Source organism: Bombina bombina, chromosome 1, assembly GCF_027579735.1.
Source record: "Bombina bombina isolate aBomBom1 chromosome 1, aBomBom1.pri, whole genome shotgun sequence".
Lineage (NCBI taxonomy): Eukaryota > Metazoa > Chordata > Amphibia > Anura > Bombinatoridae > Bombina > Bombina bombina.
In genome coordinates this window covers 92,408,588-92,461,834 of record NC_069499.1, presented here as the reverse complement: position 1 = coordinate 92,461,834, position 53,247 = coordinate 92,408,588, and the positions used below count along the sequence as shown (strand labels likewise).

General features: G+C 36.9%; 1 protein-coding gene across 2 annotated transcripts; it reads right to left on the bottom strand.

The window, feature by feature from the left end:
* Window positions 1–6,945: 6,945 nt before the first annotated feature.
* LOC128644879 (alpha-1-antitrypsin-like protein GS55-MS) lies at window positions 6,946–45,390 on the bottom strand. Of its 2 annotated transcripts, none has more exons than XM_053697514.1 (5): window positions 45,308–45,390; window positions 23,438–24,180; window positions 15,786–16,056; window positions 13,833–13,980; window positions 6,946–7,206 (listed from the first exon to the last, which is right to left on the bottom strand). In XM_053697514.1, exons 2-5 carry the CDS (start codon window positions 24,165–24,167, stop codon window positions 7,018–7,020), a joined length of 1,338 nt encoding a protein of 445 aa, XP_053553489.1. In that variant the 5' UTR covers window positions 24,168–24,180; window positions 45,308–45,390; the 3' UTR covers window positions 6,946–7,017. The 2 variants fall into 2 exon arrangements, with proteins under 2 accessions (XP_053553489.1, XP_053553488.1); XM_053697513.1 differs by lacking the exon at window positions 45,308–45,390 and adding an exon at window positions 38,375–38,476.
* Between the last annotated feature and the right edge of the window lie 7,857 nt (window positions 45,391–53,247).

The window sequence follows — 53,247 nt, the reverse complement described above, 5'->3', positions numbered from 1 at the left end:
ATATTTTAATTTACATCTGCAAATAAGGGCTATTTATTAATTTCATTTTTATGTCACAGTTGTCCCTTGTTCATGATGATGTGGTAGTGCGCTTTTTCTGGAGAACTGAAGGAAGGCTGTGATAGAGGGGTCAGAAAATCCCAAGGTATACTTTGTGTATTACCGGTAAATTTTGCAGATAGGGAGAAATAAAATGCAGATAACTGTGGAAATGTTCATAGTATGGTGCTTTCTAACACTTTAACATAAACATAGAAACATAGAATTTGATGGTAGATAAGAACCAAAAAGGCCCATCAAGTCTACCCATATTACATGTTACTTTTTCCTTAGGATAGCCTTATGCATGTCCCAGGCATTTTTAAATTCCTTTACAGTCTTTTGCCTAGATTTAGAGTTCTGCGTTAGCCGTCAAAACCAGCGTTAGGGGGTCCTAACGCTGGTTGTGGCCTACCGCTGGTATTTAGAGTCTTGTAGGTAAGGGTCTAACGCTCACTTTCCAGCCACGACTTTTCCATACCGCAGATCCCCTTACGTCAATTGCGTATCCTATCTTTTCAATGGGATCTTTCTAACGCCGGTATTTAGAGTCTTGGCTGAAGTGAGCGTTAGAACTCTAACAACAAGACTCCAGCCGCAGAAAAAAGCCAGGAGTTAAGCTCTTAACTACTTAGCTCTTAGCTCTTAACTACTGTGCTCTAAAGTACACTAACACCCATAAACTACCTATGTACCCCTAAACCGAGGCCCCCCCACATCGCCGCCACTCTATTAAAAAATTTTAACCCCTAATCTGCCGACCGCACACCGCCGCAACCTACATTATCCCTATGTATCCCTAATCTGCTGCCTCTAACATTGCCGACCCTTATATTATATTTATTAACCCCTAATCTGCCCCCCCAATGTCGCCGCTACCTACCTACACTTATTAACCCCTAATCTGCCGACCGGACATCACCGCTACTATAATAAATGTATTAACCCCTAATCCGCCTCACTAACCCTATAATAAATTTTATTAACCCCTAATCTGCCCTCCCTAACATCGCCGACACCTAACTTCAAGTATTAACCCCTAATCTGCCGACCGGACCTCGCCGCTACTCTAATAAATGTATTAACCCCTAAAGCTAAGTCTAACCCTAACACTAACACCCCCTAAGTTAAATATAATTTAAATCTAACGAAATAAAATAAATCTTATTAAATAATAATTAATCCTATTTAAAACTAAATACTTACCTGTAAAATAAACCCTAATATGGCTACAATATAAATAATAATTATATTGTAGCTATTTTAGGATTAATATTTATTTTACAGGCAACTTTGTATTTATTTTAACCATGTACCATAGCTATTAAATAGTTAATAACTATTTAATAGCTACCCAGTTAAAATAATTACAAAATTACCAGTAAAATAAATCCTAGCCTAAGTTATGATTAAACCTAACACTACACTATCAATAAATTAATTAAATAAACTACCTACAATTATCTACAATGAAATCAACTAAACTAAATTACAAAAAAAACAAACACTAAATTACAAAAACAAACAAACACTAAATTACAAAAAATAAAAAAAGATTACAAGAATTTTAAACTAATTACACCTACTCTAAGCCCCCTAAAAAAATAACAAAGCCCCCCAAAATAAAAAAATGCCCTACCCTAATCTGCCCTCCCTAACATCGCCGACACCTAACTTCAAGTATTAACCCCTAATCTGCCGACCGGACCTCGCCGCTACTCTAATAAATGTATTAACCTCTAAAGCTAAGTCTAACCCTAACACTAACACCCCCCTAAGTTAAATATAATTTAAATCTAACTAAATAAAATAGATCTTAATAAATAAATTAATCCTATTTAAAACTAAATACTTACCTGTAAAATAAACCCTAATATGGCTACAATATAAATAATAATTATATTGTAGCTATTTTAGGATTAATATTTATTTTACAGGCAACTTTGTATTTATTTTAACCATGTACCATAGCTATTAAATAGTTAATAACTATTTAATAGCTACCCAGTTAAAATAATTACAAAATTACCAGTAAAATAAATCCTAACCTAAATTACAAAAAATAAAAAAAGATTACAAGAATTTTAAACTAATTACACCTACTCTAAGCCCCCTAAAAAAATAACAAAGCCCCCCAAAATAAAAAAATGCCCTACCCTATTCTAAAATAAAAATTTTACAGCTCTTTTACCTTATCAGCCCTTAAAAGGGCCTTTTGCAAGGCATGCCCCAAAGAAAACAGCTCCTTTGCCTGTAAAAAAACATACAATACCCCCCCCAACACTACAACCCACCACCCACATACCCCTAATTTAACCCAAACCCCCCTTAAAAAACCTAACACTAAGCCCCTGAAGATCTTCCTACCTTATCTTCACCACGCCAGGTATCACCAATCCGTCCAGAAGAGGGTCCGATGCCCTCTTCTTGCCGGATAGGATGAAGACTTCGGACCCTCTTCTGGACCTCTTCTTGCCGGATAGGATGAAGACTTCGGACCCTCTTCTGGATGGATTGGTGATACCTGGCGTGGTGAAGATAAGGTAGGAAGATCTTCAGGGGCTTAGTGTTAGGTTCGGTGGACGGATCGGTGATACAAGGCGTGGTGAAGATAAGGTAGGGAGATCTTCAGAGGCTTAGTGTTAGGTTTATTTAAGGGGGGTTTGGGTTAGATTAGGGGTATGTGGGTGGTGGGTTGTAATGTTGGGGGGGGTATTGTATGTTTTTTTACAGGCAAAAGAGCTGTTTTCTTTGGGGCATGCCCCACAAAAAGGCCCTTTTAAAAGAGCTGTAAAATTTTTATTTTAGAATAGGGTAGGGCATTTTTTTTATTTTGGGGGGCTTTGTTATTTTTTTAAGGGGCTTAGAGTAGGTGTAATTAGTTTAAAATTCTTGTAATCTTTTTTTATTTTTTGTAATTTAGTGTTTGTTTTTTTTGTAATTTAGTTTAGTTGATTTCATTGTAGATAATTGTAGGTAGTTTATTTAATTAATTTATTGATAGTGTAGTGTTAGGTTTGATCATAACTTAGGCTAGGATTTATTTTACTAGTAATTTTGTAATTATTTTAACTGGGTAGCTATTAAATAGTTATTAACTATTTAATAGCTATAGTACATGGTTAAAATAAATACAAAGTTGCCTGTAAAATAAATATTAATCCTAAAATAGCTACAATATAATTATTATTTATATTGTAGCCATATTAGGGTTTATTTTACAGGTAAGTATTTAGTTTTAAATAGGATTAATTATTATTTAATAAGATTTATTTTATTTCGTTAGATTTAAATTATATTTAACTTAGGGGGGGTGTTAGTGTTAGGGTTAGACTTAGCTTTAGGGGTTAATACATTTATTAGAGTAGCAGCGAGGTCCGGTCGGCAGATTAGGGGTTAATACTTGAAGTTAGGTGTCGGCGATGTTAGGGAGGGCAGATTAGGGGTTAATAAAATTTATTATAGGGTTTTTGAGTCGGGAGTAAGGCGGATTAGGGGTTAATACATTTATTATAGTAGCGGTGATGTCCGGTCGGCAGATTAGGGGTTAATAAGTGTAGGTAGGTAGCGGCGACGTTGGGGGGGCAGATTAGGGGTTAATAAATATAATATAGGGGACGGCGATGTTAGGGGCAGCAGATTAGGGGTACATAGGGATAACGTAGGTTGCGGCGGTGTACGGAGCGGCAGTTTAGGGGTTAAAAATAATATGCAGGGGTCAGCGATAGCGGGGGCGGCAGATTAGGGGTTAATAAGTGTAAGGTTAGGGGTGTTTAGACTCGGGGTTCATGTTAGGGTGTTAGGTGCAGACTTACGAAGTGTTTCCCCATAGGAAACAATGGGGCTGCGTTAGGAGCTGAACGCTGCTTTTTTGCAGGTGTTAGGTTTTTTTTCAGCTCAAACTGCCTTATTGTTTCCTATGGGGGAATCGTGCACAAGCACGTTTTTGAAGCTGGCCGCGTCCGTAAGCAATGCTGGTATTGAGAGTTGCAGTGGCGGTAAATATGCCTGTACGCTCCTTTTTTGGAGCCTAACGCAGCCCTTCTGAGAACTCTAAATACCAGCGTTGTTTAAAAGGTGCGGGGGGGAAAAACCACGCGTAGCTAACGCACCCCTTCTAACGCAAAACTCTAAATCTAGGCGTTTGTATTTACCACCTCAAATGGAAGTTTATTCCATGAATCCACCACCCTTTCTGTAAAAAAATGCTTCCTCACATTTCTCCTGAATCTACTACCCTCTAACTTTAGATTGTGACCCCTTGTTTTGACATTTATTTTATTGTGAAAAATGCTTTCAGCTTCTATTTTATTAAGTCCCTTCATATATTTGAAGGTTTCTATCATGTCACCTCTTTCCCTTCTATCCTCTAAACTATACATATTTAGATCATAGAGTTTTTCTTTGTACGTTTTATATTTTAGACCATGTACCATTTTAGTAGCCCTCTTTTGGACAGCTTCTAGTTTATTTATATCTTTCTGAAGATATGGTCTCCAGAACTGTACACAGTATTCCATATTTGGTCTAACTAATGATCTGTAAAGTGGCATAAGAACCTTGCTATTTCTGCTACTAAAACCTCTTCCAATGCAACCAAGCATTTGACTGGCCTTGCTGGCTGCACTGCGGCATTGTGTACCAAATTTTAAATCATCTGAAATAATAATTCCCAAGTCCCTTTCTTCTTTAAAGGGATATTCCAGCCAAAATTGGAAACCACATGGGTGCATTTTGGTATTGAAAAGAAGAGATTTTGTAATATACATGCATTAGCAAAAATGCTTCTAATAAAAAAAATATAGCTGTTTCAAAAGTGTATTTAAATATGCACCGTGCACCAGCATTTTAAACACAGCACTTGTTTAGAGAGCCTAAGGTGCTTGTACCGTCTGGTAATGACTCAATTTGTTAATTGCTTACATGATACAAGCCCCGCTGATGATCGGAGAAGCTGCATTATTTAAAATGTGGGTGCAGTGACAATATCTAGCTATGCTTCACATGCACATGCAGAGAAAAATGTTAACACTAAATCAGTGATTAGTTTTACTAGAAGCATTTTTGCCAATACAAGTATATTGCAAATATGTTTCTATCCAAAGATGCAATAAATCTATGTGCATTTATATTTTGATTGGAATGTCCCTTTAATTACAGTCAGTAATGTACCATTGAGACTATAATTGGCCTTTGGGTTTTTGGATCCTATATGCATAATTTTGCTCTTGGTGATATTAAATTTCAGATCCCATTTATTTGACCAGTCCTCTAGTTTATTAATATCACAGTTGAAGGGGGCTTCAAATAAACCCTTGGGCTGAATCCCCTAGTTATTTTAGTCTTCTAGAAACACCTCTGATAATTAATAATGCAGGCATGACATAAAAGGTATGGAAATTTGGGCCAAACCAAAAAGAGGGAAGAAAAATAATAAAATATGGTTGCAGGATATCATTTTCACTCAATAAACTCAGAACATCATACCTATGGTACAGAAGTACCTGAAAATTAAAGGCACATGAGACCTCAGACAAGACCTATGGCCCTTATGTAAATATTTTACATTCCAATGTTCTTCACGTAGTAGAAAATATTCTTTGTATTTTTAAATATATATTCCTATATATTTCTTCATATATCTATATATATATATATATATATATATGAAAAAGTCCTGACTGAATGACTGACTGTCTCATCAACGTCAAAATGTGAAATTTGGAAGTCACGTTGTTTTTATGCAATAGGCACCCACTAAGGAAGGATTTTTGGAAATTGCGTCCCAAAGGGGGTGAAAAAGCTGGGTGCTTAGATTCTCCTTGAAAAATAATACCAATTTTTACCAATTCCCCAAAATCCACTTAAAGGGGTCAAAAGGGGGGCTGATTTATGAAGATACCTATATCTTAAAAAACCAAAGATGTTATAGACGTGAAAATTGATATTTAGATTATCCTTAAAAAATAAAGAAATACATGTTTTACCAGTTCCCGAAAATCCACTTAAGGGGGGGGGGGTCAAAAGGTGGGGGCTGATTTATGAGGATACCTATATCTCAAAAAGCAAAGATGTTACAGACATGAAAATTGGTATTTAGATTACAAGAAACACAGAGAATTAAAGAAAACCCAAGACGTTCATGTCAGCGAGTGTGCAACCCGAACGGGGGCACACGTGATTGCGAGTGGTTGCATTTTTCGCTATTTTTTTTACAAATTACAAAATCCACATGAGCGAAGCAGTGGGCAACAGCTAGTATATATATATATATATATATATATATATATATATATATATAAAAGTAATATATATATATATAAATATTTAAAAATAAAAAGAACCTTTTCTTCTATCTGAAGAACATTGGAATGTGAAATATTTATAACTACCTTCAGGTTTTGTGCTACAGGTATAAAGCAGTGTCGGGTTGGGGCACGAGTGATATGTGTTCCTTTTTTTTTTGTTGTTGAAAAGCACACTCCATTGAAGTCTATGAGGAGAAGATTTCAACGAGGTCCAGCTGTTAGTGCGCATTGGAAACACTTATACAATAAAGTGCAGTAGAGTTCTGATGAGGGGAGGCACCCTAATGACACTGGAAGGAAAGAGAGCTATTGGAATACTGGGACACATACAAAAAAGTGCAGTAGAGTTCTGATGAGGGACCATAAATAATGAGCAAGCAAGAGACAGGAACACGTTAGGGGCTAGACTCTTCTAGACTCTATGGAGTTCTGCAATAACTATTGGAAGGACTTAGCACCCCTCAAGACATCTTAAGCTTGCTAATGTAGTAGAGTTGCTGATGGTCCTTTTTTACCCTATTAAATGTCTCTTTCTTAAGCTTTACAAATAGTTCTGGTGACTTTTGAATAAATAATTTTAATTTCCAAAGGCAAAAACTTCAATCAGACAATTGTTATTTTATTTGAACAAAAAAAACAAAACAAACAAACATGTAGTGAATGCATAATTCTATGCAGTGGGATTTACAATCTTTCCAATGAAGGGTAAGCTTCTAGTTGGACGATGATAAAATACTATCAAGAAAGTCCTGTTGAACACAACTGATGGGGAAAGTGACATAGTCCTAAGTCCTAATGCTGTTGCCCCAGCAGCCTCAGATCCACTTTCATCAACACTCAGAACAGCTTTATGAAGTGCCTAAAACAGAGAACAGAAATGCAGCAGGTTATGATCAGTCATATGAAATAATTCAAAGCAGAAATCTTTAAATGGACCAGAACAACTAAAAGACTTGAGAAAAAAATGTTGACAAATGTTTTCTAAATATGCTATAGCGAATATATTCAAATGTATAAATTACAAATGCATTTATGTCCTCCCCATTTACACTTCATCCTCCCTCTTCACTAAAACGTCATTTGCCCTTGCTCTGTCTCCTGATGCTGAGAAGGCTTTCGACAGAGTGAGATGGGAATACCTCTGGATCACGATGGGAGCCTTTAATTTCCCAGGCACCTTAATTTGTGCAGTACAAGCCCATTATACTGCCCCTCAACTAGGATGAAGGGAGTGGGCTTCAGATCAGATCCTTTTCACATCACCAATGGCACTAGGCAGGGCTGCCCGCTCTCGCCCCTTCTTTTCACACTAGCGATTGAACCTTTAGCCCAGGCGATCAGACTTAACCCCAAAATTGCCGGAGTACAACTTACAACGTCATCCCATAGCATTTCCCTATATGCAGATGACATAACTCTCTTCCTCACTTCACCGACTATCTCTCTTCCTGCTGTATTCAAACTCCTCCATAGTTTTGGCCAACTATCGTATTCTAAACTGAACATCAATAAAACTGAAGCCTTGCACTTAAACATCCCTACTCAGGAGCTAGCTTCCTTACAAAAAATATACCAATTCCAATGGAACCCTCACACTATCAAAATTTTAGGCACCCTTTTAAGCCCTAATCCAGAAACCACAATTGCTAAAAATTACACAGACAGGCTAATAGAATTCCGTAATCTCCTCTTAACACGGGAATTCAAAGAAATTTTGTGGACAGGAGAATAGCGGCAATAAAGATGTCCTTCATACCCAAACTTAATTATCTATTCAGGTGCATTTCATATAACATCCCAAGGCCTCTATTAAACAAATGACAGAGTATTGTCACCACTTATGTATGGAAGGATCACAGGCCTAGAACCTCAAGATCCACACTGCAGAGACCAATCTCACAAAGAGGCTTTGCACTCCCCAATATTATCCTATACTATACCGCAGCTCGGTTATCACACGTAATTAGTTGGAACATTACAGACGATCGTTCCCGTTGGTTTGATACTGAAGCATCAGTGTTGCCATCAGGACTTATCTTTCCCGACTTGTTATGGATTCCCTACCACTACCAGCATTCTTATAACTAAAAAAACGCCTTCATTGTTCTATCCTCTGGGAGCTACAGCACACAATTCTAGTCCGATTGCATCTTGTGCCTTGCACACTGCACAGGATATATGGCACTCACTCCCCCAAGTGTTGGCGAGAATGAGGACAGCTAGGTACCTCCCCACATGTGTGGTGGTCCTGCCCCAGGGTACGTCCTCTTTGGCGATGGATCTTCATAATCCTCAGCTCACTACACATCACCTAACCCTTCAAACCAGAGGTTTTTCTACTCCACATACATTTCCCAAGTCTAACTCCGGCTAGGGAAGCCCTGCCAATATATGTTCTCATGGCCACCAAACTAACTATAGCAAGAATGTGGAAAAACAAAGACCCACCCCCTTTACCACAAGTTTTCTCCATAGTACGTTACATTAAACAGATGGAATTATATTCACACAGAACCTTGGACAAGGTTGACTTCTACCTAGAGACCTGGTCCCCCTGGATCGAAAGATTTCCAGACTAAAATAGACTCTTAACTGCAACTTCCGCCCCCTTCCTCCCCCCCTTTTTTTCCCTCTCTCCCCCCCCCCTTCTTTCTCCTTCTTCTCTCCCCACTCACTCCAGCTTGGGCTATTCCCTACACTACAGATATTCCAGGAACTGCTCTATCCAGACATCCTTTCTATTAGATCTGGCTGCATCAAACATTTACTACAGCAGTTTATCTGAAAAAAAACTTGAGGCACTAGGTTCCAGATTAATGAATGAACAAGAACACAAGATTTGCATACTGTATCCTCCTTTTGTACAACATTATGTATTTACGTATACAACTGTTCTTTTGTAACAAACCGATGTACATCTGAACCGGTTCTTCAATAAAAAATGTCCCACTTAACAATGCAACACGTCTATAACATCTATAGTGATTTACTTTAGTCTTATGTAAGCCTTGGTCATGTACTCAGAACTATAAAATATAGCAATGCTTTAAAATAAGAGATAGAATTATTAAAAAAAATACATATTTTTTTTAACAGAGCTATGGCTACAAGAATAACGTAAAATTATACTTTGCAGATATAAAAAGTTAAATTATTAATGTAAAATATATTTGGAATAATGCAAAAACAACAAAAAACACATAGAGAATTGTCCATTATATTAAGAAAATACAACTATAAATGGACATGGACATGACAAAATGATCTTTTGTGGACGATTTATCATTGGTCTGTCCGACATGATCCGCTTAGCGGATCATATCCGACAGACATTGATGAATGCCGACAGCATTTATCATTGCACAAGCAGTTCTTGTGAACTGCTTGTGCAATGCCGTCCCCTGCAGATTCATGGCCAATCGGCCACTAGCAGGGGGTGTCAAACAGCCCGATCGTATAGGATCGGGCGGATTGATGTCTGCAGCCTCAGAGCAGGTGGACAATTTATAGAGCAGTTATGGTCTTTAGACCACTGCTTCATAACTACTGTTTCCGGGGGCATCAAGCTCTATTCGGAGCTTGATAATTTGGCCCCTTTGTTTTGATTTCTGGTGCATATGTGCACATCTACAAAGCAGAAAAGCCAGGACAACACACTTTTGGTTTAAAAAAACAAAGAAAGAGAGAAAAAAAAAAAAATGAAAATAGTAGCCATGTTCCTGCTGCAATAGGTACTTTTGTTTTCACAATATGTAAAATGATCATTTCTAATAGTTCTTGCAGAAACCTTCATGAACATATATCTGTTAGTTTATTCTTTTGTATTTTTTTTTGTATTTATTTTTAGCCAGACTTTGACACTTCAAATCCTGCCATAACTCTGATCATAGTAAATTACAGATTATGGGTATCGAGCAGTTGAGATCAAGCAGACATGGTGGGAATCTTGATAGAGTAATTCTACAACATGAGTCAAGATGGATCTATAGATTAAACACTCTTAGTCCTATTAGCTTAAATGAGAAAATAGAGTACTCTTGCTTTCAGTAATATGCAGAAATTGGCATGTTTAGTGCAGTCTTATTGTCTATCTAAATATGCCTTGTAAATAAATATCTATATATACACAAATAAATCTCTCAAAGTAAAATGCTATCTATGTCTAATGAATCTGACAATAGGCATTAGTCTTAATGAAAGTAAAGTATTTATAATGTAGCTAGGTATAGATTTTACTCCAAATTACAATGATGAACATAATGGATTTTATGGTAGTTTGGCGCTTTAAATTTTAACGCTGATACTGCAGTGTGTTAATGATAGTAATACATTTATAATACTTAAGCAATCAGTTTCATGGTTAGCCACCTGTACACAAGGTATTGAGAGCATGTTTTGGTCGCTGTCACTGAACTTTGAGATATCTCAGTAAATGAGGGTGGTACTTTTAACACAAGAATGAATAAATAGCAAGTATGCCCTACAAGATCTACATCTGATGAGGCCCCGGCTTCAGCCATTTGTGGGAGGGGCGAAACGCGTCATGTCTAACGAATCAATGATGACGTAACGGCTACGATCATACAGGCTATGTAAGCAACCACGTTGAATTGGACAAACAGGTGTTTAGTGCACTACAGCACATCGGCAAGTGAAGACGCCAACTCACCCATGTTGTATAACTGCAGAATAATAAGGTATTGAGTATCCTATCCAGTGGTGAATGAAGCATGTTGGATTACAGGTGAGGTTTGGCTTAAAGTCTTGCAACCCCGTGAGAAGTCCAGGAAAAAGTTTGATGATACGGGACTGTATCTAATTATCACAACGCACTTGAAACAAAGTGGATACCCCTTGTGGAATTGTTATGGGTGATATGTTATGATACAAGTTATATGCGCATAGCGCAATTTGGCCATTACTTTGACTGTACCTTATCAAGAGCTCCATGTACCAATACCAGAGCGTGTTTTTAACACTTGAGTTCATGGTTTGCAATTTGTATCAAGGACTCTGAAATCCATCCGTTCTTTCAATTTCTGGGGCCCCACAGCTATTTTTTGCATACAAAATATACAGCTTTGGACTTGACACACTTCTTATGGTTTTATGTGTCAGCCTGTTGGTTGTTATACTATATAAGGAAGAGTGTTTCAAATTTGTCCTAGCAGCATACTGCAGTATCAGTGTTTAGAATTGTGTAAAATATTTTCAACGTAGTTGCTTTTCATTGCTTGTCATGCATTTTAATTATATGTGTATGTGGTGACTATATGAAATATGGGTGGAGGATAGATGGCCCATTTTATCAAGATAATATATAGTAATAAAGCGTTGTAGAACTATTGTGCAGCTTTTGGTCCTTCTTTGATTGTTACAATATTTGTTTTCAATCCTTCCCTTTGAATAATTTACATATATATTTATGTGTTTATATGAGTATATACATATATATTTATGTGTTTATATGAGTATATACATATATATTTATGTGTTTATATGAGTATATACATATATATTTATGTGTTTATATGAGTATATACATATATATTTATGTGTTTATATGAGTATATACATATATATTTATGTGTTTATATGTGTATATGCATATATATTTATGTGTTTATATGTGTATATGCATATATATTTATGCGTTTATATGTGTATATATATATAAATAAATATTTACATTGTGGTCTATGGAAACACACAGTACCCATAGACTGCAATGTAAAGGCACTTTTTAGTAACGTTTTTTTTTTTCTTACACCCCACTTGCACCAACTTTAAGGCCCTAAAACTGCCTAGTGCCGTTATTTTTTATGAAAGGGACATGAAACCCAAATTTTTTCTTTCGCGATTTAGAAAGAGCATGTCATTTTAAACAACTTTCTAATTTACTTCTATTATCTCATTTGCTTCATTCTCTTGATATCACTTGCTGAAAAGCATATCTAGATATGCTCAGTAGCTGCTGATTGGTTGCTGCACATAGAGGCCTTGTGTGATTGGCTCACACATGTGCATTGCTATTTCTTCAACAAAGGAAATCTAAAGAATTGAGCAAATTAGATAATAGAAGTAAATTGGAAAGTTGTTTAAAATTACAAGCCCTATCTGAATGATTAAAGTTTAATTTTGACTAGACTGCCCCTTTAATACAATACTATAATGTCCTCTATTTTGAGGGCATTTGGGGAACTTTTCAAAAATTAAAGGGACATGAAACCCAATTTTTTTTCTTTCATGATTTAGAAAGAACATGTAATTTTAAACAGTTTTCTAATTTACTTCTAGTATCTATTTTGCTTCATTCTCTTGATATCCTTTGCTGAAAAGCATATCTAGTAGCTGCTGATTGGTGGCTGCACATAAATGCCTCGTGTGATTGGCTCACACATGTGCATTGCTATTTCTTCCACAAAGGATATCTAAAGAATAAAGCAAATTAGATATTGGAATTAAATTAGAATGTTGTTTAAAATTGTATTCTCTAACTCATTCATGAAAGAAAAATGTGGGGTTTAGTGTCCCTTTAACAAGAGATTGTATCTCTGGTTACGTTTCTGAGTGCTAATTTCTACCGCATTGTAATGGCTGGTTAATTATTGTGCGGTAGCAATATAATTAACGCTCCACTATATTGTCAAACTTGTCTTGTATGTGCAGTATTGCATTGTTGCTCTGCCCATTGCGAAAACATATTCTGCCATATATCTAAAAGAAAAGTTTGTATGTGTAAAAAGCACTTTTACAGCCCTAAGTATTAATGGCACAAAATGGTAAAATCATTGCTGTATACACTAAAGGAAACCAAATGATGTGTAAAATAACATTTATTTATGGTGCTGGTACAAAAGGTGCTGGGAGAGAGACAAATCATATCTTTGTGTGTTAGCATTAAAGGGACAGTAAAGTCCTAATTAGAAATTCGTGATTTACACAGAGCATACAATTTTGAACAACTTTCCAATTTACTTCTATTATTTAGTATGCTTCCTTCTCTTGTTATCCTTTGCTAAACGGTTTATCTAGGTAAGCTCAGGAGGAGCAAATAACCTAGGTTCTAGTTGCTGATTGGTGGCTGCATATATATATGTACCGATTGTCATTGGCTCATCCATGCTTTCAGTTAGAAACCAGTAGTGCATTGGTGCTCCTTCAACAAATGATACCAAGAAAATGAAGCAAATTTGATAATAGAAGTAAACTGGAAAGTGTGTGTAATATTGGCATCAATAAAATGTCAAAGCTATATATATATATATATATATATATATATATATATATATATATATATATATATAGCAGGGTTTGGATGCTGCCTAGGACATTGTTGGTTGACAATAATAGTTGTGTTCTGAGATCTTTAACCATAAACAAGTGCTGAAGGCTCTCATCATTTTGCAACCTGGCAACAATGCTTTTATATCACTATATTTATGTTATCAAATCATTACGGATGGTGCTATTAATAACCCTTACCTTGGAAACTATCAGGTTCTTTTCTCCAGTTATCCCAGAGAGATCAGCTTGATCAGAGAATATATCTGTAACACCTAATTTTCTTAGTTCTGGTATAAGATCAAGAGATGCAGAAATCGAGAATTTGGGGATCCATAAGTCAATAGAACTGTAAAAGCAAGCAACAACAAAGGTTAAAGGAAATAGTCACGATTTCACTGTTAGTGTGAAAAAATGCTGTTGTTGCAGAGACTGTTAGGATGAAAGACGTTTATTAGTGAATATAATATCATGTAATATACACACTAATATATGCTAGGTATTGGGCTTTGCTATATAGACATAAGGAAGCATGTGTGTGTATAGAAAGTGATAAAAAAAGGAGATCTGATTTCCCTGTAAGTTCATCCCATTGTAATGAGTTGTGGTGACAATGAAAAAATCCAGTTATTTCACATACTAAAATAAACCCAAAGGTGTGATTTCTCATACATTTGATGCTACTTGCATAGCAAGTCATTGGAAACACATTAAGGGGGACTCAAAAACAAAACTAGTTCCTTCAGAAACAAAATTCTTTCTTTACACACTAGTAGCATACAACCCTCTCAACTGCTTGTTATCATCCAAAACCCACACAGCCACACATTTAACTCTCTTGCTCCTGTTACTGAGGAAAACATTTTGCCCTTATATCTTCTTCCCACCTCACTTCTTGTCCCTTCAATCCCATCCCTCACAACTACTACCCTTGCTCTCTCCTTTTATTATTCCAATCCTGACACATATTTTAAACCTCTCCCTCAGCACTGGTATATTTCCCTCATCTCTTAAACATGCACTAGTCACACCTATCCTCAAAATAACTTTCCATCTAACACACCACAGAAACAGCAATAGTTAAGGTTACTAATGACCTACTTACAGCAAAATCAAAACGCCTCTCAGTCAGTCAACATTTTATGCTGTTGACTAAACCTCTCTTGCTCCAGACCCTCCAATTCTATGGCATTTGTGACACAGGCCTTTTGTTGTTCTCCTCCTACATGTCTAATCATACCTTTATAACAAATCTCTTTATAACAAATCTCGTCCATGACACCCTACCCTTCTCAATCTATACCTCATCCTCAGGTTCCTTAATAAAGTCCACCAGGTTTCAATATAATTTGTTTGCTTATGACACCCAAATCTACCCCTCTGTACCAGACGTCTCCTTGCAAACTTGAGTCACTAATTGTCTTAATAACTTTTCATCTTGAAAGTCCTCTTACTACCTTATGCTAAATCTCTCCAAAACTGAGCTCCCCCCCTTCTTCCAAAATTTTCACCCACCAATTTTCTATAACTGTTGATAATAAGCTCATTACCCAAGCCCCATATTCCTGCTTTCTTTGGGTCACATTAGACTCAGATCTTTCTTACACTTCCCTCATCCAGTCTTTGGCAAATTCCTGCCGATTCCATCTTAAATACTTCTACAAAATGTATTTGCCACTTCCGCACACAAGACACAACTAACATTTTAATCCACTGTCTCATAATTTCCTGCATTGACTATTGAAACTCCATCCACTCTGGTCTCCCTAGATGCCATCTATCTCCTTTCCATAATAAATGCCTCCACCTCCTGTGCTGCACCTCTCTTCCAGTCCCTTTACTGGCCTCCTCTAGCCTCCAGAATTAAACACAAGATCCAGACTCTGGCATTCAAGGCTCTCAATAAGACTTTCCCCCCTCTACCTCGGACCTTGTCTCCAGATACTCTTCCTGCCATTCCCTTCACTCTACTCATTTGTCTCCTATAAATTCTTCCATGCATGTCATACCTATGTTTATAGCACTGCGGAATCTGTTGGCGATCTACAAATAACTGATAATAATAATAAATAAAACTAATTTGTGGGATCAATAATGTATGACCTTTGGCAGTATTTAGACAAATTAACTTTGTAGAAAATATAAAATCCTCGCCTTTCTCTCATTGACTTTTTCCAGTTTTTTAATGTGGATTTCTGAAGAGCTTCTTCCACTTGATTAAGTTTTCCTTGATCTGGCAAAATAAACAATGCAGATGCATTTCCTTTGTATGGTAGCTCAACTACAGTGCAACCCAGCTTTTCATCAATTAACACATTGTAGTAGCCGTGTCTGTACATCATTGGCACCTTCACAACAGTTTTCTCATCCACATTGAAATCACGTTCATTTGTGTTTTCTTCTCTAAAAGGATCTTCCCACTTTCCTAAAAATAAATATAATGAACCAATTTAAGCCACATTCACAAAGTTGTTAAAAAAGTTGCACATAGTCTATGTTTTATTGTTAAACTATATAGTTGTATTTAATCTTGGAAATGTATTACTCAAATTCCTTTAAACATTATACTATAACTGTGCAACATTTAAAGGGACATTAAACACTTTGAGATGGTGATATAAAATGATAAATCATATATATAAAAAAGGTCTGTGATATATTTTCATTATTTATTTTGCCCCCTTTTCCTGTAATCCTATTCAGAAATTGTGAGATTTTCAGTTCCTATTAGAAATGGAAGTGCAGATTACTATTATATACCACACAGCCATTGGCTGCACACTCTAGTGACCTATTTATAACTGTCTATAATTTGCCACAGCAGAAAAGGTAACCTAACCTAAGGTTACAACAATGCAGCTCTCATAGTTTTATAGACACTAAAACTTTACACTCATTTTGTCAATATTTAAACAGCTAATTAAACTTTTAAAAATACATCTACATGAGGGGCGGAGCCGAGCCAACCACCAGCATGGCCGCACTTATGTGAAGCTCCGTGCAGTATCCCCTCAAAGGGCTCATTAAGAGGAGATTCTAGGCTTAGAAACGGCAGAACTACTGCACAATTATGCAGTAACACTTAAGGAGCAAAGAACTGCTTACCAAGAACACCACGCTCCACAAACCGCAGAATGACAGTCACCTGAAGAAAGAAACAGTGAAGCGCCATCTTAGATCAGCGCAGTGAATCACCCCAGCAAAGCACCGGGTAAGAGCTGTGAGACATACACAAAGACACTGCGACTGCACCGAAGAAAAGTGAATCACTGAATTACCAACATAGAACACACGGTGGAGCGCTCACACACAGGCAACGGCCCATAGACGCTGCGCTAACGAGCGCCCACGTGGTCACGATATCTCCCTTACCTACATAACTCGAGAGACCAAGACAAAAGTTCCCTTGGAACAGAAGACCGGGGATTCGTTTCCCGTTGGGCTGCAACATCCATACAACAAAGCGGTAGGACTGTGGGTTTCTCAGGACACAAAAGAAGACACAAAGCAACATTGAGGCCTTACTCGACTAACCCCTTCCCTATGTATAGCGCCATTACGGAGGCCTAAATATAATAAGCGCATAACCAGCCCTCAGACAGACATTAAGACAAATATATCTAAACCGCCTATAACAGAAACAGCTCACCACATAATATAAGCATCTGCTCAGATTACACAATAAACACCGCAATGACATCCAAACGCCTAACTAAAGGGGACAAGGCAAATAAAACAGCAGCAGTGTCATCTACAAAGTTAAACGCATATTTCAAAGCTGTAGAACCTAGCAGTGTTATTCCACCTGTCTCCCCTTGCTCAAGCGATAGTATGCAAGACGATGAAACAGATGCTGTACATTCTGATTCTAATGTCCCTCTAACTAAGGCCGACCTGCAATCTTTACCAACAAAAGAGGACTTTGCTTCATTCATGAGTCAGGTCAGCCACCTTATCAAAGAAGGCCTTGCAGAGGTCAGAAAAGATGTCACAGAATTAGAGAACAGAGTGCTTCAATTAGAAGAGCACGCAGAAGAAATATCTGAACCTATAAATTTACACTCTATGCAGATACAACTCCAAACAGAGGAAATGAAAGAAATGCAGATGCAAATAGAAGATTTGGATAACCGCGGTAGACGCCAAAACCTACGAATAAGAGGTATCTCTGAAAATATCCAAGCCGCCGCTCTCCCACAATATCTGCAGGGCCTATTTACTTTTCTCTTAGGCGGTGATGAGACAGCTGACATATCCTTGGACAGAGCACACAGGGCGTTAAAGCCTAAACCCCCACCAAAAGCACCACCAAGAGATATCATAATCCGCTGTCACAACTACAAAGACAAGGAGAAGTTACTAACAGCTGCCAGAAAGAAAGCACCAATAAACAAAGATGGCGACAATATACAAATCTTTGCAGATCTTAGTCCACTTACCCTCGCCAGACGAAGAAATGTCAAATTCCTCACTGCCCTCTTACAAGAACACAACATCGCCTACCGTTGGGGATTCCCCTTCGCAATTAGAGTGACAAAAGACAATAAAGAATTCATCTACAAAGACATTGAAGACTTGCATCCCTTCTGTTCACAACTCCACATTCCATTACCAAGACTAATACCTCAACCAGCTGAAACGGAAGATAACGCCCTAACTACAGATCCTCCACCCGCAAAACTGCAGAGACAAAAATGGACTACAGTGATAAGAAAACGCAAAATGATTAATATATCTCCCCACAAATCATTGAACCCCGCTACAGATCCACCTTGATAGCTCAACTTCACCTGCCTCAACAAGACCCTGTCTCTTTGAGACGGACTACCAGAGTTCCCCACCAGAACACCTGGAACTCCCTCTATACTCGAACACTGCCCTAGTCCTGAGAGGGGAAATGAGAGCAACAGTGTAACTGCTTTCCCCCGATTGTTTACTATCAGGAATAAAGGACCACGGTCCTGATCCTGTGTATAGACTAAGTTATTGTTATTTGATTGTACCTATTTTTCTCTTTCTTTTTTCTCTCTCTTCTTTCTATCTTGTCTCTCTTGCCTTTCTCTCTCTTTCCCCTACTGTTTTTGAAATGTTTTATTATATATTTCAATGTTTTTTCTCATGTTGTTATAGCATCTCTGCAAGGCATAACATAACCTACAGGTATGCATCTCCTATAAGCGACACCGTTATCCTACTTAGGTGGCTTTTACAGCTTCTCACAATACAAAGCATCATTCAACTGCGCCTCCAGCATAGACTAACAGCTACTGGTAAGACCTTTCCATTTAACATATCAGCTACACCCACCACACGAGACAACCATGACCTCTAGACAAATAAAAATAATCACACAAAACACTAAGGGTCTGAACTCACCCACCAAAAGATCAGTTGCCCTGAACTGGTTTACCAAACAAAAATGCTCAATAGTCTTTGTCCAAGAAACACATTTCCCTCGAGCAGAGGAACCTAGGTTCTCCAACAGACACTTCCCCTTGGGCTTTTTTAACTCTCACGAAAAAAATGGTGTTGGAATTCTCCTACACAACTCCCTGCCCATTCAATTTATCCGTACAATAACTGACAAAGAAGGTCGAGTACTTATTTTAATAGGACTTATATACAATAGGCCAATTACCCTAATCAATGTTTACGCCCCTAACACCAATAAAAGCAGATTCTACAAAAAACTAACCTCAATGTTAGGGGACATCAGAAAAGGTATAGTGATAATGGGGGGGGATATGAATGTAGCAATGGACCCCACGCTAGATACCACATCACCTAACCCAAATAAGTCTCCACGCCCTCCCAATTCTATGTATAATAGCATTAAACATTTAAAACTGATCGACACATGGAGAATACAACACCCGACACAAAGAAGTTACTCCTTCTATTCACACCCCTGGTCTATGTATTCAAGGATTGATTATTTATACCTTGATCAATCCAGTCTTTCCTTATTAGTAGACAGCGATATTACTCCAACACCATGGTCAGATCATTCGATGATCTCCATGACAATACAATGGCCCGACTCCCCAATACATCCCTTCATGTGGAAGCTAGATGCCTACCTACTACACCACCCTCCCACAACTCAAAAGCTCACAACTACCTTAACCGAATACTTTAATCATAATGCTATACCAGAGACACAACCACGCAGTGTATGGGAGGCCCACAAAGCGGTATTCCGTGGGGAGTGTATTAAACATAAAGCGTACATCAAAAAACAACACGATACACTCCTTAAAACGTTGACCAGTAAGCTAAATACATTGGAGAAACAACATAAACACTCCCCCTCAGACCGATCTACACTAATAGCACTGAACTCGACCAGAAAAGAACTAAACACCTTACTATACTCAGAGGCCCAGAGGAAAACGTTGTCACTTAAAAAAAAATATTTTTACGAGGGGAATAGACCAGGCAAACTTCTTGCTAATACTCTAAAAGACCAACAAGCTCTCACACACATCCACAAACTCAAAACCAGACAAGGAGCCCTAATCCAAGATAGTAAAGACATAGCCGCCCACTTCCAAGACTTCTACCAGCAATTGTATAACTTACCCACAAGCGTACCTCCAGCTCATCTACAAGATATGGTAGCATACATAGACTCAGCAGCTCTAAATAAACTCACACAGGCACAAATGACAAGCTTAGAAGGACCTATCACTTTAACAGAGATTATGAGAGCCATTAAGGAACTTCTCTACAGGCAAAAGCCCAGGACCAGACGGACTCCCCAACCAATATTATAAAACCTATTGCTCAATCCTGGCCCCACACCTCCTTAAACTTTTTAATTCAATAGACTATGGTACACAACTTTCTGCGGACTCTCTAGCGGCTTACATCTCAGTAATCCTGAAACCAGACAAACCACAGGACGACCCAGGTAGTTACCGACCCATATCTTTGCTCAACACAGACATCAAGATCTTGGGAAAAGCAATAGCTAACCGACTAAACCTGGTACTCCAAGACATTATACACACAGATCAGGTGGGCTTTGTCCCTGGCCGAGAAGCTAGGGACAACACCCTCAGAGCCCTGACCCTTATGGAGCATGCTAAACATAATAACATTGAGTCGGTGCTGATGGCAATAGATGCAGAAAAAGCATTCGACCGAACGAATTGGCAATTTTTATTGGAAACTCTAAAAAATATAGGATTCGGCCCAAAAATCATCAATAGAATTTTTAGCCTATATACTCACCCAAATGCAAAAGTCAAAGTAAATGGTACTCTTTCAGACACCCTTCCCATACGCAATGGCACACGACAGGGTTGCCCTCTGTCTCCAATTTTATTCATCTTAATGATAGAAGTATTGACTTTGCATGTTCGCAGGAATTCAAATATCAAGGGTATAACATTCGGCCAGCAAGATTACAAAATAGCAGCCTATGCAGACGACCTTTTATTCTCAGTCTCCTACCCCAACACGACTATACCAGAAATACTAGCTGAACTGGACAGATTCGGACGTTACTCTAATTTTCTTGTAAATAAACAGAAATCAGAAATTTTGAACATTTCACTAACATATGCCCAATTCCAATCCCTATCCACATTATGCCCACTAAAGTTAAGAACTGACACAATCAAGTACTTAGGAATCCACCTCTCCCCCAATCAGTCGACACTGTTCGACAGAAACTATAACACACTGCTCACCAACACGCAAAGAGATCTTAAGACATGGACCAACAAACCGTTGTCCTGGTGGGGACGCATACAAGCCGTCAAAATGACCACACTCCCCAGAATCACCTACATCTTGCAGACACTGCCGACACATCTCCCTCGGTGGTTTATTACTTGACTACAAAACTGCATCAATTTGTTTGTCTGGGGAAAATGTAAACCGAGAATCAATAGAGACACTATGTACAGACCAACCACAGAGGGCGGACTAGGTCTCCCCAAAATTGAAGAATATTATCAGGCAGTGACACTCCAAAGGGTCATGGACTGGCACAAAAAAACAGGAAAGCAAGGCTTGGGTCACATTAGACTCGCACATACTCAAAACACCACTGGTACACGCTCTGTGCTGGGTACCGAACGAGCTCAGACCCCCGCAGTGTCGACAGCTAGACATACATAGACATTTATTTAAAACTTGGGATCACATAGTTGCCACTAGGCCACACATTTCCACCAGTAGATCCCCCCTATTCCCCATAGTGCTAAACGTTGAGATGGTGGGTGGACTAGACAAAGGTTACCAAAGACTAACTGAATGGGATTATACTATCCCACTATTCAATTTTATAGAAGCAGGCAAACTCTTAGAAAGGGATAAATTGACTGACTTAGCAGACGGTAGATTCACACGCTGGCTAAAATATGCACAATTACATCACTTTGTGTATACCTCCCCATTCAAAACCGACCTCCTAAGAAAGCTCACAGCATTTGAACAAATATGTCACGGGGGCCTTATACCGAGAGGTACACTCTCTCTATCCCGTAAACTTCTTACCAAAAACAACACTGACATACTGCCTCCATTTACCACCAAATGGAACTTAGACCTGGCAACCCACATAGACCATGATAGGTGGGCTAAGATCTTTAGCTCGGTTAAGAAATCCTCGACATCAGCCGCAATATTAGAACTAAACTTTAAAATCCTCCTTCGCTGGTACTTAACTCCATCACGGTTAAACAGTATATATCCAAATACACCAGACACATGCTGGAGAGGCTGCGGTAAACGTGGTAGTCTGTTACATATGTGGTGTCAGTGCCCTAGAGTCCGCCCACTCTGGAATTCAGTTGAAATACATTTTAGACAGAGTATCATCCCCGATTTCATGCTAAGCCCAGACATAGCCCTGCTGAACGACCTACCCAAACTACCTTGCCGTCTTAGACTCCTAATATTACAGATGGGCCTCAACAGTGCCAGGAAATTAATAGCCCGCCACTGGAAAAAGCCCATGTGTATCTCTAAAAAGATGTGGCTAGAGGAAGTAGAAGAGCAGTTCTCACTAGAGCAATATGGCTTTCTTTGCCGCAATAAGATGGATACTTTCCTAAACGCTAAATTCATTTGGCAAGACTCCTTACACAGCATCACCAACACATAAACAGAGAGATTACCCCCAGACTCTACCTGCGTAAAAGACAATGAACTATAAACCACTAGATACCACTAGTAGCGACTAAACCGATCAAAAACTTGACGCCACACTTACATACCCTAAGCAAGTTAGGAGATGCACTAGAATTTAGATTACCTTGCAGAGACAAATAATGTTTACAAATAATGTTCACAAATAATTTAGTGAATTAGTATGTTTGTAAAATCAACAGTTGAACTTTAACCCCCTGGTTTGTTAGTTAAATTGTTATTTCCCCCCCTGGCCTTACATTACTTGACTCAAAGAAGCAGAGGATTGCCCTATCTATCCAGCTCCCAAGGAAAGCCCATGCCAAGAACCCAGACATGGGTAATTGACTCAAATCCAACCACAACGGGAAAGGAGAAGAGAGAAAGGCTGGTATAATGGACATTACCTATGAAACATTGTTGATTTATTCATAACAGCCTTGTAATATTGATGACCAGTGAAAATTGTTATTGTTAAAATTTTTAATAAAAATAACAAATAAAAAAAAAATACATCTACATGTTATTCTTAGACTAATTGTTTCTTTAAATGCATCATTCTATCTAGCATTTATTTAGTGTTTAATGTCCCTTTAAGATATATATTATTTTCAGAATGTTATGTGTATTGATTTGATAAACACATCCCATAGCCAAGGACTTACCTCTGAAGTAAATGTAGTTAATAAGAACTAATGCAGCATTTTGGTCAACGCTTTTCAGCAAATCAACAATTTTCCCATTGGTTTTCTTCTCCACATAACCATTAATCTGAGATTTTGCATCATCAGCATTTTGAAAATCTGTAGAAAATGCTTCAGACTGGTATAAGTTTTTCACATCTTCTAAGAAAGCCTCAAGCAACTTAAGCTTATTGTGTATGAACAGGGCATTTCCAGTATTCACCTGCAACTCACTGTCAGGGTCATTCAAAACGTGCAGGAGATGATGGAACCCTTCATGGATGTCTTCCTCTGAGATCTTTGATATGTTAAAACCCAGTCCTTCTATGAGCTGGTCAAAACTCTGAGATCTAGCACCCAAGGAGAGCATAGAAAAAGCAGTGGAGATACTCAGCGGGGAGAAGAAAATGTTTTTTGCTGGTTGTTCAGAGGCTATCTGCCTGTAAAGATTGAAGGCAAATTCAGCATTGGATGTGGCGATTTTATGGCAGTCCATTGATTCATTGTGATGATGCTTGTGACGGTGCTTTTCTTTACCATGTTGGTGGTCATGGTGGTGATGTTTGTGACGTCTGTGTCCATATTTATGACCTCTGTGGTTATCTTTATGGTTATGGTCATCTTCATGGCTATGGTCATGACCATGATGGTCAGCAAAGACTAACGCATAAAATAGAGCAAAGCTCAAACACCAAATCACTAAGGACCTCATTGTCTGAGATATCCTGCAATGAAGAAAAAATAATACATTTTACTTTTGTCCACTGAGTGAATGATTAGCATTTACAATGTTCTTAAAAGTTCTGAGTTACTTTTTCCTCCTAATCTATTTTACAATTCATCATTTATGATATTTTTAGCTTTCGGAAATTCAGAAAAAGGTTTACAGACTGGGATTTGTGGCTCATAGTGTAAACTATGTACCGTACCATACAGTGGCATGGAGTTTTAGGTTAGAATCTTGTAACCTCTTACTACTGCCTAAAACATGTTGAGCTGACAGTGGTAAGAGTAGCCTGGACTAGCCTTCAAAATATGAACTAAATGTTCAAAGCCCTCAATAAAAACTCCCAATATTACCAAGCCACATGGGCTATAAAAATATTCCCCAGATCTTAGAAGACTCTGGAAAATAGACTTTAACTGTTAAATGTGAATGCAGTCTATACTGCTATTAACCCATCTAGGAAGGATTTCATGAGTAATTTACCTATTTATTTTAAATTACATTTTCAACTAACCCCAAGTATGTGAAATTATGTTGTACTTTTTTAATAATTTGTTTATAAATGTATTAGTTATCAGCAATATTCTGGTTTTAAATATAAAAAATGGTTAAATGCCACAGATTTAAAGACTAGTTGCCCCCTACTATCTGATGTACATAGTTTTAGTTGGGGATGTAAGAGAAGTGATTAAAAAGGGACATGAAACCAAAATAATTATTTCATAATTCAGATAGAGGATACACTTTTAAACAACTATCCAATGTATTTATTTGATCTAATTTGCTTCTTTCTCTTGGTATCCTTTTTTTAAAAGCATATCTAGATAGGTTCACGGAGCTTGAAGTTAGCTGCTTATTGGTGTCTGCACATATATGCCTCTTGTAATTGGCAAACTGATGTATTCAACTAATTCCCAGTAGTACATTGCTGCTTATTCAAGAAATGATACCAAAAGAATAAGCAAAATTGATAATAGAAATTAGATTGTTTTTTTTACAATTGTATGCTTCATATGAATCATGAAGTACGTTTTTTTTTGTTTCAAGTCCCTTTAATGAACGACTAGGGTTTTTTAACTCCAGTTATCATAAAGCTATAACAGACCAATACCTTTGGACTGAGCTAAGAAACTTTACAAATCCAGGCTCCCCCATCCCATGAACAAAGCTGGGGGTGCATGGCTTTGTTGGAGTGATATGGAGAAATAGGAATACAGACCAATACCCTTCAAGTTACCAAACCAAAACAACTTCTTTTTAAATTATTATTATTTGTTTTAATATGCATATAATATACAAAGTAACATAGTAGATGAGGTTAAAAGGAGACAAGTCCATCAACTTCAACCTATAAAGATACTACCTTATTTGCTATAAAGAATCTGTCAAGTGATCTTACATTAAAACAATATTAAAGCTGACCTATTTAACACAAGCAATCGAAATCCTGAATTCTGTTTTTATCTAGAAACTTATGTAAGCCATTTTTAAATGTATCTAAGGTATTTGCATTCACTGTTACCTTAGGCAATGAGCTCCACGATTTGATTGCTCTTACAGTAAACAAAGAATTTTAGTTCTCCTTTTCAATAGCCTTAAAGTGTGACCTCTTGTCACATACAACTGCTTTGGAATAAACAGAGCTTCTACTATATATTTGGGCTTTGAATATATTTTTTTAAAGTATTCATATCACCTCTCAACTGTCTTTTTTCTCAAGTATACAGATCCAGTTGGGCTAACCTCATCTCATAGTTTAAATCATCCATCCTTATTAGTTTTGTGGCCCTTCTCTGAACTCTTTCTAATTTGTCAATTGTTTTACATTTTATCCAAGAACTGCACTCCAGACTTGAGGTGAGGTCTTACCAGGAATTTATATAGTGACAGAATTATGCTTTCTTCCCTTGCATCTATGCTTCTTTTAACCCCTTAAGGACCAGACCAATTTTCAATTTCTTACCTTTAAGGACCAGGGCTATTTTTGCATTTCTGCAATGTTTGTGTTTAGCTGTAATTTTACTCTTATTTATTTACTGTACCCACACATATTATATACAGTTTTTCTCGCCATTAAATAGACTTTCTAAAGATAGCATTATATTCATCATATCTTATAATTGACTATAAAAAAATTATAACAATTGAAAAAACACATTTTCTAAATTTGACCACCATAATCTGTTTGACATCTACAACCACAAAAAAACACCCATGATAAATAATTTCTAAATGTTGTCCTGAGTTTAGAAATACCCAATGTTTACATGTTCTTTGCTTTTTTTGCAAGTTATAGGGCAATAAGTACAAGTAGCACTTTGCTATTTCCAAACCATTTTTTTTTCAAAATAAGCGATAGTTACATTGTAACACTGATATCTGTCAGGAATCCCTGAATGTTCCTTCACATGTATATATTTTTTTCTAGTAGACAACCCAAAGTATTGATCTAGGGTCATTTTGGTATATTTCATGCCACCATTTTACCGCTAAATGCGATCAAATAAAAAAAAAACATACATTTTTCACTAACTTTTTCACAAACTTTTGTTTCTCACTGCAATTATTTACAAACAGCTTGTGCTATTTATGGCAAAACTGGTTGAAAATGCTTCTCTGGGATCCCCTTTGTTCCCACCTCAGAATTATCACCGCCATCTTAAGTACTATCAGAAAGTCTGCCAGTATATAAAGTTTTTTTTTTTAAAAACAAAAATTTTTTATATATTTTTTATGAAACCTCCCAACCTCCCTGATCCCCCCCAAACAGCTCTCTAAGCCTCCCCCCACAACCTATTGGCCGCCATCTTATGTCCTAGCAGCTGTCTGCCAGTACACAGTTTGCTTACAAATTTGCCCTTCTTTTGTAAAAAAATATAATCCCTTATTTTCTGTAGTGTAGCTTCCCCCCCTCAATACCCTACCCCCTCCCCCTCCCGGATTTCTTTCCAAAAATGTTTCCCCCTCCCTATCCCTTTCCCTCATTCGGCTGCAGTATTTGATTACCGTGCACGCACACACGTGCTCCCAAGCCCCACCCACCACCTCCGTTCACGCCTATGGACATGATCTGGAAAAAACGCACTGGCGATGGGCCGCCCATCCGCCTCCCTGCTATTGCTCCCACCCACCAATGATTGGACCCTCTCTGCATCGGTAACTCTGCAAATCTATTTCTGCAGTGCCCCACTCGTGGGGCATGCAGAAATAGCACAATCTCGCAATTTGTACAGAATACGACACTGGTCTGTAAGGGGTTAATACATTCTTGTATCTTATTAGCCATAGAAACCACTGTCTTGCATTATACACTCATCCATAGTCTCACAGCCTACATCCAACCTTCTGCCTCATGATGTGGTCCTGGCTGTCAGCTTTGACAGCTAAGACTGCAGCCAGAGTCAGATGCCTTCTGCCTCTTACTGCAATTATTATATATGATGTAAATATTCTGAATTTTGCTAAAGTTTCTGCTCAGGACCAGCAGTGCGCTATGGGTCCTGAGCAGTACTTCCGCTATGTTCTTAACCACTTTGCAGGGATTAAACACATAGAGGTGCAGTGTCACTAGCTTTTATGTTATTTTCTAACGAATTAGAACATGTATCTGTTGGGCTGTAATGGCTCTTTAAGTTTGAAGAAAGGTTAGAGAAGCAATTAGCCAAAAACCTACACCACAAAATGCTGCCCTAGACTTTATTACATTTTGGTATTCATGTTTATATTTAAGTTGTACATCTACATAACCACACACACATATATATATATACAGTATATCTGTACTCTACTAGTCGTGTTCCTCAGGGTCAGGAAAAAAATGTATGATACATGTATAAGTTTACCCTAAGAAATAAGTTAATTACATTTAAAGGGACAGGAAACTCCAAACATTTCTTTTATGATTTGGACAGAACATACAATTTTAAACAACTTTCCAGTTTACTTTTATTATCAAATTTGCAACATTCTCTTGTTATCCTTTACTGAAGGAACAGCATTGAACTACTGACAACTAGTTAGCCAATCACAAGAGACAAATGTGTGCAGGCACCAATCTGCAGCTAACTCCCACTTGTGTTTTGTCTTTCATATCCCTTTAAGAAAGAAATATTAAAAGAGTATGTGGCCCTTTGGTAATCATCTGCTATACAAATATATGTCTGTATATGCCTGAGTTTCAGCTACAGACTCTCTATAACATGAGACATATATATATGATGTAAATACCAATTTATGGGTGGAGCACAAATGTGAACTATTATTACTAGTTGAGCGCAGTGCGAACGAGACCTCATGTTTGCATTGCAGGGAAGTGTTGCCCTCACAATAGCGCACTTCCATAGGCTCCAATGGGAGCCTCATTCTCATGCTGTCAGACATGGCTGAGAACCTAGCGCAGCGAAGGAGGTAAGTTGTGAAGCGAAGGGCAGCAAAGCGTAAATATATATGTATATGAATATATACTGTACATATATATTTATGTGTTTATATGTGTATATACACATATTAACGCATAAATATATTTGTATATAAGCACATACATATATATTTACCGGGAACACACAGTTCCCCATAGACCGCAATGTAAAGGCACTTTTCGGTGCTGTTTTTTTTTTTTTCTAACACTCCACACCTGCCAACTTTAACCCCTAAAATGGCTTTTTTTTAATTTTTTTTTATTTTATTGAAAGATACACTAAAGTTTGGGGGCAATTGGAGCACTTTTTGAAAATTAACCAGTGAGCGTTAATTGCTACCGCAAGCTATAACCAGCCACTTGTAATTGCTGATTATTTATCGCACGCCCATAAATGGGCAAATTTGCCCATTTATGGGCGGGCAATAAATTAGCACTCGGCTTGTAATCTAGCCCTATATAGATATTAAACAGTGCTCCTTCTGTAAACACAAATATGTTCAATTAAAGAAAACATAAAAGAGATTGTGTAAAAAACAATAACAAACTATTTACTTGCTTTCTTGCAAAATGAAAACTTAGAAACTCTCAGTGTAACCCATTGTGATAAGAGCAGAGCATTTTTAAAACCTTTTATTCTGTCAGTTCTGAGCATGAGCAAACCTGCCTTTTATCTAGTCTCTTCACTGTATAGCACTGGTTTTCAAACCTATCTTCAGGCCTCCCCAACAATCCAGATTTTCAGGATTACCTTGGATGAGAGCAGGTAAAATAACCATATTTACACCTGTGCTCCAGTTCATATATCCTCAAAATATGGCCTGTTAGGGAGGTCTGAGGACAGGTTTGAAAACCAGTGCTCTATAGTAAACCAGCCTAGACGTTTTATGACATCAGGCTAAGCTATATCTTCCTGCAAAGCCCCCCTTCTCCTTGTAGGGCTGTGACACTGCACAAATGTAGTGTAAAAAAGAAATAAAAGGTAAAATCCATTTAAATAGATGTATAATCCATATTGCAATAATTTCTAGTAAGTATAAGCAACGGCTTAAACTGTATGAAACATACAATTTAAAAAGGAATAGTAAAATCATTATTGGATAGAGCATGTCATTTTAAACAACTTTCCAATTTACTTCTATAATAATATCTGCTTAGTTCTCTTGGTATCCTCTGTTAAAGAGCAATCCTAAGTGAGCTCATGAGCATGCACATATATTATGCCATCAATCAGCAATAGCAATGTTCTAGATAGATTCAAACACTGCTACCATACTGCTATATAAATGTCCACTCTCCTAAGCTACTATCAGCCTACCTAAGTTTAGTCTTCAACAAAGCATACGCATAAAACAAAGTAAATTGGATAGTATGATCTATCTCAATTATGAAAGTTTAGTTTTGACTTTGTTGTCTATTTAATGTCCCTTTAAATATTTATTTATTGTGCAAGATGTTTCCCTTGTCCAAGGGATGAAGTTCTATGCAAATTAGCAATGAATACAACATTTTACAAAGTAAATATTGTGCAGTTACAAAAAAGAAAGCATATACCGATAAATCATACATATTTAAAACAAGTTGTTTTAATTTTACTTACTAGGACCCTTTTAAAGGGACATTAAACACTAAATTAATGCTAGTTAGAATGATTCATTCAAAGAAAAGATTAGTCTGAGAATAACATATAGATGTATTTTTTAGCTTAATTTTGTAGTTTAATTAGCTGTTTAAATATTGACAAAATAAGTGTAAAGTTTTAGTGTCTATAAAACAATGGGAGCTGCCATGTTGTAACTTAGGTTACCTTCTCTGCTGTGACCAATTAGGGACAGTTATAAATAGGTCACTAGAGTGTGTAGCCAATGGTTGCATGGAATATAACAGTGTTCTGCACTTCCATTTCTATCAGGAATTGAAAAGCTCACAATTTCAGAAGGGGACAAAATAAATAGTGAAAGTATATTGCAGAGGTTTTTTTTTAACATATACAATTTATCATTTTATATTACCATCTCAAAGTGTTTATTGTACCTTTAATTTTATATACTAGTGTCTATCACCTGGAATACTGATAGCTACCTTGGAATCGGTGAAATCTTTTTTTTGTCCACACGCAGTAAGACGTCTTCAGAAATCCTCCAGAATGCACAGTTCTAGTAAACAAAATCAGCCACTGATTTTGTTTACAATAGCTATTAAATAGTTAATAACTAGTTAATAGCTACCTAGTTAAAATAATTACACAATTACTTTTAAAATAAATCCTAACCTAAGTTACAATTAAACCTAACACTACACTATCAATAATTAAATTACACACAAATACCTACAAATAAATACAATTAAATAAACTAACTAAAGTACAAAAAATAAAAAAATAATTTACAAACAATATAAAAAATTACAACAATTTTAAGCTAATTACACCTACTCTAAGCCCCCTAATAAAATAACAAAGCCCCCCAAAATAAAAAAATGCCCTACCCTATTCTAAAATAAAAATTGAAAAGCTCTTTTACCTTACCAGCCCTTAAAAGGGCCTTTTGCGGGGCATGCCCCAAAGAAAACAGCTCTTTTGCCTGTAAAAAAAACATACAATCCCCCAACATTACAACCCACCACCCACATACCCCTAATCTAACCCAAACCCCCCTTAAATAAACCTAACACTATCCCCCTGAAGATCTTCCTACCTTATCTTCACCACGCCGGGTATCACCGATCCGTCCAGAAGAGGGTCCGAAGTCTTCATCCAAGCCCAAGCGGGGGCTGAAGAGGTCCATCATCCGGCTGAAGTCTTGATCCAAGCGGGGGCTGAAGAGGTCCATCATCCGGCTGAAGTCTTGATCCAAGCGGGGGCTGAAGAGGTCCATCATCCGGCTGAAGTCTTGATCCAAGCGGGGGCTGAAGAGGGGCTTCAATCTTCTTTCTTCCGGCTCCATCTTCATCCCGCCGATGCGGAACATCCATCCTGGCTGATGACTTCCCGACGAATGACGGTTCCTTTAAAGAACTTCATCCAAGATGGCGTCCCTCGAATTCCGATTCGGACCCTCTTCTGGACGGATCGGTGATACCAGGCGTGGTGAAGATAAGGTAGGAAGATCTTCAGGGGCTTAGTGTTAGGTTTATTTAAGGGGGGTTTGGGTTAGATTAGGGGTATGTGGGTGGTGGGTTGTAATGTTGGGGGATTGTATGTTTTTTTTACAGGCAAAAGAGCTGTTTTCTTTGGGGCATGCCCCGCAAAAGGCCCTTTTAAGGGCTGGTAAGGTAAAAGAGCTTTTCAATTTTTATTTTAGAATAGGGTAGGGCATTTTTTTATTTTGTGGGGCTTTGTTATTTTATTAGGGGGCTTAGAGTAGGTGTAATTAGCTTAAAATTGTTGTAATTTTTTTATATTGTTTGTAAATTATTTTTTTATTTTTTGTAACTTAGTTGTTTTTTTATTTTTTGTACTTTAATTAGTTTATTTAATTGTATTTATTTGTAGGTATTTGTATGTAATTAATTTATTGATAGTGTAGTGTTAGGTTTAATTGTAGATAATTGTAGGTAGTTTATTAAATTTATTTATTGATAGTGTAGTGTTATGTTTAATTGTAACTTAGGTTAGGATTTATTTTACAGGTAATTTTGTAATTATTTTAACCAGGTACAATAGCTATTAAATAGTTAATAACTATTTAATAGCTACCTAGTTAAAATAATTACAAAATTACCTGTAAAATAAATCCTAACCTAAGTTACAATTAAACCTAACACTACACTATCAATAAATAAATTAAATACAAATACCTACAAATAAATACAAATAAATACAAATAAATACACTAACTAAAGTACAAAAAAATTAAAAAAGAACTAAGTTACAAAAAAAAAAAAAATTATTGACAAACATTATAAAAATATTACAACAAATTTAAGCTAATTACACCTACTCTAAGCCCCCTAATAAAATAACAAAGCTCCCCAAAATAAAAAAATGCCCTACCCTATTCTAAAATAAAAATTGAAAAGCTCTTTTACCTTACCAGCCCTTAAAAGGGCCTTTTGCAGGGCATGCCCCAAAGAATTCTGCTCTTTTGCCTGTAAAAAAAACATACAATACCCCCCCAACATTACAACCCACCACCCACATACCCCTAATCTAACCCAAACCCCCCTTAAATAAACCTAACACTAAGCCCCTGAAGATCTTCCTACCTTATCTTCACCACGCCGGGTATCACCGATCCGTCCAGAAGAGGGTCCGAAGTCTTCCTCCTATCCGGGCGATGTCTTCATCCAAGCAGGGGCTGAAGAGGTCCATCATCCGGCTGAAGTCTTCAACCAAGCGGGGGCTGAAGAGGTCCATCATCTGGTTGAAGTCTTCTATCAAGCGGCATCTTCAATCTTCTTTCTTCCGGCTCCATCTTCATCCCGCTGACGCGGAACATCCTTCCTCCACGACGAACTCCCAACGAATGAAGGTTCCTTTAAGGGACGTCATACAAGATGGCGTCCCTCGAATTCTGATAGGATTCTTTCAGCCAATCGGAATTAAGGTAGGAAAATTCTGATTGGCTGATGGAATCAGCCAATCAGATTCAAGTTCAATCCGATTGGCTGATCCAATCAGCCAATCGGATTGAACTTGAATCTGATTGGCTGATTCAGATTCAAGTTCAACTATTTAATAACTATTGTACCTAGTTAAAATAAATACAAACTTGCCTGTAAAATAAAAATAAACCCTAAGCTAGATACTAACGCCTAGATTTAGAGATCTGCGTTAGCCGTCAAAACTAGCGTTAGGGGTTCCTAGTGCTGGTTTTGGCCGCCCGCTGGTATTTAGAGTCAGTCAGGAAAGGGTCTAATGCTCACTTTCCAGCCGCAACTTTTCCATACCGCAGATCCCCCTACGCCAATTGCGTTTCCTATCTTTTCAATGGGATCTTTCTAATGCCGGTATTTAGAGTCTTGGCTGAAGTGAGCGTTAGAAATCTAACGACAAGACTCCAGCCGCAGAGAAAAGCCAGGAGTTAAGAGCTTTCTGGGCTAACGCCGGTTCATAAAGCTCTCAACTACTGTGCTCTAAAGTACACTAACACCCATAAACTACCTATGAACCCCTAAACCGAGGCCCCCCCACATCGCCGCCACTCTATTATATTTTTTTAACCCCTAATCTGCCGACCGCACACCGCCGCAACCTAAATTATCCCTATGTACCCCTAATCTACTGCCCCTAACACCGCCAACACCTACATAATATTTATTAACCCCTAATCTGCCCCCCCAACGCCGCCGCTACCTTACCTACAATTATTAACCCCTAATCTTTCGACCTGACCTCACCGCTACTCTTATAAATGTATTAACCCCTAAAGCTAAGTCTAACCCTAACCCCCCCCTAAGTTAAATATAATTTTTATCTAACGAAATAAAATAAATCTTATTAAATAAATTATTCCTATTTAAAGCTAAATACTTACCTGTAAAATAAACCCTAATATAGCTACAATATAAATAATAATTATATTGTAGCTATTTTAGGGTTTATATTTATTTTACATGCAACTTTGTATTTATTTTAACCAGGTACAATAGCTATTAAATAGTTAATAACTATTTAATAGCTACCTAGTTAAAATAATTAAAAAATTACCTGTAAAATAAATCCTAACCTAAGTTACAATTAAACCTAACACTACACTATCAATAAATAAATTAAATACAAATACCTACAAATAAATACAAATAAATACACTAACTAAAGTACAAAAAAATTAAAAAAGAACTAAGTTACAAAAAATAAAAAAATAATTGACAAACATTATAAAAATATTACAACAATTTTAAGCTAATTACACCTACTCTAAGCCCCCTAATAAAATAACAAAGCCCCCCAAAATAAAAAAATGCCCTACCCTATTCTAAAATAAAAATTGAAAAGCTCTTTTACCTTACCAGCCCTTAAAAGGGCCTTTTGCGGGGCATGCCCCAAAGAATTCTGCTCTTTTGCCTGTAAAAAAAAACATACAATACCCCCCAACATTACAACCCACCACCCACATACCCCTAATCTAACCCAAACCCCCCTTAAATAAACCTAACACTAAGCCCCTGAAGATCTTCCTACCTTATCTTCACCACGCCGGGTATCACCGATCCGTCCAGAAGAGGGTCCGAAGTCTTCCTCCTATCCGGGCGATGTCTTCATCCAAGCGGGGGCTGAAGAGGTCCATCATCCGGCTGAAGTCTTCATCCAAGCGGGGGCTGAAGAGGTCCATCATCCGGCTGAAGTCTTCTATCAAGCGGCATCTTCAATCTTCTTTCTTCCGGCTCCATCTTCATCCCGCTGACGCGGAACATCCTTCCTCCACGACGAACTCCCGACGAATGAAGGTTCCTTTAAGGGACGTCATCCAAGATGGCGTCCCTCGAATTCCGATAGGATTCTATCAGCCAATCGGAATTAAGGTAGGAAAATTCTGATTGGCTGATGGAATCAGCCAATCAGATTCAAGTTCAATCCGATTGGCTGATCCAATCAGCCAATCGGATTGAACTTGAATCTGATTGGCTGATTCAGATTCAAGTTCAACTATTTAATAACTATTGTACCTAGTTAAAATAAATACAAACTTGCCTGTAAAATAAAAATAAACCCTAAGCTAGATACTAACGCCTAGATTTAGAGATCTGCGTTAGCCGTCAAAACTAGCGTTAGGGGGTCCTAGTGCTGGTTTTGGCCGCCCGCTGGTATTTAGAGTCAGTCAGGAAAGGGTCTAATGCTCACTTTCCAGCCGCAACTTTTCCATACCGCAGATCCCCCTACGCCAATTGCGTTTCCTATCTTTTCAATGGGATCTTTCTAATGCCGGTATTTAGAGTCTTGGCTGAAGTGAGCGTTAGAAATCTAACGACAAGACTCCAGCCGCAGAGAAAAGCCAGGAGTTAAGAGCTTTCTGGGCTAACGCCGGTTCATAAAGCTCTTAACTACTGTGCTCTAAAGTACACTAACACCCATAAACTACCTATGTACCCCTAAACCGAGGCCCCCCCCACATCGCCGCCACTCTATTATATTTTTTTAACCCCTAATCTGCCGACCGCACACCGCCACAACCTAAATTATCCCTATGTACCCCTAATCTACTGCCCCTAACACCGCCAACACCTACATAATATTTATTAACCCCTAATCTGCCCCCCCAACGTCGCCGCTACCTTACCTACAATTATTAACCCCTAATCTGTCGACCGGACCTCACCGCTACTCTTATAAATGTATTAACCCCTAAAGCTAAGTCTAACCCTAACCCCCCCCTAAGTTAAATATAATTTTTAGCTAACGAAATAAAATAAATCTTATTAAATAAATTATTCCTATTTAAAGCTAAAAACTTACCTGTAAAATAAACCCTAATATAGCTACAATATAAATAATAATTATATTGTAGCTATTTTAGGGTTTATATTTATTTTACATGCAACTTTGTATTTATTTTAACCAGGTACAATAGCTATTAAATAGTTAATAACTATTTAATAGCTACCTAGTTAAAATAATTACAAAATTACCTGTAAAATAAATCCTAACCTAAGTTACAATTAAACCTAACACTACACTATCAATAAATAAATTAAATACAAATACCTACAAATAAATACAAATAAATACACTAACTAAAGTACAAAAAAATTAAAAAAGAACTAAGTTACAAAAAATAAAAAAATAATTGACAAACATTATAAAAAGATTACAACAATTATAAGCTAATTACACCTACTCTAAGCCCCCTAATAAAATAACAAAGCCCCCCAAAATAAAAAAATGCCCTACCCTATTCTAAAATAAAAATTGAAAAGCTCTTTTACCTTACCAGCCCTTAAAAGGGCCTTTTGCGGGGCATGCCCCAAAGAATTCTGCTCTTTTGCCTGTAAAAAAAAAACATACAATACCCCCCAACATTACAACCCACCACCCACATACCCCTAATTTAACCCAAACCCCCCTTAAATAAACCTAACACTAAGCCCCTGAAGATCTTCCTACCTTATCTTCACCACGCCGGGTATCACCGATCCGTCCAGAAGAGGGTCCGAAGTCTTCCTCCTATCCGGGCGATGTCTTCATCCAAGCGGGGGCTGAAGAGGTCCATCATCCGGCTGAAGTCTTCATCCAAGCGGGGGCTGAAGAGGTCCATCATCCGGCTGAAGTCTTCTATCAAGCGGCATCTTCAATCTTCTTTCTTCAGGCTCCATCTTCATCCCGCTGACGCGGAACATCCTTCCTCCACGACGAACTCCCGACGAATGAAGGTTCCAAGATGGCGTCCCTCGAATTCCGATAGGCTGATAGGATTCTATCAGCCAATCGGAATTAAGGTAGGAAAATTCTGATTGGCTGATGGAATCAGCCAATCAGATTCAAGTTCAATCCGATTGGCTGATCCAATCAGCCAATCGGATTGAACTTGAATCTGATTGGCTGATTCAGATTCAAGTTCAACTATTTAATAACTATTGTACCTAGTTAAAATAAATACAAACTTGCCTGTAAAATAAAAATAAACCCTAAGCTAGATACTAACGCCTAGATTTAGAGTTCTGCGTTAGCCGTCAAAACCAGCGTTAGGGGGTCCTAGTGCTGGTTTTGGCCGCCCGCTGGTATTTAGAGTCAGTCAGGAAAGGGTCTAATGCTCACTTTCCTGCCGCGACTTTTCCATACCGCAGATCCCCCTATGCCAATTGCGTCTCCTATCTTTTCAATGGGATCTTTCTAATGCCGGTATTTAGAATCTTTGCTGAAGTGAGCGTTAGAAATCTAACGACAAGACTCCAGCCGCAGAGAAAAGCCAGGAGTTAAGAGCTTTCTGGGCTAACGCCGGTTCATAAAGCTCTTAACTACTGTGCTCTAAAGTACACTAACACCCATAAAATTCTGATTGGCTGATGGAATCAGCCAATCAGATTCAAGTTCAATCCGATTGTAATATTGAGAGTTGCAGTGGCGGTAAGTTATGCTCTACGCTCCCTTTTTGTAGCCTAACCAGGGCCGGACTGGGACTAAAAAAAGGCCCGGGCATTTTAGAGCAAAGAGGCCCACTCACCCCCCCCCCCCTTTGCTCACCATTTATTTTTTAACCGTATACCAAACATGGCAAGTATAATACTTGTTTAAGTGACAAAAACATTTAACATTCAATACTGTGTAAAAATATATAAAAAAACAAAACAACAAAACCAAAATAAAGTGCTAGTTTTTCATGAAAAACAAGTGCATTCTTAAAAAATTCCACCAGAATCAGCCAAACTTTAATCTAGATTTTAAGGAGTATGAAAGCCAAAAGTAAACTTTATTCAGATAGAGTATGTCTTTTCAAGACACTTTTTATACTAACTTCTATTAGAAAGTTTACTTTGTTCTTTTGGGTTCAAAAGTGTGTGTGTGCATATATATATATATATATATATATATATACACACACACACATACATATATATATATATTGTGTTGTCCTCATTAACTGATAACTAGACAGCTAGTTAACAAACCAGACAGAAATAGCTTTGTGTTTATTCCAAACTGATTTTACTTCTGAATAGTTATTTTGTAAAACTGCAATACAATAAGAAAAGTTGAAATTACAATATGTACTTACACGCAGTGTTTGCAATACATACAATAATACATGTTTCTAACACAGAGAGCTTACATTTAAACCCTACAGCAAATAGCAATGCAATTCAAATGTACAATGAACTCTTAGCAACAATAACTTACAGGCATATGTATGTTTAGAGGCAAATGTTTAAGAGCTGATTTCCATGCTTGTTGTTGCTAAGATGGCTGCTGTGAAAATGAAAATAAAGACTTTTCATTTACAATTGAGAACTTTATTAACAAGAGCCAGGACACTTCCTCATTCCTTCTTGAGAGGAACTAAGCTGTAATTGCGACATGAAACCACCAGATATCATCAACATGAACATAATAAGCATATAATAGACAGAACATATACATATATATATATATATATATATATATATATATATATATGACAAGGTAACACAATAAAGGAACAAACCACTCTTAAGACAGAACAGAAAAGAGCAGGTTATTTACAATTTTATAGAGTGCACATCTGCTATATACTGCATATAAAATATTTTTGGGGGGCTAATAGATTTTTTTTATATTTACATACAGATTTTTTCCATTTACATATAGCTGCACTATTTAAACATATATAAATCAGGGCTCAAAATTTCCCTGTGTGTGTGTGTGTGTATATATAATTTATAATATATATACACACACACACACACACACACACACACGGAAATTTTATATACACTGCCACTCTCTTGTTAAGAACAAAATTTACCTCATTCATTGTGAACTGAAGGTTTAACCTGGGTTAACTGGCTCCTACAATCTGGCAGGCTGTAAATCTCGTGTGAGGTTGTGGGTGATTGAAGTGCGCTTAGTTTAGGGTATCAGACACCTTTACTAGATAACAGATCCTTCAAACTTTTATAATGAAAAGTTAAGAATAAACGAGAGTGGGGGGCGGAGCCAGCTACTAGACAGTACAGACGTGTTTTCATGTAGCTCCTGGTTCTTAAGCAGTTTTATGGATTAACATATTAATTAAAAGCTTAAAACTTTCTCTTTCTCATATCCTGAAGACCTCAGATACATGCCTAATGCTGCACAGGAAACAGAAACGCACAATTTCTGCAGATATTTGAACAACATGTCCCCTAAGTGATGCCATGCGGTCCGGACCACCATGCAGCATACCGCATTCCTACTATAACCACTAGTCAGCTTGAACTGCCAAAGATTATCAGCTATTCTGCAGTACCATGGAGGATCTTCATGAAATCAAAGCCCTGCTCATAGAATTACAGCTTCGAATGACGAGCCAATTTAATTGCTTGAGTAACGTCATGCGATGCGGTTATGAGCATCAAGAGGCACCTACAGTGGTAATGGAGGAACGAGCAGATCTCCGGTTTCACCCACAGACTTCTCAAGCTCTACTTACTGTGAACCAGAATACTACGATACCGCCATACAAGATTTCGGTATCCTCCTCTTCTAGGATCCATCATGCACTAGGTGATACTGTCTGCTTATGGGAAAGAGCAAGATCTCAGCGGCCTGACGTGTCGCCATCTAAGTATGATAGCAGCCTTTTTGTCACCCCAAATGTGATGAGATCTGGTCTAAGCTCAGATTATTATGCGATCCCCCGCAACTTGGGCTCTAGCACTTACTCTCCCTGTTATCCTAAGTTTGCGACTAGTGTTTTGTATGTAGAGGAGGGGACGCTGCGCACACACGGCTCAGGGCCTGTTACCGGGCTTATCACACAGATTTGGTCAGCTCCCGTTCCAGATGACCGTACAGCTCCCGGGCTGACCATCCCAGTGGCTCCTAGGTCTCTGGACCTTAGAACCGGAGTTGGGTATAGAATGCAAAAGTGTTCATCAGTACTTACACCGCATGCTCTGCTCCTGTTGCCTGCCAGATCTCACAGGAAGATCGCCATTGGAATCGGTTAGATACATGCTGCAAGTCTCTCTGCATTCTGAGCTGCTCTAGCAACTTAGACCTCTAAACCTAACTTATTGCCTTATTAGAAGAGCTCTTGCCAATCAAAGTGATATTTTTTTTTTCTCTGGACTGTGGAATTGTATTTATTTGTTTAATTACTATGATGCCAGTAACTAGTTGACATCTCCCTTACAGGGCTCTTACAGTATACTTATGGCTTTTGGACCTGCTTCTTCGCAGCAAGTGTATGATTAGCCCCTGGTATTCAAGCCAATAATAGTCTAGATCTACTGGCAAACCTTATTATTAGATATATATAGCAAGATTTCTCTTGGCATATTCTATAATTGCTAATGACGATATGGTTAACATGTCTGATGTGGTGTTCTGACGTAGTATTTTATTTTGTACATATGGTTTCAATTTAACTTCGTTCTTCTGCTACTTCCTACTGGCAGTACTTGAAATCGTTATATTAATATTTAGTCATCGTTACCTTATAAATGTAACTTTAATATTTTCCACTTATTGAGAATGCACAATACTGATCCTTATTCTAGTGTATTATGTTTTGTTGGATGCAGTTCCTATTGCTCTTTATCAGCTATTTGATAGTAATATGTATACCTATTACCTAAGGCTCAAAATAGCATTATATCTCCTTTAACAGCTAGCAACACTCTATAGACAGCTGTCGCTTGTTCTACCTCCTAGGTCTTACTAATTTCATAACATTAACTTAGCTTAACATATACATATATTTTGGAATGCCCTATTGTAGATTTTTTTTTTTTTTTGTCCTAGAGTACTGGATTTGTTCCCTAGTGTAAGTGAGCTATTTACAGTCTGCGTAATATGGATCATGGTAATTGATAATTTCCCTGTTCTAGTGAAATATATACATTGCATTATGTGAAACAACCTGCATATCTTGCTTTCTAAGCTATTGAGTTATTATATTAAATATTACCACCTTTTTGTCTAGCTCTATATGAGCATAACCTTTATCTTTTTACTACAACACTCCCAGAACCATAAGTGAGTTGGCATGGATGTGGCCTACTGAACCTTAGTTAAATTCATGACCTCCCCAGACTGCATACAAACTGTTTATGTATCATACTAATTTTGGGACTCCTGAAAATAGTATTTACCACATTGGAGCCACTACACTCAACTTCCTTTAGCTGATATATGCACCCTTGTTCAAATTCTCTTCACTTGACAACTAACTCAATACTCAGAAAACTCTTATGATAGCTTTTGTCTCACTTGGGCGTGTTTGAGCTCCAATACCTATAAAGCTTTCACTTCTTTTTTTAATGCTTAGCTTCTTCTTCTGTGCTCATTGTATAGTAGGCTATGTATAAAGGTGTAAAGGATATACTATGGCAGATTTCAAATGTGAGTGTGGACTGTATATGGTCACCAATATAGTGCAGTGCATTTTGGTGAGTGGGTACAGTCTGTGTTTATATAGCTTAATACTACATACACTGTCAATGTAGGGTCTTATATTTTATATTTTATATAATATATTCAGCTAGTTCATTCACAGAAGCTGGATTAGATGCATAGACTGTTCTTAACACTAATTGCTTCTCCCACCCAGGTTTATGTTTATGTGTATTTAGAAATTTTTACTGGACTACAGTCAACTCATTTATTTTAATTTAGCTACCACTTACGGGGCCTAGGATTACTTTACTTGCAATGTTTTTTGTTAATAACTGTCAAGGTACACTCTGAAGGTTTATAATGCATGAACATGTTCTGTTCCTATTATTGTATTGTTATCTTATTATATATATCGCTTCAGGAGGTTTTACTAATGTTCCTACATGGCCCCACATTTATCTCAATATATATTTGTAATTTTTAAAGCTTACTCCTACTGTCTATGTTTACTAGACTGGATTATTTGTAGTAGGTGAAAGCTCAAAGTATTTAAGATACCTATATTTCATATTAGCAGCTAGTAAGTTGACTTTATTCAATCCTAATTTATCTCCTGCTCATATTACTAGTACATAATAGTTGTCTTGTTTGAGCCTCTCTCCTCCCCTTCCCGCTGGTACTTATGCCTGCGGGTCATATCCCTTCTCCTTTTTCCCACATCGCCTATAGGTGGCACTCCCCTAGGAGAGGGGCTCATCCAGAGGTCCCCCAGGCCCCCCAGTCCCCAACTATTCTAACGTCCCCCCTCCACTTGATAATATATTATATACTTCCAGGCCCCCTCTATAGGATTACAAAGGCTTAGATTAGTGTGTTTTTGTTTATTTCCAGTAATAATACTCTAGTCCCACCTAAATCTGTTCCTGGTGAGGACATACTAGCTGGCTCCGCCCCCCGCCCCCCCATCCCACCCCTATTATATTTTGAGCGGCTCTCGCCCGCTGCATCCCTCTTCCCCATATAACTATAGAGTCACCTCCTCCCTAGTCTTTCACTTATCTGAATAAACACCTTACTTCTTTTTGTATATAGCTAGGAGAGGACCATTTTTGCTTATATTACATTTGTTATACTCTAAAACAAACTGAAGTCTCTCTATGTGATAGCCCACAGTATATGGAAATGTTTGAGATACTAGAATACATTGTCTCCTAATTATACTCTGTACACATTGTCTTGTGAATGCTGTGAGACATACTCTATACTCTGTATACTCTGTATTGGTTTTTGACTTCAATAAAAAATAATAAAAAAAAAAAAAAAAAAAGAATAAACGAGAGTGGAAGTAAGGGCTCTAAAAAAGCTTAAAATACCCCTTAAAAGCTGACAAATAATTATATGAAGATGACCAGGGACTTCGATAGATTATATGTGTATTTAATATACTTTAAAATTAGACAAATTACAGATTATAAAAAACAGAAATTATGAAAAAGGGACGTCTCCCTTGAAATGTTACGTGCACTTATACAATAGAACAACGATTTAAAATATTCCAATCATAAAAATATAAAATATATTCAGACACCAGAGTTCAAAATAAGTGGTAGATACTGTATTTTTGCGGAAAGTTCACTCCTTAGGACATTGCCGTTTACAGAATTGCCCAACCCGCTTGGATGAAGACATCGCCCGGATAGGAGGAAGACTTCGGACCCTCTTCTGGACGGATCGGTAATACCCGGCGTGGTGAAGACAAGGTAGGAAGATCTTCAGGGGCTTAGTGTTAGGTTTATTTAAGGGGGGTTTGGGTTAGATTAGGGGTATGTGGGTGGTGGGTTGTAATGTTGGGGGGGTATTGTATGGTTTTTTTTACAGGCAAAAGAGCAGAATTCTTTGGGGCATGCCCTGGAAAAGGCCCTTTTAAGGGCTGGTACGGTAAAAGAGCTTTTCAATTTTTATTTTAGAATAGGGTAGGGCATTTTTTTTATTTTGGGGGGCTTTGTTATTTTATTAGGGGGCTTAGAGTAGGTGTAATTAGCTTAAAATTGTTGTAATATTTTTATAATGTTTGTCAATTATTTTTTTATTTTTTGTAACTTAGTTCTTTTTTAATTTTTTATACTTTAGTTAGTGTATTTATTTGTAGGTATTTGTATTTAATTTATTTATTGATAATGTAGTGTTAGGTTTAATTGTAACTTAGGTTAGGATTTATTTTACAGGTAATTTTGTAATTATTTTAACTAGGTAGCTATTAAATAGTTATTAACTATTTAATAGCTATTGTACCTGGTTAAAATAAATACAAAGTTGCCTGTAAAATAAATATTAATCCTAAAATAGCTACAATATAATTATCATTTATATTGTAGCTATATTAGGGTTTATTTTACAGGTAAGTATTTAGCTTTAAATAGGAATAATTTATTTAATAAGATTTATTTTATTTTGTTAGATAAAAATTATATTTAACTTAGGGGGAGGGTTAGGGTTTGACTTAGCTTTAGGGGTTAATACATTTATTAGAGTAGCGGTGAGGTCCGGTCGGCAGATTAGGGGTTAATAATTGTAGGAAGGTAGCAGCGACATGGGGGGGGGAGCAGATTAGGGGGTAATAAATATAATATAGGGGTCGGCGGGGGTTAGGGGCAGCAGATTAGGGGTTAATAGGGATAACGTAGGTTGCAGCGGGTCAGCGATAGCGGGGGCGGCTGATTAGGGGTTAATAAGTGTAAGGTTAGGGGTGTTTAGACTCGGGGTACATGTTAGGGTGTTAGGTGCAGACATAGGAAGTGTTTCCCCATAGGAAACAATGGGGCTGCTTTAGGAGCTGAACGCTGCTTTTTTGCAGGTGTTAGGTTTTTTTTTCAGCTCAAACTGCCCCATTGTTTCCTATGGGGGAATCGTGCACGAGCACGTTTTTTAAGCTGGCCGCGTCCGTAAGCACCGCTGGTATTGAGAGTTGCAGTGGCGGTGAATTATGCTCTATGTTCCCTTTTTGTAGCCTAACCAGGGCCGGACTGGGACTAAAAAAAGGCCCGGGCATTTTAGAGCAAAGAGGCCCACTCACCCCCCCCCCTTTGCTCACCATTTATTTTTTAACCGTATACCAAACAGGGCAAGTATAATACTTTTTTAAGTGACAAAAACATTTAACATTCAATACTGTGTAAAAATATATAAAAAAACAAAACAACAAAACCAAAATAAAGTGCTAGTTTTTCATGAAAAACAAGTGCATTCTTAAAAAATTCCACCAGAATCAGCCAAACTTTAATCTAGATTTTAAGGAGTATGAAAGCCAAAAGTAAACTTTATTCAGATAGAGTATGTCTTTTCAAGACACTTTTTATACTAACTTCTATTAGAAAGTTTACTTTGTTCTTTTGGGTTCAAAAGTGTGTGTGTGCATATATATATATATATATATATATATATATATATATACACACATACACACACATACATATATATATTGTGTTGTCCTCATTAACTGATAACTAGACAGCTAGTTAACAAACCAGACAGAAATAGCTTTGTGTTTATTCCAAACTGATTTTACTTCTGAATAGTTATTTTGTAAAACTGCAATACAATAAGAAAAGTTGAAATTACAATATGTACTTACACGCAGTGTTTGCAATACATACAATAATACATGTTTCTAACACAGAGAGCTTACATTTAAACCCTACAGCAAATAGCAATGCAATTCAAATGTACAATGAACTCTTAGAAACAATAACTTACAGGCATATGTATGTTTAGAGGCAAATGTTTAAGAGCTGATTTCCATGCTTCTTGTTGCTAAGATGGCTGCTGTGAAAATGAAAGTAAAGACTTTTCATTTACAATTGAGAACTTTATTAACAAGAGCCAGGACACTTCCTCATTCCTTCTTGAGAGGAACTAAGCTGTAATTGCAACATGAAACCACCAGATATCATCAACATGAACATAATAAGCATATAATAGACAGAACATATACATATATATATATATATATATATATATATATATATATATATATATATATGACAAGGTAACACAATAAAGGAACAAATCACTCTTAAGACAGAACAGAAAAGAGCAGGTTATTTACAATTTTATAGAGTGCACATCTGCTATATACTGCATATAAAAAATTTTTTGGGGGCTAATAGATTTTTTTTATATTTACATACAGATTTTTTCCATTTACATATAGCTGCACTATTTAAACATATATAAATCAGGGCTCAAAATTTCCCTGTGTGTGTGTATATATATATTATATATATTTATATATATATATATATATATATATATATATATATATACTTACCAGAAGTCCCACTTTTACTGGGATTGTCCCGGTTTGGAGGCGCTGTCCCAGTGTCCCACCCAGTTGTTCATTCTGTCCCAGTAGGGCTGCCACCTCCAGGTTTCAAATCATGTGTCCGGGTTTCAGACCACCTGAAACCCGGACACATTATTCAAAATGACTGGACTGTGGCTCTCCAGCATAGTTGAATGCTGGTACTTTGTTACATACAGCCCTGCTTAGCTTAACGTTCGTGTCCTTCAAAGTTTACATTTAGTAATACAGGCTGAGTGAGCAGCATAGGTTTTTTTAAAATTTTGTAGTACTGCTTGGTTTATTTTTCTAAGATTTTAACACCCCCCGACCCCTGGTGACATTGCCGGTAATACACCTTTAGGGGAATCATATGGGTATGACCAGGAAGTGCAGACAGGCAGGATTTTTGGCCTGGATCTTGCTTTACTTCATGCAGGATAGCATTTTGGCTATAATCTTCCTGCATTATGGTATAGAGTAGCCTCTTAAACAGCTTAAACATTCAATGTTGTATTTATGCCTTATCAGTATTTGGCTCTGTTCCTTAATTAGACACATAAAACACATATTACACTGCAGATATTAAATTGTGAAATTGATAATTATGAAAGTGATAATTATGCTTGATGTTTGGCATTATTTAGAATCTGAGATTTAGATTAATGATTTATTTGCCATGACAACGTAATGGTGCCTTTTTCACTAGGGGGTGGTGTTATGGTCTATTTAAACTGTGTGATTCATTTGTTTGACTGAGGAAGGGTAGAGTATCCACAAACATTACACACATAAAAGCTACTACTTTAAAAGGACCGGTAATTGCCACGCCCCTTTGACCACGCTCCTGACCACACCCCCACTGGCACCGCACCAGGTGGTCCCAGTTTCACCTCTAAAAATTATGGTAAGCCTATATATATATATATATATATATATATATATATATATATATATATATATATATATATATACACATATATATATATACACACACACACACACACAGGGAAATTTTATATACACTGTCACTCTCTTGTTAAGAACAAAATTTACCTCATTCATTGTGAACTGAAGGGTTAACCTGGGTTAACTGGCTCCTACAATCTGGCAGGCTGTAAATCTCGTGTGCGGTTGTGGGTGATTGAAGTGCGCTTAGTGTAGGGTATCAGACACCTTTACTAGATAACAGATCCTTCAAACTGTTATAATGAAAAGTTAAGAATAAACGAGAGAGTGGAAGTAAGGGCGCTAAAAAAGCTTAAAATACCCCTTAAAAGCTGACAAATAATTATATGAAGATGACCAGGGACTTCGATAGATTATATGTGTATTTAAAGGGAAATGAAACCCACATTTTTTCTTTCGTGATTTAGAAAGAGCATGTCATTTTAACCAACTTTCTAATTTACTTCTATTATCTAATTTGCTTCATTCTCTTGATATCACTTGCTGAAAAGCATATCTAGATATGCTCAGAAGCTGCTGATTGGTTGCTGCACCTAGAGGCCTTGTGTGATTGGCTCACACATGTGCATTGCTATTTCTTCAACAAAGGATATCTAAAGAATTGAGCAAATTAGATAATAGAAGTACATTGGAAAATTGTTAAAATTGCAAGCCCTATCTGAATCATGAAAGTTTAATTTTGACTAGACTGTTCCTTTAATATACTTTAAAATTAGACAAATTACAGATTATAAAAAACAGAAATTATGAAAAAGGGACGTCTCCCTTGAAATGTTACATGCACTTATACAATAGAACAACAATTTAAAATATTCCAATCATAAAAATATAAAATATATTCAGACACCAGAGTTCAAAATAAGTGGTAGATACTGTATTTTTGCAGAAAGTTCACTCCTTAGGACATTGCCGTTTACAGAATAAAGTGTCTATATCTAGTCTCCGATGTTAAAATTACAAAATTCTTGATAGCTGATCTATATTATATTTGCAGTTTAAACATCTGTACTTTATCTCAGGTTTTTGATGACAGTTTTGCCGGTAGTTTTACAGGTTAAATCATCCGTACCTTATTTCAAATTTTTGGTAACAGCTTTACCAGTATCCAGTCTCTGTCGGGTAAGCTTTGTGTGTGTTCCTCAAGATCTCAGCGTCTGACGTCATGGTTTCCGGCTCGAGGGCTCGTCTTTATCCAGCCAACCAGAACCTCCGTGGGTTCCTTTCTGTTACTCCGCTGCTGTCCGGTCCGATTCTCAATAATCAGGTTATAGTTGGAGGTTGCTCTTAGTGCTGTGCAAGCAACCTCTTCTGTACTATCCGCCAGGGGATAAAAAATAATAAGCAGATTACAACCCGGGTTGATAATTCTTCTTTCTGTATGGTGGTGGTTAGTTCTTAGAGTATAGTATGTGGTATTAGTTTTTCTACGCGTTTCACTCCTTTCAGAGCTTTATCAAGAATGACTAGCCCACATTATCCTCCTCCTTTTAAAGAGATCCCTTTATTACCATTAGTCAGTCCTTCATAGGAATTAAAGGTGGTATTTTTTCTGTCATTTCACTCTTTGTTCCTTCTTCTATCTTTGGTGGAAGATTCGTTGTATTTATTTTGTTTTTTCTTAAAGGCAAATTTCACTTTCCTTATGGCCCCTGTTCTTTTCTTGATGATATCAATATACATTTTACAGTATCTTTTGGCCACTTTATCAAATAATCTCTGGTGATATATTTCTTGACGATTCATCATACATTAATTTCGTATATTAAAAAATATAATTTTGGGATAAAAAGTATGAGTTTTACAAAATACCAACATAGACGTTAAAATTGTATCATTTGCATCTTCTGTTAAGAAAGTATTATTTTTAATCTAAGATCAATGGGGATACATCTAATTCAGAATTTAAACCTCTAGGGTTCAAAGTATCATATTTAAATATTAATTCAGCCTCTTTAATTAGCAGCTTTTTTTCAATGTTTCCCCCTCTCCAATGTTTTTTTATGGTTTTGATTCCCCAATATGTTAGGTCTTTGTTCTCCCTTTGTGGACAGTCTTAAAATGTTTATATAAATAAGTGTCTTCAAACCCTTTCTCTATGCTCCTTAGGTGTTCCCTAATTCTGTCCCTTATCGATCTTTTGGTTTCTCCGATATAGAACAAATTACACGTGCATTTTAAAACGTATATTGCACAGGTATGTGTACATCTAATTAGTTCCTTTATTTGGAAAATATCTTGAGAATTATTGAGCTTAATTTCTTAAATTTTTTTACTGTGACCACAGGCCTTACAAGAATAGCATGGGAAGAAACCTATTGGTTTTGTACCAAATAGATTTTTTTGTATTGTCAGCCTTTTACCACTCCTCTGTCTTTTAAGCTCACTTGGTGCTACGATTGATTTTAAGTTTGTAGCTTTTTTAAAAATGAAGGTAGGATTGTTGGGAATTTTTTCTCCTAGGATATTGTCCTCTTTTAGGATGTGCCAGTGCCTTTTTACAATTCTCTTTATCAGATTGTAATCTACATTATACTCTGTAATGAAAGGTACTTTAATCTGTTTATCATCAACATCTATAGTTTTCACTTTGTATGTCAACAGAGTTTCCCTCTCAGTATTTGTGGCCCTTTGTATAGCTTTTTTTGTGTGTTCTTTATTATAGCCTCTAGAGTTAAATCTCTCTTCTAGAATCTCAACCTGCTGTTCAAAATCCATTAGTCTCAAGCAATTCTTCCTAATTCTAAGACATTGCCCAACGGGGATATTCTCTTTCCAAGTATTCAAATGACAGCTCTCAGCATGAATATATGTATTACAATCTACCTTTTTGAAGTGTGTTTTTGTTTCTATGGAGTTATTAATGGTCATTATCTCCAAGTCCAAAAATGTTATAGAAGTTTTACTATAATTATTAGTAAAGGTTAAACCATAGGTGTTATTGTTCATTTCATCAAGAAAGGCTATAAGTCCAGTCTGGTCCTTTCCATACAAGCAGAAGGTCATCTATGTACCTTTTGTAGAGTACAAGGTTTGCACCATAGCTACCCCCGCCAAAAAAGTGAGTCTCCCAGGCTCCCATGAACAAATTGGCGTAGCTAGGTGCAAACCTTGTACCCATAGCTGTACCCTCTGCTTGTATTTAAAAAGTGTCATTAAAAGAAAAATAATTATTTTCCAGAATAAATTTTATAATCTTTAATATAAAGTTTTTTTGTATTTCTGTCATATCTCTATCTGATGTTAAAAATGTGTCTACTGCTTTAATACCTTTGGTGTGATTGATTACGGTATATAGTGACGTAACATCACAAGTCACTAAGAACATGTCATCCTCCCATTTCAGAGAGTTTAGTATATTTAAAACTTGTGTTGAATCTCTAAGATATGAATCCAATTTCTGGACATATTTCTGGAGGTAACCATCTACATACTTTGACAAATTAGCTGATAGGGAGTCAATCCCCGAAATTATAGGCCTCCCTGGTGAATTGCTTAAGCATTTGTGGATTTTTGGGAGGAAATAAAAAATTGGGATTCTTGGGTGTTTTGGAGTTAAAAACTGAAATTCCTTTTCTTTGAGTATCTGCAACTTCTTACCTTCTAATAAAATTTGATTCAGTGTCTGTGTGAACTTAGTGGTTGGTTCAGAGTCTAGTTTTTATAGGTCTTGTTATCATTAAGTAATCTATGTGCTTCTTTTAGATAATTTTGTTTGTCCATAAGGACAATGCCTCCGCCCTTGTCAGCTGATTTAATGGTCAGCTCAGTATTATTTTTTAGATTATCAAGTATAGTTATTTCTTTTTTGGTCATATTATACTTTCTTAGTTTGGGTGGATTACACTTTATTAAGTCGCTTAGAACCAGTTTTTCAAACGTATCCAAATAGTTACCTTTGGAATGTATAGGGTTAAAATATGATTTTGGTTTTAAATTGGAATTTATACATTTTTCTGTATTTACGGGTTGGGCAATAAGTTCTTTTCCAGCGGGATTTTTCAAATAGAATCTTTTAAGGGTTAAATTCCTTACGAATTTCTTTACATTAATGTAGGTATTAAATTTGTTAAGTCTAGTTGTGGGAGCATAAGATAGACCTAGACCTAAAACTTTTTCTTCCTCTGTTTTGAGGTGAATGCTGCTTAAATTAAAGATTTCCTGCTGACCTTTAGTTATCTCAACCTTTTTGCTTCGCTTGAGCATTCCCCTTTCTCTCTTTCCTCTAAACTTCTTTTTTTCTTTTGGTTTATTTCTTTTTCTATCCTGATCAGAAACATTTGGTTGCCCTCCTTTAGAGGGCTCTTCTCTAAAAAAAGGGAACTGGTATTAGTATTTCGGTCTTCCCTGCCTTCTGCTTCTCTAAAAGCATCAAAGCGATTATAAGTGGGGGTCCTCCATTGTTCATAATGATTATTACTATCATCTCTAAAATTATCAGCTCTATAAGACCTTCTTGGATATTGCCATTCATTTTCCCTATTATGAGGAGTTCTATGATGATAGTTAGTATTATGATTATTAAATGACCTCGGTTGCCAATTTTGGTAATTTCTATTCCCATATCTTGGATACCATGGTTTTTCATTGTAACCATTCTGACTATAGTTACGATTTGTGCCATATTCGTTTTGTCGGTTATATCCCTGTGTTTTGTTGTGTGAATATTCATTTCTATATTGTTGATTATTTTTGTATTCAAAAGTGTTAGGGTTCGTCTGATTTACTTTCCTTAATCTTTTTTCATGTGTATTCTCACTCCTGGTGCTTTTATCCGTAATTTCTATTTCACCTTCATTGGTTGTGTCTTGTTGTATAAGATTGTCTTTAGTGTCCCTTTCCATTTTACCCCATTTCGTCCTTAAGAGGTCTTTATTTAAATTATCTAATTTCCCAATAATTACTCTTTGCCTTTCTTTATATTCATTCTCATTTTTTCTATCTGTAAGTTTTTCTTTAATCTCTAAGATATTTTTCTCAATTTCTGCTAGAGTCCCTTTTCGTGATCTTTTTAATATATCTATTAAAGTGTTTGAAACCTTTGTGAGTGTGTCCTTCCATTCTAATTGTAAATCCTCTTTCAAAGGAAAAGTGCAATTTTTCTTAATTTGTAAACCCCTTGGGACAATTCCTTTTTGTGTATATCTATTTAAGAAAACTAATTCCATTTTCTGCTTAAGTTCTTTAACTAGTGCATATTCCAAATTTTGCATAAGATCTGAAGTTTTATCAGATGAAATTGTGTCAGTGTGTGAGATATTATCATCTTTCATATCTAAGAAAATTTTGTCCCTAAAGTCAAATATGTCGTCCATGCTTTCACTAGCCGCTACTAACAATGAAGGAAAGTGAAAAACGTGTGAGGTTGTGGGTGATTGAAGTGCGCTTAGTGTAGTGTATCAGACACCTTTACTAGATAACAGATCCTTCAAACTGTTATAATGAAAAGTTAAGAATAAACGAGAGAGTGGAAGTAAGATTAGACAAATTACAGATTATAAAAAACAGAAATTATGAAAAAGGGACGTCTCCCTTGAAATGTTACGTGCACTTATACAATAGAACAATGATTTAAAATATTCCAATCATAAAAATATAAAATATATTCAGACACCAGAGTTCAAAATAAGTGGTAGATACTGTATTTTTGCGGAAAGTTCACTCCTTAGGACATTGCCGTTTACAGAATAAAGTGTCTATATCTAGTCTCCGATGTTAAAATTACAAAATTCTTGATAGCTGATCTATATTATATTTGCAGTTTAAACATCTGTACTTTATCTCAGGTTTTTGATGACAGTTTTGCCGGTAGTTTTACAGGTTAAATCATCCGTACCTTATTTCAAATTTTTGTTAACAGCTTTACCGGTATCCAGTCTCTGTCGGGTAAGCTTCGTGTGTGTTCCTCAAGATCTCAGCGTCTGACGTCACGGTTTCCAGCTCGAGGGCTCGTCTTTATCCAGCCAACCAGAACCTCCGTGGGTTCCTTTCTGTTACTCCGCTGCTGTCCGGTCCGATTCTCAATAATCAGGTTATAGTTGGAGGTTGCTCTTAGTGCTGTGCACGCAACCTCTTCTGTACTATCCGCCAGGGGATAAAAAATAATAAGCAGATTACAACCCGGGTTGATAATTCTTCTTTCTGTATGGTGGTGGTTAGTTCTTAGAGTATAGTATGTGGTACTAGTTTTTCTACGCGTTTCACTCCTTTCAGAGCTTTATCAAGAATGACTAGCCCACATCATCCTCCTCCTTTTAAAGAGATCCCTTTTTTACCATTGGTCAGTCCTTCATAGGAATTAAAGGTGGTATTTTTTCTGTCATTTCACTCTTTGTTCCTTCTTCTATCTTTGGTGGAAGATTCGTTGTATTTATTTTGTTTTTTCTTA

Excerpts from the sequence above, each read along its gene's own strand:
- LOC128644879 (XM_053697514.1), bottom strand. The coding sequence starts at position 24,167 with ATGAGGTCCTTAGTGATTTGGTGTTTGAGCTTTGCTCTATTTTATGCG. Across the intron at positions 16,057-23,437 it reads TAACTACATTTACTTCAGAG|GAAAGTGGGAAGATCCTTTT; the intron begins GTAAGTCCTTGG and ends ATTTATTTTTAG. Across the intron at positions 13,981-15,785 it reads AAAAAGTCAATGAGAGAAAG|TTCTATTGACTTATGGATCC; the intron begins GCGAGGATTTTA and ends TTGCTTTTACAG.